Raw genomic sequence first — 61,212 nt, 5'->3', positions numbered from 1 at the left:
ACCTGGTTTACTATAAAATGAAAATAAAACAAACAAACAAAAAAATCCCTCACTTTTGAAAAGCTATTAAAACTCCAGGAAAGCAAAGACATCCAAGAACACTTCGGCTCATCCATCTTCCCACCACTGAGACATACCAGCAGGTGGTTTGTATCACTGCGGTGGCAGGGAATGCTTCCAGCTGTTGGAAACGTAACATCAGCCCCAGGCTTCCCATCCATCACAGCACTTCTTGACTCCCAGGGTTTCTTGGCTTCCCAATCCCTCTCTTTGGTGCATATCCAAATAACAATTAGCCAAAACAAGATGGATAAACTGTGTGCCTTCTGAAGTTTTTCCTGTCTTGTCTCGTGCTTAACTAGCAGTGGAAAAAAATCATCCATCTCCCTTCAGCAGCACAGAATTCTCATACATTCACTTGTCAAAGACAAGGTCAGAAAACTGCTTAACTGCTTAACTTTGAGTATATTTCATTCCTTCAAAGTCTGAGCATGAGCTTAAGAATTCAGTAGCAATTTATTCCTCAGAATTCTTAGTTCTCTCACCATCAACAGCTGATATTTACATTCTGGATCAATATTCCTGTGTTTGCTCAGGAGTTTAAACACATGCTGCAGCTGCTTTGTGTGATGGAAGCAAACAGCCACAAATGTGTCCATAACTGATTGAATTTTTCTTTTAAATATTAGTTACTGGAGAAAGTAGTCTCATATTTCACCTACCTACTTTTGCAAGTGCAGTTTATGAGGCAAAGTTCTCTCTTTTAAGTATATATGCATATTATCAAGTGCCTGAGAAAGTCTTCTTGCATGGTCACTCCTTTAAAAATCCTGCAAAAGAGGTTCAGGTTTTCATTTCATTTATCTTGCTGGTGATTTTATGACTTTATCAATACTTTTTTAAACAAAAGCTTATTTCTTCCCTCTTCATATTTTTTTTCTGGTGCAAATAGTAGAAAGAAATCACATCAACAATAGAAAAAAAAAAACTCCTCTCTATTACAAACCTCTTACAGTCTCCATTCCACTTCAGGAAAGTACTTCATTCCTCTAAAGCACCAGTGGGCACTTGTTTATGTCTTTCTAAAATCAATTTTTCACAATATATGCTTAATCCGACTGTGGCCACAGATGGCCAAAACTTTGTTTTAGGCTGTCTTTACAAATGGTTGGTGTTGGACACATGACAGCCCAGCATGGCTGGAGATAAGAGAACGAACGATCCAGTGAGGCCTGTGTTGGCAGTAAATCAAATTTGTTATGGTCCAAAATGATTGCACTTGGAAAAAGAACTGAACTGTCTAGAAGCACTGACGGCTGTTGCAGATGTAAGAGATGCAGCAGTGACCTAAGCTTAGGAGAAACAAGAAATAATGTTCTAAGGACAAATATTTATGGAGGTTAGAGTTCAGAATTAGCTAAGTCACCCCTCTCCCTCCCTCTAATCTACATGCAAAGACATATACACACCCTTTCTCTCTGTAGTGCACATTACATAGAGTAATACATCTTAATTAGCAAAATTACTCCAGGCTAAGAAAATAAACAATGTCAATATAATGTACATTAAAAAAAAAGATACAATTAAAAAACTCTGCAATCATACATCATGAACTCATCATACATCATGAACTTGAAGAATTTGAGTTAATATTGGATTTCAAAGAAATCCACACTTATGAGGGTAAGAGATTTCCTTAGCAGGAACAACCATAAAACCACATCCCTTTCCCACAGCATTGCATTATAACCACGAGATCATGATTTAGGTATTTGTCCCTCCTGATCCCATGTCACTGGAAGGGTGGCAAAAAGTGTCCCAAAGCAACTTGGCCCCTGCTCAGGACTCAAGACATGTTTCACTCTATCCTACAGGGTAAAGCAGTTACTGGAAGGGCTTGGACACACATCAGGAGATTACAGGGAGATATTTTTCCCCATAGTGGGGGGAGAACTAGCTCTTGTGAGGCAGATAAAGAAATGCAGCCAAGGCCTGCCTGTGTGGTTGGTCATTCAGGAAACCCATTAACCCATTTGCTCAGAGCATACACAAACACTTAAGAAGCAGATCTTCACATAAACACAGAACAGTTGAGGCTGGAAAGCACCTCTCTACATCTAGTCCACCCCCACTGCTCAACCAGGGCCGCCTGCAACAATTTTAACTCCAAACATTCCCACATCAACTACAAACCACTCCGAGTCAGAAATGTCTCTCTCACTGTCTCTCATTTAGTAAGTGACCATGAAATAGCAAAAATTTTGTTGTAGATTCTTCTTTATCTTCTTTGAAATTAGGTTCTTGTCTTATACAGGTCACATGATTCATAACTTTCATATGGGTTAATTCTGGTTAAATTATTCACAGGACTGCAGTGAGAAACTAAAATACAGGTGGAAGTGAGGAAAATGCTCTTTCCGCTCACTGGTGTGCTGTAGCACAAGGCCAAACCAACTTCATGGAGGAATATAGCAAAGATGGACTATTCCCAAGGAACAGGAGTTACCACATCATGCAGCTTTCATCATTTCACATCGAAGGGCAAGGAGAGATGAGATCAGCGAGACGCTACAAAAGGGAAAAAAAAAAGGTTATTTTACTACATCATGGATTTGGTTTCCACCAGTTGCTCAACTGAAATCTTGCTCTGCATTATTTCTGTAGAATGCATTAGCTGGTAGGTAGAATAAAGAAACAAATCCAAACCCCTTCACTCTTGGTAACAATCTGTACTGATAGTATTCCAGAAGGAATGTCACAACAACTCTCCTATTTGTTTTCTCTCTGTTTCAGGGCGGTTTCCATGGATCCCCAAACCTAGGCCCCACTGAAGGGCTCCCCAGAGCATAACACCCTGTAGCAGCAGGTCAGGGACCAGTCATAACGTGCAGAACACAAACAGAATTCCACTAGCACAGTCAGCACATTAAACCTGTTGCAAAGACAGTTTGCAGTTCAGGGTATCGGCACACCAGGATTTGAGACAGGAGAGACAGGCCCTGGAACGCCTTTGGAAGCACAAATAAATTATGTGGTCCCTTGTGCTGAATTAGCCTTTAGTTCTAGGGAGGGAGAACTATCCCAAATGAGACTGAGGCAGTGTTCAGTGCTGGGGTGGATGTAGTTACTGCTCCACCACACCCCAATGCATCCATCCATGCAGTAACGAACTTAGGAGAAACACTTTGTGCAACTCCCCCCTTTCTCAGCTATGAAACCATCCCTATATGCCTGTAAGTTCCCCATTACTGCATCTCCTACAATCCATGAAGTTACAAGTACTGTAAGTGCAACTTAAGCCAACTGGCTCTTGTGAAATCCTGTTTGTTTCTTGGACAGACTCTTAGTGAAGTTCTTTGTGGTACTTTAAAAAACTGTAATCCTTTGTCCCCGTGCCAAAATGGAATTTGTTATCTGCCAAAAAATGACTTTCCCAACACTGCCCAGGCTATTATCTCAAAGCTGACCTGCAAAAATTAACTTCCAAGCATCTGGGAGGTTAAATTGCTCAGTGGTTTGTCTCTTTTTTATGCAAAAGCAATGCTCATTACATTAAGAGTCACTATTTAGTTTACATTCTTTTCCTCCTCAGGAAAAATTAGAGAATGAACAGCCTGCACAAACCACATTGTTACACCCTCATTACCTTCATCATGTGCAGTCTTCCACTAAGCACTCCACGAAAATTTTGTGAGAATATGCCCCTCTTTGAAAGCAACCTGGAGAGCACAAAGGATTTGCTCCATATCATCCTTATTCCAGTGACAGGAAATTAAGGGTGAAAAGAAGCAAGAGCTACAGGTGCCATTGCCAGTCTGAAGCCTTAGTGGGCTGTTCATGCTGTTAATCTGCCCCAATTTAAAACTCACAAATTTCCTATCCATACCCCACCGAGGAGCTGATACTGGAGATGAAGCTGGACCCCCTGGCTTTGCCACAGGCCACAGTGACTCTGTGCCTTAAACAGCAAAAGGCTGTCCCCTGTGACAGGCAGTAGTAGGGATCGATGTATGCATGTTATCAATGGATTTCAGTGTCCTCTGACAGCAGATGAAGGGAAAGGCTGTGTAATCCCAGACCCAGGAACGAAAACCAGGACACTGAAATAGGCACAGACTCATCTTCCTTTCTCTTGGCTACCCCACCCTCCACCCTCAGCCTGTCTCGTCTCCTCATCCTTTGTCCCCACCCTGTTCCCTTCCCTTCCCCTGCTGTCAGGCACAGGTTTCTAGCCTCTTTCTAAATCTTTCTCTAGCTCCTCATGCCAAGCTCTGTCCTCTGGACTCCTTTCCCTTTGTATCTCCCTATGGCTCCTAGCCATGTGCTCCATAGCTGGGTTTGCTTTTCCCACTGCTGCTTAATCCCTGCCTCCTTTCTTGAAGTTCAAGGCCATGTTCTCATTTCCCAGCCACCCCTCGTAACCTCATAGCTCTGGTTTTCCATGGACTCTTCCATTTTCCTTTCCCCCAGCACCTTCCCTCCCTATGGTAGTTCCCAGCTCCCCACTTCATTTGCTGGCAGGGCAAATGATTGGCCACCACCTGCCTATGTTCCTCAGCAACTGCAACCAATCCCAAACTCATACATTGTCTAGGAGTGCTTCACTGAAGGGAAAAAAACCAAAAATACAGGTGGCAAACTTTATTGCCATAAGTGTTAAGGGTTCTCATTCTGACTAATTGCACACCTTGAATCATTTCACCAAAGTCAACAAGTACCTTGGGAAAACAACAGAAAACTCAGCAAGCAAATAATGATAAAAGCCTTTCCCTCAATGGTCAGCAAGTCAAATTCATTGCAATTAATGATATTAATGAATTAGCTGAATTTTAATGCATATGTTTGTGTGCACATATTATACATGCAGGGACGGATATAACTGAGTCCTCAAAAGTCTGTTTTGTAATATTCCCTGGGCATCATGTCCACAATGAACGCTGGATTTTAGCTGTTATTTCCATTCATAATTGAATGGCAGTTTTCCAGACAGATTAGCTTTCATATTAAAATGACAGCAGTTTATGAATCAATTTATGGGCTTTGTCATCTAGTGATTCACTTACTTTCAAACGACCGAGCTAACATCGAAGGTTCCTTTCAGTGGGTTACACACCACATTTTACGTCAGTTGCTCCTCATGTGAAGTTTTCCTTGTCCTAATTTCCTTCCCCATTGTTGCACTTGCCACAGTTGTCGCCGAAATACAAACAAACAGGGAGACTCACCTCGGAGGTATTGGCCTCCTCTCATGACATCAGTGTGTAGGCTGTGCACAGGGCAGGCAGGGGTTAGTCACTCACACCATCTGTGTGGGCCTGGAGAAGGGAAGATGTCATCTGTCAGCTGGGGAGCTCACACACATCGGCAACAATGCGTGTGGAGCTGACGGAACAGTCCAGAGCCAAGATCCTTGCTCGTTTTTACGGATGTAAAAAAAAAATAAATTGCTCTGGGACAATGTGAATACAAGAAAGTGATGAAACATTCTTTTCGGGGTTTTACTTCCCACAGGAGTAAACCTGTTGTCTTCCCTGCCCTCTCTGAAGCCATGATGTTGTTCCCTGGCAGGAGACACCATGCCAAGGGAAAGGCTGGATGCATAGTTAGCAGGTACAGAAGTCTCCGTGCAAGGAAGAACAGGATGTGCACTATATCCCCAGAATACCTCACCTATTTGGCTGGAATTTTTAACAACAATACTTTCTACTCACACCCTTCAAATAGCACCTCTCCGCTGACTCCCTTGGCAGTCATCTCTAGATGTTATTTTTAGTGCAATACAGATGACAATCAGATGAAGGTACCAAAATATTTTTACCTGCAGCACTTGGGTGTTTCCCCAAGAAAAGCATATAAGGGTCTTTACAGACCTGTATCAAATCACTTCATCTCATGCTAGACAGAGCTCCTCTAATTTTCACTAGCACATCTCTGATCACAATCCCTACCATCACAGACACTGTGAGATGACACCAATGCCATGCCAACTACTTCATTTTTATTAAGGATATTTTTTTTTGCAGAGATGACTTTCAAGGACAATTAATTATTCCAACCTTCTTTTCACAGCAGTACCAAGGAACCCAGAAGTCATTATTAGTTGCTGAACTATGGTTCTCCTTTCTTCCTTATAAACTGCTTGCTGCTTTTTTGGACTTTTTTTTTTTTTTTAAACTATTTAGCTATTTATTTTCAGAGTAAGAACATGATCTCATGCGCAAATTTATTATTGAGCACAGTTATTTTTATGGAACACTGGGGTTTTTCCTAGTGGCCAGTTTCACCACAGAGACACAGCTGAGAATAAATACCTTTCCCAGCTGTGGCTGTGGAATGGAGAGCAGAATGGAGCAGCAGAGAACTGTGATCTTCAGCAAACAAAAGAACCAGGAATTCTGAGGGAGGAGAATGCAGTCTGTCTTCTCATCCCAACAGCCATCTAGAGGGGAAGGTGAAGCTGCTGAGTACAAACCAAAGAGCCTTTCCTCGTATTTTTTCTATAAGCACTTGAGCCAACCCTTTGCTGCATCTAAATTGTGTGCTCTGGTCTGGTTTCTAGAAGTCTCCAGGCTCCATAAAGGTAAATAGATGAGACAGTTTAAAGTATCATAGCAAAGCTCTCAGGAGCTCAGGGCAGGAGAGCAAGAAGAAGTATATATGAGAAGAAGTGGAAAATAAAATGTAAGGAATGAGTTACTGCCAATAAATGTTTTCTCCAGAGCCTGTAAGAAACATAAAATTAGGTTAATCATCTAATAAAATCTGTGATTTTATTAAACAAGTAGTTCAACTATTATTTTGAACCAACTTGATTCCATGTTTAATTGCCACAAAACTGGCAGACATACATAATTAGTGAGTGTTTCAGAAATTAACCTATTTTGGAGCTCTATTTAAAACTTTTTTCAGGCTTAGGGGATGTTTACAATTAAATCTATGTCACTGGAGTTGTTGGCTCGATGACAAACCTCTTCTGTCATTCTTATACTCTTACCTTCAACACCCTGAACATAACCTTCTAGAGGAATTAATATTTTAGGGTTATCTCTACTTTGCCTACCGTTTTAAACAGTTGATTCCCAGACATCTCCCATGCTCTCCAAGTTAAGCACCAATAAAACATCTCAGCACTCCAAAACTGGAGTCGATTCAGGCCTCGATCCAAATCCCTTAAAAATCCATTGGACAATTTTAACAGATGATGGTGGCCATTGTTTTAATTTAAGACATTTGAGTTCCCAGCCAGCTCTCACTAGAAATCCTGGCTCCATGTATCGCATATGTGAAACTGCCTGGGTCTAGGACATGCAGTAAGGACAACTGAGTAAAGATGTGACAGTGAATAATGAAGTGATTTGTGTAAAAAAAAAAAAAAAGGCATAATTTGTAGCTTTATCCAGTTGTTTTTTTTTTTTAATGCAACTGGAAATACTTAGCAGATGGAAGTAATTTTTCTGAAAAGAGGAAGAAAAAGAGGCCCCCGAAATTTTATGAAGGGGTAAACACGTGGGTTTTGGCTGCCACATGCCCAGAACACACCACCAAATTCCTAGTGGTCCAGGAAAAAAGCTGCAGCACGTGTGTTACTATCTCGCGTGTTAGGAGGCAACAGAGGTGAATAGTTTTGGCTGTTAGAAGCAGTAAAGCTACCTTTGTTCTTCCATTCACATACAAAATAGATCAGCACTGAACAGTCTCTCACTATTTTTATTTCAGTTTCTTTATGTCAGCTTTGTGTACTGTCTCTGAAGAAATGCTTGGATCACTACCACATGGGGATAATAGAAAACACAATTCCATTACCTCTCGGACATGAGTCTTTTTTCCAGGATGGTTACATGCAAGAAAGGCAAACCAAGCTATAAGGAATGGGATGAAAAAACTGGAACAAACTGTATGCAATTATCTTCGGAGACCAGCTGGAACTGGCCAGAATTCAGATGTGGTACAAAGGAGCGTAAAGGAAGGAGTTACATTTGCTTACCTTGTGTCTGAATTTGATCTACTGATTTTAGCATAAAAAAGGCAGTGGTACTGGGAGTAATTTAGCTGCTCTGTTGTTTTTAGCTGAACTGTCACTTACTTCAACCTGCAAAAGATTGAGAGCAGAACATTTAAGAAATTCCCCACTCTTAAAACCAGTATCTTCAATACATTACAAAGCAGAGGCAGGGCATAGAGGTCTGATTCCGAGCACTTTTGAAAGAAAAACCAAATATCACTAAGATCTTTGCTATGAAACTTGAGTGGAATCGGGATTAGGGTTCTAGGCCACAAGAGAAAAATCACATGTAATAAAATAACACTGCACGTTTCCAAACTAGCGTAAAAGAAAAATTTACTAGAGCGTGCTTCCGGTGTTTCAAAACAGGCCAACCAAAACTTGCTGGATAAAAATCCTTACAAATGTGTAGGAATCTGCAGCAGCATTCAGAATCAGCCCAGCTCAGGGGAGGGTTCCACACAGCAAACAAATGATGTTCCTGTTGAAGCGCATGAGATGGGCTTTCTTTCTCAGGGACATGTTTTATGGCTTTCACATCAATCTGTTCACACTAGAAATGACCCCATCTTCACTGGCCATAAAGTATAAGCTCACAACATTGCTTTTTAAGGGAAATAATTCGTCAGAAAGGAGAAAGAATAACTACCTGTAGACACAGTACCTATTGCCAGCCCTTTCCCAGGATGCAGCTGCCCATTTGCTTGTCACTAGACCCACTCTGTAGGTCAGTATAAAGATACAGCCCCAACAGCTCATTTTTATCTCTCTTTTCTCCACTATTGCCCTTGTTAATCTTCAATTCCCAGTTGTTAGAAAAGGAAGAGAGTTTTTACTCCTGGGACTGCAGGCACAGCCCATGGAAAGCAGAAGCAAGCAAAAGTCTCCTGGTACACCCAATTCCCTCCCCAAGACAGACAGACATCATTTTTTCAGATGAGACACAACCCCGTCACTCCACAGAACAAAAAAATAATTTTTTTTTTCGAGTGCATGACACAATGGAGGAAGGAGGTTGGTGCCCAGGGTAAATTCCAAACAGCTCGGCATGTTTTCCTAGACTGTCTCTTACGTAACCCCCAAAATCCAGTCTCCCACCACCTGGGAGCAAAGGGGAGTGGGGCGGGAGCTCACTGACAACACCAGGCACATGTGCACACACACACACACACACACACACAGCCACCACACACACGAGGCCACAGGAATTAGCTAGTCCACTGCAAATGTCAGCCAATTTATGTAATATCCTTTTACTCAGCATTTCTTATTCACTGGAGAGTGAAAAAAATCTCAATAATTTTGTTAACAGTCTCTGAAGAATTGGAATTGGGGGAAGTCAGTCGGATTCATAGCCTCTCTCCAGTCACTGCTGCTGTTGGCTGCTCCACGGTCTGTGTGTTACTTCAATTAAATAACCAGTGAACAAGCAGGTATTTATTTCCTAACAGCCATCAATGGAATTGGTGTTAACAAGTTCTAATTGTTATTTGCAGCAGCTGTCATTTTAAGTTGACTAAGCACAACAGCTCTGGGCTGCGGCTGTTCGTGTTGTCCCCCGAGGCTCACAGAACTCTTATTCCAGAGGATAGTTTTTCAGATGGTAGAGAGCCAGAAAATACAGCCCAGCTGAGAGCAGTGCTAAGACTTGCTGATTTAACACACCTAGGACACAGAGGAAGAGCTGAGAAGTGGGAGGGAAGTACGGAGGTGAACAGACTGGATATCAATAACAGCAATTATATCCCCAGCCAGCCTTTCTAGTGAAGAAATTACACTGGTGGTATCCTTCCACCACCTTGAAACAGGACCAAGAATCTCACCTGTGCACTGCTTCGGAGTTACACAGCAGGAAAATCATGAAATATGACCTTTGTTGTTACACTACATTACATTTCTACTATTATTTTTAAATCACTTCCATTTCAGAGCTCTAATTTCCTGTTCTTTCTTGGAGAGCGAGCAGTAATAAGCTGTTATTTTCTAAAAAGAGGAAGAAAGCAGATTTTCTGTTAATAACAAACGAAATTTCAGTTAACTGGCTCACAGTGAGAAATGAGAGCTGTTATAACCAAAGCAAAGCTTACAATGCACATCAGACAGAATTCTGAAACCAAATCATGTCCCTTCGCAGGTATTGAAAAAATCTGAAGAACAATTCAGGGTTAAAGTTCCAAAACCAAGTACAGGAATTCACAATGACATTGTGAATTAGACCTATTTCTGCAACGATGTCATAAGGGAAAAACAAAACATGGGCTCAGCAAGCACAAAAGCTTGAATTCTTACACTTGTTGCAGTACTTGTGTTTACCATGGACATCTTTATTGGCTTTGACTGTCCATAGAAAACTCACCTGATGAGCTTTCCCTTAAAAGCCACTGGTTTATGCTCATCCTCAAAGCACAAAATTCAGTTTTCCCTATTCAAAATGTCTTAGTAACTGATTATTTATTTAAAATTATATATATAAGGGAGAGGATTTTTCTTTTGTTTTAAATCATGAAGGTTCCAAAAATTGTGTTATGTTTGGTGCACTATTTTGTACCTAAATGGTCAAACCATTTTCCTGCAGCTACTTTGAACCTCCATGAGGAACTAATTTATTCAGTCTCATGATTAATCTGATCCTCACGAAGAAATTTTCTTCTAAAGACTTTTGTTGTATCACAGTCATCTTCAATTCTTAGGAACACTTCTGGTTTTGATGGAGAAATACCAATTTCACATATGGATCTAACCACTAAAACTGAGGGTAACATTTTTCTGTGAAAGGGCATGTGTAGAAAAAAATAATCTGGTTTACATGAAAAAATTGTTCAGCAATAACCTTAAACATTGTGTCATTGTCCATTTCATTTATTTACAGCGTTCTTTCTCTGGCTTTTTAAGTAACTTAAGTTTCCATTTGTTACTCTTTCTCCTCTTGGAAATACAGCAGTAAACGTTAACATAAGTTTTTCTTACAAATACTTAATGACTGTGCTGAAAGCGTTTTTACCTCAAGCACGTCCCAAGAGCCATCAGATCCAGTCTGGCTTAAGGGTTCTGTCTATCATTAAAAGCAAAATGCTCCTTTAGATAAAAGCAAGAAATGACAAAGTATTAGAGACTGTATTCTAAGTGTAAAAAGATCATGTCTCACCATATCATTGTCAATGAGCCTTTATTTAAATTAATGGGAACCGAATATACCGGTTTCTAGAACAAAGAAACAAGCAGAGGTCTGATGGATTTTTATTTTCATCCTAAATTTGTTTTAGAGATGTTTAATTTGTAATTATATCATGCTGGCTGAATGCTTAGTTGTGTTATGGCTCTCTTCCCAGAGATCCTCGTGGATGCAGCTTTTAACAATTCCTGTGTGTTTCACAGCTGGTCTGTATTTGCCTTTTGCTTTATTTGTTATTTTTTTAAAAACGCTAATTGCAAGATTTAAAAATGAAAACTAAAAGCAATAATGACAGTGGAACAGTTTTAAGCTTCAAGTGGTTACTCGTCTCCAAAATTTCTTGTGGAACTAAATTGCTTCGGATTACTGCAAAGTCTGCAGCATCCATAATAATATCGATCTCTAATTATGGCTTGAAGTATCAGGAACATGCAATTAATGCCTTCAGAATGATGTTTTCATTTTCAGTGACATTTCTTTTACAGGACTGGCACGTCCTGATTGATTGCAGAATATCACAAGTAGCCCTAGTTCTTCTCAGAAGCAAACACTGGGCTCTTGATCCCAAATATTTTGTATTTGAGGATGTTGTGGAGTTTGGCTTTAAGTCCCTCACTTTCCTGCCAATGTCAAATGTGATTCAAATCTGAGTTAATTTTCTCATCTGTTGCACTCGTTCTCACAGGACTTTGTTAGAAGCAGAATACAGAGGGGATTGGAAGAAAATAGGCTGGAAGAATTTCTGCACCTGGCACATCCAAAAGGGTTTAAGAGGCCAAATCAGATGACAAGGTCATCATCTCAGTATTAATCCCTTCCTTCCACACACATTTTGCAGGTCTAGGAAGAATTCTCTCCTGCCTAGACTTTTAATACAAAAAGCTACTCATGTAGAGACAATCTCTGCAGCAAAGGAGATGCTGTTTGACTGTCTCGTTATTAATGAACAGGAAATTATCAGCTAATAAAAGATGGTGACACAGTAAAGCAAACCAAGAGTAAATCCTGGACCACTTATGACTCCTTCCCAGCAAGTTAAATTTCACTGGAATTTTTGCTATTGTTCTCAACAGACCACAAAGAGACACTCAGGCTTTGATCAGCAGTGATTTTAAGGCAAATAGAAAGGAGTAAATAAATTCCACAAAGAATCTTTCTTAGGCTGCTGGCAACAGTACAGCTACAAAATTAGCCTCTGCTTGGGACAGTCAAACAGATGGGAGGCACCCAGGTGGAACAAATGACACACCAAACAACAGACAGTGTCTCACTCCATCATATTTGACCCCAAAGTAATGACAGAGCTCAGGTTTAAGGATGAAATTACTGTCATCTGCTACGCATATTAGTCTAAGTCATCCCATGTACATTTAGAGACATAGGTACAGAACAGATGGTGTGATATAAGGGTTTTATCCTCATTAACCTAAGGGCATTGTAGAAAAGTAAATCTATAGCTGAGCTTCCTACACAAAATAAACCCTTTCTACCCTCTCTGTGAAGCAGATATTTTGTTGCAAAAAAACAAGAGGAGGGAAGATTAGAATTAGTTCCATTTAAAAACAAAACACGATGGAGGGATAAAGTGCAGTGCAAGAAGAGAGAGAGGCTGAAGGTAAAGTTACCTCAGCTTGCTTCTGTCTTCCTTGCTTCTGTCTTCACAAAGAGGCACCAGCAGAGCAATTCACCTGGGCTTAAAAAATGAATTTACGACTGCTGTTTGCACAGGGGAGGGCAGCCCCATGGTACTGTGGGTCCCACGGGTCAGAGACAGACATGGAGCCTGACAGTGGATTTATCTGCTGATTATCAATGGCATGGTATAGAATATTTTGCAGAGTGAGGTCCCTTACTGGGCCAGATCCTGCAAGGCTGCTCTGGGGGATGGAGCCATCCCAGTGGGCTGACAACCATCCTGGGGACCACAACTCATCCATGGGAGAAACTCAGCATGACACTGACTACCAGGAGAAGATGTGCTGGACAGCACATACATGTCCCAGAGGATAAGGGGCATTTTAAACAAGGCTGGATCAGTTCAGTTAGAAAAAGATTTAGACCCAGTGGAATCCCCGAGATGACGAGCCAGGTAACCCTCAATAGCTGGTTTTAATGCTGGTTTTAAAGAGTGGATATTTCAAAAAGACCATTTTCCATCCAATATCACAAAAGGGAAATAAGCAAGACCAAAATAATGTCTCACAGATTTTATTTTATTTATGAATCAACTAGTCTAAAGGAAATACTACCGTCTTTGACTAGGAGCGTGGAAGAGTTCAAGGATACAGTATGTATTTTTAAAGAAAAACCTAATACACATGTTTGGAAAGGAAAAGGACAAGACTTAAGCTCCTGGCAGTATTTGCAGACATCCACAGACATTTTGAATAGAGGTATTCTTCTGGGGGCTTTCACCTTGTCTGAAGGTTTTGTACTTGTTCCAGGTCTTGCACTGTTTATTACATTTTAGAAAGTCAAGTTATTCTTTCCTACTGCACTGCAAACTAGAACATTACTCTTGCTAATTTTGGGGACTCAAGAGCAAACAGAGCAGAGGAAGAGCCAGACACAGATGAAAGCACAATTTGAAAAAAGCAATTTAAGTTTCCACTTCAAAAAAAAAAAAAAAAAAAAAAAAAAAAAAAAAAAAAAAAACCACAACCAAAACAACCCCAACAAAACCAAACTGAACAAGTAAGGATTTTCCTCAAACCTGTAGCAGCAAAGTCTGTTCATATTTTGCTTGCAGTATTAAAACCACTCCTGTCAAATATGCCTGAGCCAGCTCTGCATCACATCAGTGATACAGGAAACATGACAAGGGGCAACTTCTAATGCCTTTGTCAGACCAAGGCAAATAGACAGAGATCCAACACTGGAGATTAATATTAAAGCCACAAATAAAGAGATCACATGTGAAGTAAACGATTACAGATTATGGGGAATTCTTTCAGAGAGATGTTAAAAAGAATTAGTGAAACTCAAAACCCCCACACATATACTGAGGTCTTGTTTCATTTCCAAGGTATTTAAAAGGATGACATTCATTCCATCCTGCCAGCTCCTATGTGGAGGAAGTGTTCTGCTCTACTGAGTTTGCACTGTATGTTCTATGACTACTCATAGCTCTGCCTGGCACATTATAACTACTGTGGTTTAATCTTCACCCTATATTCCGAAAAAGAACTACTGTGTTCACTGTCAAAGTTTACTATTACTCTCCAAGAACTACCCTGTTCTAGATATTATCCTTATGGAGTCCAGGCTTGTGGGAATTCTGTACCAAGCAATGCAGAAGGATTTTTGACAAATCCAAACAGCTTTGTCAGGTTTGCAAATCAAAGAAATGTCTTTGAAGGTGAAGAAGCCAAATCTTAAGTGACATCAAACGTTCACTCATTCATTGCTATAATAATTCTGACCCCTGATTGTTATCCAAGGCCTCATTTTGTCACATACTATATGAACAGAGTGAAGAGTTTCTTCTCTAAAGAGTTTGCAGTTTTAAAAATTAGAAACAGGTTGGATACGACTGTTTTCAAAGCTGATCATTCTCCCTAAGTGCCATTTCCTGCAGGAGACATCCTCTAACCTAGAGATGATGGGCTCTTAATCCTCATCAAATTCTTCAGTGTAAAGCACAGCTCAACCTACTGCATCTCTGAAGGAAGTGTTTTCCATCTGATCATTAACCAGTTGTTACTGCTATTTGAGCTTATTAGAGGTTCATCTGAGAAAGAGTGGTAGCAGTCCTCAATTTTACATTTCTTGCCACTAAGAAATGATCAGAAATTCACCCTTTAGCAGGATTCAGAAGAGGGTGGAAGGACGATCATGGTTTTGCAATAATCTGTTTCTTAGGGACCAACTCCCCAAAGCCACAGAAACTCCACTGATGTTTTTAATGAAAAAAGGGATTGGTTCCTGTATTAATTCATAACCAAAGTATGATTTCCCCTTCTCCTTCGGTCTCCTGAGAACAACATATCAGCAAAATAACATCTTGCCACACATGCGCAGCAGCAAAAGCATCTGTGAATTCTCACTGAAGAACTGAATGTGTGGTAGTGGCTCATAGCAACACATAAACCAGAACAAAAACAGCTTGATTGGCCTTTTAAAAGAAAATCCAATTCATAACAAACCCTATTTCAGCTTGTTATCTGAGATGGACACGAGTGTTTGAGGGAGGGCAGGGAATGGAACATCCTATTTGCACAGTGGCTCCTCTCACCATGGCTGAGCAGTAAATGCCAAGTGTCCTGTTGTAGGGCAGTCTGCAGTCCTGTTTTACAGGTGAGCAAACACAGCTAATTCAAACAGCACCCCTTGGCCCAGACAAGTCACATACTTTTAAACTAGCTCCTGTATTTTTGGAAGACCTTTCTTCAGCAGTTTAATAAGTCTGTTTAATAATGAGACTCAAACAAACAAGAGGCACTGGATTTCCTCCAGCTTCTTCTGGCTTTGAAAAGCCTCTCTTCTTCCACAGTTTCACTGGTGCTATGAATGGTCGTGAGTGGAATCTGGGAGGCTGGAGGATTCTTCCTCAAGTTCTGTTGGAAAACAGTCCTGACCATCCACCACTGGAGCTGAGATTTGAGAGTCATTCCCATCCTACCCACAGTAACCCACTCCATGTATAGCAATTACTGACCAGATATCTGGCAATTCTGTAGAGCCTATCTACAGCACTGCTCTCGTATTTGGGATGTCAAACAGAATAACTGCATAGGCAGGGTCACACACAAAACCATTTTTCAAGTTAACTGCCTGGTACTTCAGATAAACAAAGATACATTTGGGCTTCCTTTCCAGTAAAGCTCTCTTATTGCCAATTATATCAGAGTTTCCTGGCCTCTGGCAGCACTCAGCTAAACAGCTCCAGAAAGCAAGTACCCCTGAACCAGGATTTGGATGACACAATTGGGATGGTTATTTAAACAGTGTTTACATAAACTGAGAGATGAAGAGAGTGAGAAGTGAAGTTCTGAACACTAACTGTCCCTTCACCTTGAGCAAGGCATACTCAGGGAACTGGAATAATGTCACATAGGAGGACTTTGCCAGTTAATTAAACTGATCTAATCAATATATTAGTATTGCTGCAGGGGTACTAGTCTAATTTTCATCACTGTAGGGAATCAAAGACATTATACTGATATGGAATTTTGCACGTGGAATTGTGTTCACTTCCCCTAAAACAGTATGTGCATGGTATAGGCGGATCTTTGAGCTGGAGCCCACAGACAGAACTGCAAATGCAGGGAGCAGCAAGTGGAATACAGGAATTAATACCCAAAACAAGGCAAAATTCCTTTCAGTTTACTGGAGGGATTGCTGTTCTTCAAAAAAAAAATTAGGATTTACTAATAATAGACAGGTATTCCTCTGGAGTTCTTCTGGTTCTCCAGTATGAACAAACAGGGGGGTTCTGTTGTTTGTTTTTGTTTTAAGTTTCGTCAGTAAAAGCAGTGACTCAGATCACACCTTGGGAACAAATAAGTTCACCAACCGTGTTATTTTTAGTCACCTCTCCAAATCTGCAATGCTGGTTAAATATTTGGTCTCACAACACAGCAGACAAAAGTTGTGAACAACACTAACCCCCATCCTACTGACTTGAGCTGGAATAAAAGACAGTCAGGGGCCAGTCTTCCCATTACTTCTAAATAAAAACTGCATGCTATCTTTACTGCTCTTGCATTAATGAAAAAATAATCCTATTGTTTGGAGTAGCACTTGGTCCCCAAGGAAAGAATTCCTTTTCATCTAAACAGCTCTTTGTTTTGAATCTCTGCTAGGCAGGGAAACAAAATACAGGCCTCGATTTCCCCCCCCCCTTCCCAGGAGCTCTTTCACCATCTGTGCATGATCCTGGCCCAGCCCTTCTTTCCACCCCTCTGATAAGCACTCAAGGATTCCTCCCAAACATGGCTCACCACGGGAACACGTGGCTGCTGGGGATGGTGCTGGGGAGCCCAGGCTTGGATTAAATGTGACAAAAAGCCACTCCCCAAGGATCATCAGGGGCTTGATGTGGGAGGAGAAGTTGGGGAATTATTATTTCCCTCCACTCAGGGAAGCATTTCTGTCCCAAACCATCCTTGTCCCTACAAAGTTTTCAGGAACATAATGCAACGAACTGAATCCCAGCACTCACAGCAAACCATCACTGAAATGCAGCTCAAGACACCACTAGGAGTGTTTTTCAAATACCTAAAGAAATGGACATTACCAGCAGAATCAACGGGTAGGAAGCCAAAGCAGAGAAATGTGTTCTTTTCTTCCTTCCACCATTCAGTATCAAACCCAGTCTCTAGTTTGTGCACGTACCTGAGCTGTTCTCTCCCTTCAACTGTGCTGAAGGCATCCCTGTGGACATTAGTTCTTGGAGGAACATGATCTACAAAGAAAAAGCCCTTTAAGACTGCAGATCTACTCGTGGTTAACACACCACCTTGAAAGAAAAAGATCTTGGTCCTGCACCTTTGCAATAAATGGTTAATTAACGCAGCAATGCTGGTGGAAAGTGGCAGAATTTAGTCCAATTTTTTGACTTTTCCAAATTAGGTCATACAAACCATGCTCTGTGCTGGTGTGGAATTGTCTCAAAGGATCGCTGATCTATGGAGAGAGAGGAATAAAACTGGAATATATTCCCTCTGTCTTAAAGTGCTATGAGTAAGTGACACTTCTACAAGTGGCTGTGGAAAAAGAGCTGTAGAAACAGCAGCATGGATGGTCACATTCACAGAATCATAGAATCATGGAATCCTTAAGGTTGGAAAAGGCCTTTCTGGAAGCTACCAAAAGCTAAAAATCCAGCTTAACTCCCCAGGGAAAGAATTAACACAAAGAAGTCGCACAAGGGGCAAAGCAAACGTATCACCTTGCCACACTTCTGAACACAGTCACAACCTGGTCCTTCCAAAAGTAAAGAATACCCCATGAAGCCCGTGGTTCTGATTAAAAAAACAGACCACACTTACAGGTGGTCAGTACTAGATCCCTGTTTTACAGCAGCTGTAGAAAAACAACAATTTAAGACTCCCTGTCAGTTTGCCTTATGCAAATTGTAAGGCTTGTAGTGAGTCTCTGTTACTCCCAGAAATGCCTGTAGTGCACAGCAGTTCAGGTTCCAGAAGGAGCAGCTCAGTGACATTTGAGTATGGCACTTCTATGTAGCAGGGCATTCTAGAGTTTAAACACAAAAAAGATTAAAAAAAACCACATAAAAATACATTTAATTCACTTGATACTTGGTAGAGTTGTTTCAACTCCTCTAGAGATGTCCTGCCTGAGTTGGTTATGGGAAGCCAACCTGCTTTTCATGGAAGAAGGTCTTGGTGCTGTAAGAATGATCTTTTGCTGATGATGTAACTGATGGGATGACTCAGGTCTGCCAGTTGTCCTTCGGAGTAGAGCTGAAAATCTCTTGTCACTCCGTAACTTTTCTCCTAGATTAGATTCCCCTCTCCACCCCTCTTCCCACTAAGAAAAAGGAAAATGTTCTCCCAGCCTCTCCAGCAGCTCTGGCCTGGGATATCAGCAGGAGGTCAGTACAAATAAACCATCTTGACTCTCCCAACTCTCTTGTGAGTTCAAGATTTCTCCTCCAGCCCTCCCTGCTCCACAACTACGTTAACCTTCCCAGCCCCCAGTCTCCCCCAGTCATTCCTTTGTCTACCTGGGGACCACTGTCTCCTACATTTTCTAGTTCACAATTTTCAGTATACTTGAAGTAGGCAAACTATCAGGTGCCTCTTGACAACCACTGATCACCAGGTTATCAGTCCTTATAAAGCCAGGATATGAAGGCAGGCTGTGCCCCCTAGGCTGGCCCAGCTTGGGACAAGGGTCTTATTGCCATGATTAAGCCCTCCACCACATTTCAGGAAATCCTCAAGGAGCAGAGACCTAAAAAATTTGCCTTATAAAGAGAAAATGTCATCAGCCATAAACAGGAGGAGTGAGCTGGAAACGATGACACTGGGATGCAAGGGAGAAACAAGGCACCTGACCAGGACTTGGTTTCAGCAGGGGGTGAGATGCTGCCAATGCCTTGGGACGATCCTTTCCCTGAAATCCCTGCCATTTCCCAATTTCCCAGGCACATCACATGTAAAAGTTTAGCCCTGCCATCGCATCACGCTCTACACAAACAGCCTTTGTGCACAGAGGAGGAGCCTCTGCCTGGCAGAAGCCGGAATCGCCCGTGGCAGATGTTGAAATCATTCCCGGCGCCGAGTGCCACGGCAGACACGCACAGGATCTCCTTCCATGTTGCAAAGAGGTTTAGGAGATTTGAGGCTGGGGAACTATACTGCACTAGTATATCGTACTCCAAATTGCAGATGAGGATGCCTTGAGGAGAAATAATTTTAAGTAACCCAGGATACAACATCTAGCCAGTTTATAAAATGTTCCATTTCGTGGGCCTGTAGATAAGCAAGTGTTAATTAATCAAAATATCATGTCTGACAGCTTTTTAGAAAACCCCTTGTCCTGGTTTCGGCATCATAGCATTTAAATATATCATTATGTGCTTTTTACAAGCCTGATTGGAAAAATTACATCATGTTGGACTTTCTCAACACTTGGTGCGTCAGCTCTCGGTGTCTAAGAGCCCCATAAATAGATGTTTGGACCACCTCAATACAATTCATGTCTGCAGTTTTTCCACAACACACTTAACTCTATTATTCAAATAAAGTGCAAGTGGATCTTTTCTTGGGAACTGGGGTTATGCAATTCTCAGTACGGGAGGTTCAAAAAAACCCCAGTATAAAGCCAAACATGAGCTGCAAACCCTTGCAGAGCACAGAGTCTGTTCATATTTATTTATATGCTGTGTTTCCACTTCATTCTCACTTAACAGCTTCTTTTGCCTCTTTTGATCTACCAGACTCTTTCTCTCTCGTGTCTCAGCACACCAAGCAGTTAAACATCAATGTGCCAACTGATTAATAATGAAAATGTAATTGCAGGCTGATCAAAACTTCCATATAACTAGACCCCTATGCTGCTAGGAAATACTGTTCCAAATTAAAATTATAAACCCCTACAGTACTGATGAGATTTTCCCAAAATCCACTGAATTCTGGAGTTTGATAGAAAACCAAAAGATTTGCTGTTTCAGGTCAAAGATATAACACTACTTTAATGTACATACTGATCTCTCTACATATTTAAACCTTATTTGAGGGTGAATTTCATCATCTGTATGCCAGCCATCAGCAGTTTAATGAGAAAGTTCCTGAAAGCAAGAATACACTTTAACATCACCATTTCCATTTGTTTTCTGTTCTGTTTTCACCAGAACTGAGACATTTCACTTTAAGTATGATTCAGAATGCCAAGGTCAGAAAAAAAAAAATCTCCATAGTTACACACCTCTTTCTTGCAATGAAGTGCCAGTTCTTCAGGGCTCTGCTTCCAAATTATGAGTGCTGTAACACAGTAAAAATGCCTTGCCTCAATCACGATAGACCTGTTTACGGTTTTTAGCCAACAACTAAAACATAGATCATTTTCCTCTCAACAAAGATAACTGAAAGACCCCAAGGAAACAACCTAAAAATCCAGTTCGTGATGTAAAATTGAAAATTTTGTGGAGATACACCCAGTCTATAATACCAAAAGGAAGGATTCAGCATGAATTTGTCAAATCCAGAGAAATTCCAATGGGTATATATTGGAAAATAGGAGATATATGGACCATATAAATATACAAAAATAGAATCTATTAATATGATCTCTTAGTGTAAAATGTAACACTCAAGTTTAACTCTTATGCTTGCAATGTACAGAAATTAAGAACAAGGTATTAATTCATAATTAATTACATTATATATATTCTTTAATTTAACACAAGCACACCAATGTCATGTAAGAAGTCCCTACCTTTCTTTAGAAGACACTAGGAGACTTCTATACAGACAATATTAGTAGGCTGGAGTTAGAGGTAAGCTCATAACTGATTTTTGTTATTTAATTCCCATTTCTAGAAACAAGAAATTACCCTGTGACTGTCTCTCATTCTGATTTCTGCTGTTACGCTCTAAAGTCATAATCACATCTCAGTGTTTGCTTTATAAATTAGGAGGACATGTAAGTTGAACCTGGACTTCTCCCGCTGACTCAGGGACTGCAAAGCCCTAGAAGAACATAAATTCCCTTGACACAGGCGAGTTCAACAGCTCATTCCTTCTGGGGCCTGTGATAATTTCGGCATCAGTCTGAAGCACCAGCAGCACCAAGTCCAGGGCTCTCCTCCACGCCTCTGTCTTGGCTGCAACGTTATCGTAAACCTTTAAACCCTCGCCGTGGTCAGCAAAGGGACCAGAGCCACCCCCAAGCACATCACCTCTTCTAAACAATTCCAATATATATGCTGAGGGAGAGCCACAATCCACTGCTTTCTTGAGGTGATGATCCACTAATGCACGCGCTTCCAACTCCGACGGAGCCTTTGCCATGTTACACATGACCACGGAAAGGTACCTCTTCCAGCCACTTGCTAGTGCTTGGAGCACAAGGGATTTATACTCTGCCACAGGTGTGGCCAGCCAAGGACTGGGAAACTCTTTCCCAGCCTTTGCTGGTCGCACAGGCTGCTCTGTGAGCACCTGGATGTGGCTGAGGCACAAGAGCTCCACTGCACCACCCCCAGGAAAAACCTTCCCATCTTTTAAAGCATGGTGGAGTCGATACACTGAAGTCCAGAACTGGTCCTCAAGGAGCTGCACCTTGGAAGCCACAGCAGTGGTGAGCACGGCCGTGAGCAGGGGGATGCCTCGCACGTTGATCCGGACCGGCACAAGCTCACCCAGGTCCATCGCACGCCCATCGCTGGCCTCCCACAGCTCCGCCTGGGCCCCATTCCCAGCACAGGAAGGGTTCAGCTGGCTCAGGTACGTCACTGGCTGGGCACCAGTGACCTCCCCAAAGGCACACAACACACCCCGAGGCACAGGACCGATTACCAGTATCCTGCTTGCGGTGCATCTGTCCAGTAAGTTTCTGCACACGCTTCCTTTGACCAAAACTAGGTTTACTTCAAAGCTCACTATAATATCTAACATTCTGCTTAGCCATGTGTCTCCTGCCCTGCCTCCCTCTAGGTTAGGATGCTCCAATATGGTCCTTATGTTATGTGGTCTGTTAAAACCTAAGTGACGATACTGCTCCGTTAGGTCACCATCCACCAGCAGGATCCGGAGGGATTTGTCCTTAAAGTGTTTGATGACTTTGGCTTGTTCTGGTGACACTAATGTGACAAAGCCCTGAGAGACACAGGAATAGCTTTCAGGCAGGCCCAGCAAAGAGCATGTCACAATCCCTGTGATATTAAGCTGGGAAGAGCCCCTGCACTCTGCTCTCTCTTGCTGATACTCAGCAATGCTCTGGAGCAGTTTCACACCAGTCTGATTTCCATGACTCAGAGCCATTGCCAGGTGTCCTAAATCAGAGCATTCACACGGATCTGCTGATGGTTTCAAAAGGTATTCCTGAAAATTACCTTGTTGACCTGAAAAATGGCTTTTTCCTAAAGTGCTGAAGTGTCTGCTGTGGGATAACTTCTGTTTGATACAGCTGGATGAAATAACACCACTTCCAGAAATCACAGATGAACTTCTGTCACCCTCTGGTTTGACAAGAGAAGCTGCTGAACCAAAGCCAACCAAGGGTGAAACCAGGCCCTTGTTAAAATGACAATCATCTCCTTGATGGGAACAACAACTCATTGAAATTACTTCTGGTTCAGAAATACATTTCTGAAAATACAGCAAACCCTGAGGATTTAGAAGACTGTCACATCCAACTTGGCAAGCTTTGCATTCAAAAGCGTTTGGCCTAACTCTGCTAGAACACAGCTCTTTTTTTACATCATGTATTGATATTTGGAGACACTGGACTCTCTCACAGCAAGAGTTCAACCCCTCAGACATCACAGACACTATTGCTGAAACAGGAACATTCTGCTGGAGGCACTCCACCACGGCACTGCTCCACGCACCAACAAGGAACAACAGGGTACTCATCCCAGTCCTAAACTCCTTGTTCTGTGCCTGAATGGTTTCATTAAGAAGCTGTCCAGCAGCACTAGTCAAATCCAAACTTTCAATCAGTCTAACAGCAGAACAAATCAATGTGCATTGGTTGGTGGTTTCATCCACAATGAATTTATGAGATTTCATTGGCCCCAGAAATGCTCTTCCAGTCGATGCCAAGGATGAGAGTTGCTGGAGTCCAATATGTCTCCTTGCATTCACATCCCTGAAAGCCATGGGCAGTGGGCAGCATCTGTGGGCAGAACACAAACTTACTGACCCAACCTCACAGCAAGCCAGAGCACAGATCCCCAAAAAAGTAATTTAGCAGTCTAACCCTGAACACAGCTCTGCTCTGTATAAAACAATTCTTTTACCCCGTGCACTTATTATGAGACATCAATGCATACAATTGCTGAAATGGTGTGTTGCTAAAATGCCATTGAATCGTTTCTGGCCTTCTTCCCACAGTTTCTTCAACTTGAAGCATTGCAGACTGTATAGAACTACCATGTCCCTCCTGACCTGTTATCTGGAATTTCAGTTATTTGCCTTACTTAGGGCAAAAGTTCATTAAAGCAGAATGGGCACAAGTGCTCTGTACAGATTCTTCTTGGTACCAATAGTTGTACCTTTCGAAGGCTTAATCTTCAAAGTCTGGAAAACTAAACTTATCTGTTTCCAATTCTATCTAGTCTATTTAGCACACATTAATACTTTATGCATGCATGAAAAGCAATGCCACTTCTAAATACCTCATAAACTGCCAAGGTTTTAAATTTTTGATCTACTACTCATTTTAAACACGCCAAAAATAAATCTTCTTTTCCTCAAAATCTCTTCCATACCACAGTCCTGGATTAAACTAAAACTTCCTTTTTTGAATTACAAAGTATACACACCAAGAATTGAGAACCCTGAGCCCTATACCTTTTATACTCAGCTTCAAATCACAGAATGGTTTAGGTTGGAGGGAACCTTGAAGATCATCCCCTTCCAAACCCCCCTGCCATGGGCAGGGACACCTTCCACTAGGCCAGGTTGCTCAGCGCTCCATCCAACCTGGCCTTGGACACTTCCAGGGATGTGGCATCCACAGCTTCTATGGACAACCTGTGCCGGGGCCTCACCACCCTCGAAGGAAAGAATTTTTCCCTAATATCTAATTTTTTCCCAATATCTAAACTATTCTAAGCCTGCTCTCTTTCAGTTTGAACCCATTCCCCTTTGTCCTGTCCTGTAAGCAGTCCTGCCCCATCTTTCCCGTAAGCCCCCTTCAGGTACTGGAATTTATCCATCATATCATTTATTCCGTCTCCCTGAAGGCCCCTCGGCGCAGCTAGTCCAAAATCCAAAAAGCTCATGTTTCCACCCCACTCAGCGAAAGTCCCTCTGAACACTATCTCCTAATCTTCACAGGGAGAGGAAGCGCTTCCCGGACCGCCGGAGGGGGGGAAGCAGCCTGGAGCGGACGCAGCGGGCACCCCGGAACTGCCGTGGCGGCGGCCCGGCCGCTTCCTGCGGTGCGGAGGGCCGGCCCGGTGGCTCGGCGGCGGGTGCGGGTGCAGGTGGGGTGTCTCACCGGTGTGTGCGCGCTTCCCGGCGCTTCCCGGCGCTTCCCTGGACACGCCAGTTGCCTGGACACGGCGGCCGCTGCTCCGCGGGCGGGTCCCGCGGCGCTCTCAGCTGTCAATCACGGGCACGGCGCGGCGCCATTGGTCCGTGCTGGGCGGAGGGGCGGGTCCCGCGGCGCGTCCGGCTCGCCCATTGGCCGATCGGCTGGCGCGTGTCTGTTGCGGTGCGTCCCGCCCGGTCCCGTCCCGGATGGTTCCCGCCTGGATGGTGAGCGCGCCCTTCCTTTCCTTCCTTTCCTTCCTTTCCTTCCTTTCCTTCCTTTCCTTCCCTTCCTTCCCCCGCAGGCTCCTCTTCCCACCGCCGACTCCCCCCGAGTCCCTCCGCCTCCCCGCCAACCTGCAAACCCCTCTCAAGGTTCCACCCAGGCCGCCGTTGCCGCCTGGTTACCTCCGCCCCCCCCCCAGCTCTGTCACCATGGAAAACGCTCCCGAAAAAACACTGGGATTCGCAAAATGCGGCACTTGCGCTCCGCAAGCCGGGGGGAACATGCCTGGTTCGTCTGGGCACGGCTCGCTGAGCTCCTCCGCTTCGTGCTGTCGCGGTGGCAGGTTGGGATGGCACCGGCCAGGCCAGGAGCGGGAACCTGGAAGGGATTTGTACAGCTCAGACCTGGAATAAAGGGAACGATAAGGCTCTATAGTCAGGAAAGAGATCTCTCGTGGGATTTTGCCAGAGCGGCATATAAAGGGTAAAAATCTGATGTTCGTGTCAATAGCAGGGAAAAGCCAGACGAACTGCTTTTTAATCAACCTGGGCGGGACAAATCGCGTTAAAAAAAAAAAAAGAAATTTCACGGTTAACTACAAGAAAATGGGATCTTCTGTGTTACACATTGAGAATTTAAGAGAGTGATCCCAGCCAGAAAAATGGTACCAATTCAGCTGAGATAAGAAAGTGGTTAGCAGTAGCTAGGTAACAAATTTCTTGCTTGGTGTTTATTTACTTTTATGAAGCCCAACCAATTGAAGCTGGGGATGGGAGGGACTGCCTTTCCTTCTGTGCAGATTCAAGACTGAAGGACTAAAATTTGTCTGCTGGTGATTTAAAAACGAAACTGGACTTGAGGAAAACATCTTTCTAGCTCCGTGGATGGGAGGGACCCACAGACCCTGTACTGTACAGTTCACACTTAGAGGCAGGAAAGGTCTCAGAATTATCCTGGATAATGATGTACCAGCTCAGCACAAGCAGATTAGTGCTCCTTAAGGGACAGATTTCGTGTTGATCTCGCATCTCCCAGAACACGTTGTTGCACAGCTCCCTCCTACTCGGGGGACAGGGAGCCTGGAGCTGCACAGCTCCCTTTACACTTTGCTCCCTCAGAGCAGGTGCTCTGGGACATCCCCATCTCGGGGCTGGCTTGGAGGAGTGGCTGAATTTGTGTGCCATTCACAGTCGGGACCCTGTGCAACCACCTTTTTTAGCTGTGAGGATGATGGACTCACATTTTCCAGGTGAAACCACTCCTGACACATCCAGGCCACCGCAGGAGGTACAGAGGGTCCTAAGTCTCCTCAGTGGGGTGTTCATTTTCAGTCTGCCTGCCTGTTCTCCTGGCTTTACTCCTTCAGTCTTCAAAACTCCTTCTGTTTAAAACAAAAAACGTGAAGCTCAAATGCACATTTCCCAGGAACAAAGTCTTTGCTTGTATTCTTTTTAGAATAACCAAAGAAATGAGCATAGAGACCCCAGTGTCTGCCACTTGCAGCAAGGAATGTCTCTCACTTCTGCTACGGTTTTACTTTTGTTATTTATAATTTAATGTATTTTGAATTCTCCCTGGAATGGGCTGTTTCTTATCTGCTGTCTCCCTTACTTTCTGAAGGCATCCAACTATAGAAAACCTGGCTTAGCTACAGCCCAGCGGAAGAAAAGTGGCTTGAAGCCTGAACTTACAGAAGAGCAAAAGCAGGAGATCCGAGAAGCTTTTGATTTGTTTGACACCGATGGATCCGGGAGCATCGACATCAAAGAACTTAAGGTTTTCAAACTTTTTTTTTTCCCCTTGTATGAAAATACCTTTGATCTTAAAACTGTAGCTGCTTTTTCTGCTTGTCCAGCCCTACTTTAAAATACTTTGGGAGTATGAACAAGAGTAATGGCTTGCTGTCATGACTGAATTTGGGGTGTATTACGTGGTGTACCCTGCATGTAATGCTTCAGAGCAGACAGGCTTCTCTCATATGTGAATATTTAGGTCTGATAACTTGGAACTATCTGAGCATTAGAGGAACTAAACAGTTCCTGTGTTTAGGTACATGCAGTACACATTTCAGTTTTCATGACTGAGATGGTTGTTTCTGGGAAATGGACTTTTGTTGTTCTGGGATGAATGCCAGAATATCGAATATTTTCTTCACCTCAGAACTAAACACACGTTTTGCACACATTCAGGAAGGCTACAACCACATTTGCATATATGTAATCAAAAAATTACCTGGTTTTTAATTTAAAAAAGAGCAAAAGAGGGATCTGAGTTTCATTTCAGTAGCAATTCACGTAGTGTGTGTGCACTTGCATACACCCAGTAGTACAAGGGAGAGGATTATTCTCAGTTCTCTCCCTGTGTTTTTATGTGTCTTATCCTTTTCTCTGTGAACCTTTTAATTATCTCCCTGACCTTGATTTCTCACATACACAGACTCTGCCTCAATTTCTGCACGAGTTACCTAAGCCTGTGGCTTAGCTCAGGATTTACTTGGAAGTACTTGGTTAAGGACAGCGTGTTCCCTGAATGCAGATAATACATGTTAAAGTACAGTTCTTAAAAGAGACTGACTTGTTTTAGCATCAACCATTTAATGGTGTTTTCTTTTTCAAAATAAATTCAAAACAGTAGATATTTTACAATAGAAAGTGTTGCCCTCTAAAATGAACAAAAAGGAACTTTTTCAAGTTGTCCCATTGCAAAGAACTGGTCAGAAAACACAATTTTCTGATGAATTGACACTTTCCATTAGAAAAGTGTTCAGCAGGAAAATTTCTGCCTAATGTTAATTAACTATGGATTTCCACTAGACCATGTAGGAAGAACATAATCTTCAGAATATCAAGCCTACACTATTTCTGTTTGGAAAGATGAAAGAATCTGGTAAGAGATACCAAGGTGTTTTCATTGCAGTGAATTGTTATTACATTTTTGGACAAGGAAATGAAACAAGCTTTAGCTCAGCTGCTTACAACTTAATTTTGGTGGCCTTCTAACAATTGGTTTTTGGTGCAGGTTGCAATGAGGGCTTTGGGCTTTGAGCCAAAGAAGGAAGAGATTAAGAAAATGATAGCAGACATTGACAAGGAAGGAAGTGGCACCATCGACTTTGAAGACTTTTTGGCCATGATGACACAAAAAATGGTAGGAATTCTTAGTAGAAATTCTTGTGACAGCATAAGCAGCTTGAAGTCAGGAGTTTTCTAATTAATACGTGTTTTGCTCTTGTTTTAGAGCGAAAAGGATTCACAGGAAGAAATCTTGAAAGCCTTCAGATTATTTGATGATGATGGGACAGGAAAAATTTCATTCAAAAACCTGAAAAGGGTTGCCAAGGAGCTGGGAGAAAATCTAACAGATGAAGAACTTCAGGTAAATTCTGATTTACCAGAGCTTGCCTAACAGGCACAGAGCTATCCTGTAGCTCCTAAAGACGGGGTGGAAATTTATGCCTATACAAAAAGGTTTGAGAGGTCAAAAATAGGAAGGGCCAGTCAAACACAGTTATGTTTTCACATGAAGTGCTTCTGATTGATTGTTGTTTTAATGAGTGGATTATCTTGTGTTTTGAGTCCAGTGCTTGATCAAATGTCCAATGTGTTTTGTAGGAAATGATCGATGAAGCTGATCGAGATGGAGATGGAGAAGTAAGTGAGCAAGAATTCTTGAGAATCATGAAGAAAACTAGCTTATATTAATATTTGTTGCCTTGCTACACAGCTGTTCCAAAAGATAACCTGGAAAAGACTTAAAAACTGGGCTTGTGTCTCCTGCAAATTTTCTGTCATATAAAGTCAGGAAGGACAGATTTTTTTTTTTTTTTTTTGCTTCATTATTTTTTCAACAAAGTTAATTGGGGAAGAGGGGGCTGCAGTATTCAGTATTGTTAAAATGAGATACTGCAGAAGTGAAAAGGAAGGATGGACTGAACCTGCAAGGCAGGGTCCCTTTCTCTCCCCCACAACAACTTCCCCAGTTGCCATTTTGGACAAAATACGCTGTGTTTTACTATTTCACTAAAAGACTTCTCACTTAAGATGCAAAGATTCCCACTGCTGCTGGGAAAGACCACTTGGACTTTCCTAAGGCTACAGATTAAAGGGACAAGCACAGTATTTTTTTTATTCCCTTTGAGGCTTTTAGGTTATCTTTTGGTATTTGTCTCCTTTTGTTTATTTCCATGAGAGACTCTAAAATGAATTGCAAGTCTGTCTGTATTTCTGTATGAAATATTGTTTTCTCATAGCAAGTTAGTTTTGGACTTAATGGGAAGCAAATGTAGCTAACCAGCCTTGGTTCTTCATTTGGAGCTGTGTGCCATCCATAGATGTTCTTCTGTTTATCTGGTCACCCAAAACCTGAATGAAACTTGAATGTAACGTGCTTGGGTCACCAAAGTTTATTGTATAACCAGGCAACATGTTGTGCCATTGTTCTTACTCCCCAGACATTAGAGCTGCCATTACTTCAGAATTTTAGGTACCTAAAAAGTTCAGTTCTGTGGTGCACTAGAGTACATTTTGTCCTTGGCTGTTAACAGTTAAGTTGAAAGGAGGACTCACAGCTGAAGTGAAAAAACAGCTCACCGTGGATATCTGTGAAACACTGAATGTATTTAGATCCATGCAATCCAAATTCATTTCACACATCACAGGTTTGGGTTTGGTTTTTTTAGGAGCACCTTCCTTTTCTTGAGTATTTCTTGCACATACTGTCAATCTGGGACTTACTGGAGAGCCACACTGCCTTCTGTGTTATGGGGACAGAGGGGACACAACCTGACATCCAATTATGTGGCTCTGCAGGAGGGTTTATCCTTGGGTCCTGATTAGACGATCTGTTTTAAAACTTTCAAAGCCTGTAAAATTCCAGAGACCTGAGAAGTTCCCTATTAGCATAGTCGGTGGCAGTTGATGTGATCTGTAGTATTGTAAGTGGTTTAAAATGTCTTAACTTTGTATAAGTGTGAAATAAAACTGTTTTGCAAGTTAAGGACTTTGCGTGCTACTTCTGAATTTCTCAAAAATTATTTTAAAGTGTTAAATGGTTCACTAAGTGCATTTTCACTTACTTTCCTTTATTTTTTCTAAGAGAGGAATTCTTACGTGCAATAGTCTGTCACGTAATTCCTCTTCCACGTTGCTGATTAAAAGTTTCTAGTACTAACCACGTACCTTCAGAAAGGGAAATTTGAAGTTCTAGTTGATTGTGGGGAATCCCAGAGCCTATTAAGAGTGATTGCACTTTTTTTTCATGCTGCCACAGGAAGAGATTGATGACTGTGGTTTACCTATGATGCGTGTCACTTCTCTCTTCCTGTTCTTATCCCATTACCTGACCTCGGAAAGTAGGAAAAAGCCACACAATCATACCTGCCATATACACTACAAATGGGGAAAAGTTATTTCTGGTTTGCCCATTAATCTCTTAGGTCTGGAATGTCAAGCAGTGGCTGAATTAGCACAAAACCTGCAAGTGTTTAACAGAACAAGTGTCTCCTGGTGCTTTAGTTTGCACAATAGTGAGGGATATCTTGTCCCCTCTTCAGCCTGGGCAGCTGTGAGGGCCAGGGGAGGCAGATGGCTGTGAACCTCATCCTTTGCATCCCTTTTTCCCTTCATGCTGACCTGGAGAGCAGGTTCTTACCTGGCATTTGCAGATTCCCCTTGGATGGCTGCAACGTGTGCATCCAGCTGAGATCCTCCCTCTGCAACATCAGCGAAGCCTGGTTTTCAGTCTGAGTGTTCATTCGAGTCAGAGGCTGCACAAAAAGGAAAGTGGAACTGCAGTTTGTGTTTGGCAAGCACCTAAATATCAAAGCATTGTTAAGGGCAAGAGCTGCTTAGGAGATAATATTGCAAATTACTTCCAGTGAAATATGTTTTTAAATGAAAAGGTACTGGGCTTTTAATAAAATACAAAAGAGTTCAAGAAGGAAAAAAATTGTTTGCAAGTTATATTCCAAAGGATGCCAATTGCATGGCAATTTTATTTCCACCATGCAACTTCTAAGTTCTTTATCTTCTCTCAGGCCCACAGTACAGTCCCACAATCCTGTCAGCCCCACTCGAAGGCAAATCTTCAATTGGCCTTAGGAAAAAAAGACCCAAGGAACTGCCAAGGAGTGCTGTGCTCTCACTTCATTAGGTGTGAGTTTGTTTTCAGAGCAATAAATAGGATCAACTTCTAACATTGCAGAGGAATAACGGCTTCTTTTCACCAATCTTGGCATTTAAAAGAGGATGGGGTAAAGCAATAGAACAAACATTTGTGTGCTTTCACATGCCAAGAGTCTTACTAACAGAGCCCAAATAGTTCCATAAACTGATGAGGCATTTAATATTAAAATATTTAAATTGGTCACTTACAGTTTTGAAGAATAACTCACATCCTGCAAACTGCCTCGTGAAGTCACACCACATATTTAAAATGGAAACCTCCTCACTGAGTTAAACAAATCAAATATTGCCACACTACAACTGCTTTTAAACACCCCTGCATAGCATAAGTGGAGTTTGAGAAAGACTTGGGCAGCAGAAAGTGCTCTGGGCCAGAACTCACCATTGTCACACTTGACACATGGAAATGTCACATATCTCCATATAAATAAGGACTGACAGATCTGAGAGCAGTGGCAGCCTCGCTAGAGGGCATCCAGTTACTAAAGTGTGAGGTGAGTGATGCTCTGATGCTTATTTCCCTCCTCTGTGGCTTTCAGTGACGATAGAAAACACACTCATAAACACTATCCAGGCAGGGCTTGAAATATGTGGTTGGACACAGAATTATTTTCTCAGAAAAAAAGAAAACAAGGCTTCTCACACAACCCATGTGCAAAATGCTGTAATTATTAGTTGGTTGTTCAAAGCTAAACCCCCAAACCACACTTTCTGAAACTCCCACTCTGTATTAATAATTAGAGGCACACTCCCAGGAGAGCAGAGAGCTCAACTCGCTTTTCACACAGTCCCCCCGAGTGCTCTGACCACTCTGTCGAGTTATTGTCTCCCTTTGGGAATACTGCTATCAAATGGAACCACTTCCAGCAGGGAGACAGAGCCAGACTCGCTGCAGGATGCTTGTGGGATGTGGGAGAGCTGGAATCATGGCCTTGCTTCAAGTCAAGAGGAACTAGGATTCGAGAATTAGAGCCTTGTCCCCAAGGTGAGTGTGCTGACCTTTAGGAGACTGCTCTGGGATGTGGCATAACTCCAGTGGCCTTGTGGGGACCTAAAGCTATAGCTCTTGACCTCTTTGGAGTCCTTACTGCCACTAATTACTAAACTTGAAATAGCTCAAGTAATTTTTGGGGTTTTTTTGCTCATCTGAATTAGATTTCACACAGCAATTAAGAACAAAGCAAGGCTGTCAAACCTGAGCTGCAAAGGTGAAAAATTCTGGCCACAGCCTTAACATTTTCACATACATTTATTACTCCCCTCATGTTGTATGCATGTGCACACACACACATACTGTACATGCCTGTACAAATCTTGCAGTCCTATCATTCTTAAGAGTTTCACATACTTTCGACATGCAAAAAGTACAAATTTGAGTTTGGAAGCTTCACTTGGAAAGAGGGGGGATTTGCTCAAACATTTTAGTCACAAATAGGATAGGCTTTGTGTACTGTAGGGTTATCATGGTGCAGAAATCTAACCCTTATTCCCTTGGAGTGAAAATCCCACTGGGCCAGCAAGGGCTGTGGGAAGTGGCATGGGAACTACTTGTGCCTGGTTCGGGGTCTGCAACAAACTGGTGCAGTCTCAGTGAGTTTGCCTTTGCTCTCAAGGCCACTTTATGTCCTTTGAAAGCTTCTAACTGGTTTGAGTAGTGACAGAAGTTTCACTATAAAAAGAATCCCCCCAACATTAAACAAAGCAATAAAAATAGGTTTCCATAGGAAGCAAATGCAACAGCTTAACCTAAACCATTTCCAGCATTATTTTGAACCACTTGCTACCCAAAAATATAGCTTAATGCAAACAAACAAACCCAGCATAATTTACACATCCACACAATTGTCTGAAATTCCTTCCTAGTGTAGTTCCTTCTCCACCTGCCTCTGCTCAATGTCCTCAATACAGAGAAAACAGATATATGCCTTCCTGTAAATTTTTTTCAGACCTCCAAAGGAGAAGCACCATGACAGTTCTAAACATCAAGGAAAAACTGACTGCATACACTGCAGATCTGATTTAGAAACACTAGAAGGTATCTCAGTAAAAAAAACACAACATTTTACCAGCTTTTAAAAAAGTGGTATCAGATCATCTCAGTTCTAAGTCTGTATTCCCCGTTTCCTCTTTAAAGGGCTTATGCCATGACTGACCAAAGGACCCCACAGAAACACTGTTTCCACACATTTTCTGAGTGTTTTGTTTAAAATCAGTCCATGCACTGTAGTCATTGTGAGGTTGAAGATAATTGGTGCAGAATAGCTCCTTTTGGAAAGGACATACATTTAACAAAGGTTTTGGGGTTTTTTTTTCCTATATGAAAAAATCCATGTCAGTGAAGGTACAGTCCATGTAGAGCAGACAACAGGCAAAAGAGGTGTTAAAACTATAATTATTTTCTCTAAGCAGAAAATTACTATAGTCGAGACATGGTAAACATGTCCCTTACATGGCTCTTTTTCAGCTTCCTCCTTAATATTCGGAACCAATAACGTATTCTACAAAATGGCTGACAGGTTTAAATATTATTTCCGTTCCTGATGCAAAATACATAAATATTTTTTTTGTTGAATCCTCATAAACTGGGCCACTATGTGGGTGAAGTAAATGCTTAGCAGAAAACAAATGTATTATTGCTTACAGGTTTTAAAATAGTAATATTACAAATCCAAGAGAAAATAAGATTTGAAAATGCTTATGTATCACAATTAAAGGAGCTTTACCCAAAAATGAAACTTCTTTTAGAAGGGGAGTGGGAAGAAACAAGTATTTTTATTCTTCCTAGTTCCAAAACAAGATGCAACAGTTGTATTAAACAGGATATTATTTATTACGCGGGGATTTTTGTGGAGAGATTCAGAATCCTCCTGCCTATCAAATGCCATGCAACGCTCTGACTCACCAAGTCAAGGCTCAGAATGGTGCAATCCTGACCACCTCCTGCTAAGGGCTCAGCATCATCTATTCCCATTGCCCTCAGCTTAGCACTTCTGCAAAAACTGGGCCTTAAACAATGAAGGCTTTAGGTTTGGGCTTCCTATTTCCTGCGGTGGATCTGTGTAGGTGGCCTTGTTACCAGAAATCCATACTCCTACACAGCAACTTCTGACTGTGTTTCTGCAGAAATGACTATGATGAAAGGAATGAAGTATTTTTAAAATAAAAATCATGTGTTTGTTTCTCCAAACCAGTTGGGCTATCTCCTGCTGGCGGGATTAATTTCTCCACCTCTTGTGTGGCAAAATTAAGAGCGGGGTGGAAAACAAAAGGATTAAGGTGTTCAAGGGCACCGTGGCTTGGGCTGCTGGGCACAGAGAGAGGGGAGAGCCTGTCTGTACTGTCCCCTGCACATCACCAGCAGCTGAGTCACTGGCCCAGCCTGCAGAGCTTCTTTGCTGCTGCATTTCGCAGCCAGGAAAATCCCACATCCTCCCAGTGGGTGTAGGAAACGCAGCTACAGCCTCTGGATGCGTCGCCACGAAAAACAAAGGGGAGGTTGTGGCGCAGGCGATGTCTGTGGGCTCAGGGCCATGTCCCAGGACCTTGCTGACAGCATCCCAGGGCACAGGGAGCTGTGAGCAGAGCCCAGGGCCAGCACTGCCTGCCCACAGCCCCGCTGCTTTGCCAGCCTCAATGCTGCAAGGTGTGTGCCCAGCGCTACCTCCCCACATGGGGATCTGCCAGAGCCACCAGGAAATGGCCTCTCCCATCCCACCTCATTCTGTCTCTGCTCTTTGGCTCTTTGGGGATGTCACACCTCGCCCTCACTGGTCTTCCCCAGCCCAGAAGGATGTTTGACTTCAAGCACAAGGGACTCACTCAAGTCTCGACTCTTGCCACGCTGCTGGGCCAGCACAGCCCTGGTGGCTCCGGAGGTGCTGCTCTCACCTCCCACCCATCCGGGCTCACTTCCAGCCGTGTTCCATGATTGCAGAGGTGGGTGCAACCAGCCAAGGCAGCTTCAGTCTCTGAACTTGCCAGTACCAGTTGAATACCGCCAAAGCTGCTTGACAGATGATGGCTGTCAACGCATTAGCTGGGAAAGCAACTGAAGTCTTTGCTCACAGATCCAAATTGTTTCCTTCCGTGAGTTCCCTGCGGCACTTGCCAAGCTCATGTTGAGGGTGGTGTTATTCTGAGAAGACCACAAGCATCCTGGGTCAGGCAGCCAGTGCCTGGCTCTCCAGTCTAAAGTGGAGTATTGCTCTTGGGAAAGGAAACACAGGGACAGACTGGCATGGGTTTGCCCGGCTGTCTGGGCAATTGCTCCAGACAAAAGCGCTTTTGAGAAGCTGCTCCCGTAAAAGTTGACAAGAAGAGACCTGAGATCCCTAAATGCTGAGGTGGGACTGGGAGAGGTTGTCTTAGGAAAGCAACCAAACAGCCTCAGTCAGTCCTATGCAGCACAAACCTTCCCACCCCAAGTCTCCAATGGCATATAAGCAACTCAGATCAGAACTTGTCATCGGTGTCCCAGCCAATCCCACAACCCTCATGCAATCCTTCTTCCTTAGTGCCATGCTTCCTTGGAGGCTTTAGCCTTTAGCAAACCTGCTGCCCCTGTGCCTCCAGCAGCGTCCTCCCACTCTGTTTAGCCACCTGAACTTCTCCTAGGAAGTTTAAGGAGCAAGACTATTCAGACAATAAAGGGGAGAAAAATTCTCCTGACGTCCATTTCCTATCACATTTGTTGCGTGCTCATGTTGACCAAGACAGGAAAGGACAGAGAGGAGAAAATAGGTACCTGCCAAGGGAAAAGCAAACCAGCCTTTCCTAACTCTGTCTTGGCATGGATTCATTCACTACACCAAGTGCTTTTGGCCCAGCCTGATGGGCAGACCGGAGTCTGCCTTTGTAATCTCTGCCAAAGGGAGAAACAAGACCCCACAAATATTTTACCATGACTGGGTCACCACCTGCACAGTTTAACACTGCTGTTCAACACCAACATTCTCTTCCAAGGAGGTGTCAGAGGGGTTGGCTCCACCATCGGCCTGGCTCAGGGAAGAGCTGGTTACACCACAGGTTCCCCTTTGACTGGGTTCAGCGTGTCCCTTATCACACAAACTATTTCATAGTGACAGTTTACAGATACATCATGGCCATATGAGACATTTCTTAATTTCTACAGCTGCATTCTTAGAGTGAATTTCCTTCTACATGTTGGGGTTAGAATGAATTTATACCAAGGAATCGCATGTGAGCTGCTGGCTCATTGTCCAGGAGTTCAGAAGTTTAAGGCGGTTTTTGAACACCACCTGCAAATCAAAATGTGGCAGGTGACATATAAAATAATTTGGTTTTAAGAGTGAAGCACTGATTCAAACTGAATCTAGGTACTGAATGGAAAACGGAGCCTAGGACAGTAATTTTTTGTGGCATTGTTGCCATCCTGAAACTTTTGCAGTTCAAAAGGTGACATAAGTCTTTGACAAAAATGAAATCATTTCACACTTATTTCAGCAGTTTCCATTGAGAAATTGGCTTGTTCAAGGCACCATCTCTTTAAAAACATGACATTAGCTTCAGTAGATTTTACTTGATAACATTCACTGAGTTCCTAGCAATTACCACTATTATTATTTGCATACAAGTTGTTTTAGGGACTATCCAAGCAGAGCAGTAACAGCCCCATGCCCTAGAAAGCTTTCAACCTCAGCCGAAACAGATAATAAATAAGATGGTGTTGGCCAGAAATCCAAGGACTGTAAACATCCTTCTGACAGTCACTTCTTAGAAAAGCTGTCTGAAGATGACTGAAATTGGGAGCCTTTGGAAATACCAAAAAAAAAGTGCACTCTTAAATAGGTAACAAGAGGGTGGCAAAGCCTTGGAGCATAGGTTAAGGAGAGGTGGAAGGGAATGTGCCAACAGCAAGTGGGAGATGATCACAAGGCTTGACTTGGATGAACAGGCATGTAATGCAGCAAAGGTATCACAGAAATTATTTAAGCAGAGAGGTAGTCTTGGCAAATTAGCTTTTCAGTAGCAGGCAAGGACTATGAGAAAGCCAAGAAGAATCCTGCAATAACAGAGACAAGAAGAAAGTTTAACACTGTGAATAAAATCTTTACGTTACTGAACACGCACATCCAAATTTAAGCATTATCTGGACACAGAACAGTCCTCAACAAAGATGATGCCCAAGTTGCAAGTCTGAGTGAGAAGCAAGGCACTGGGCATCAATAAATATCAAGTAAAATCAGCTCTGAGCTGTCTGTGGGTGCCTAATCCATGCTGCAAATTGGCCTTTGCGTTTAGCAGTAGGGAGCTGTCAGCAATCACAGTGCTGCCACTAACACAACACACCACACTTGTGACAACTGTAAAATCCTTTTCTAAGTCTGACACCAAGGGCATGAGTCTCCTCCTCTGCCTTGGGAAGTCCAAGCAGTCTCCAGGAGGGAGCTGGTGAGAAGTGTGGACAGCAGGAATGGCAAGTTCTGCTTACCCTCAGCCTGACTCCCACTGATGTTTTTCCAGATTTCTTTTAAAGGTTAAAACCTGAATTCTAAAGAAGATGTGAATGAATTTCCACCTTTAGCTGAAGGATAACACAACAGGGGATCTATTTCAAGTCACAAACAATAGGCATACACCAGAAAGCAACAGAGGAAGTTCCTCCAAGGCTTAGAGTAAAAGCTCTGTATCCAAATCCCTGCCAACAGGCAGCTTGGCACAAGGTATAAACCATCCAATTTCAGTCAATCTCTTACAATAATGTTCAAAACATAGAAGCTCTTAACAATTTCTTCTTCAGCAAACTAGACAAGGTGTGTTAATTACAGAGTCACAGAATGGTTTGGATTGGAAGGGACTTTACAGACCATCTCGTTCCACCCCTCCTGCCATGGGCAGGACACCTTCCACCAGACCAGGTTGCTCAGAGCCCCATCCAACCTGGCCTTGAACATCTCCAGGGATGGGGAGTCCACAGCTTCTCTGGGCAACCCTTTGCAGTCCCTCACCACCTTTATAATAAAGGATTTCTTCCTAATTTCTAATCTAAACCTGCCCTCCCTCAATTTAAGACCATTCCCCCTTGTCCTATCACTTCATGCCCTTGTGAAAAGTCCCTCTCCAGCCTTCTCATAGCCCCCTTCATAGTGGAATTTTCATTACAGTATGAATATCATAGTGCTAAAACAAGGCATATCACACCCTCTCATGACTGTTTGGCCTTCTAGTTTTTCTAGTTGTTCTCAATGCTTTTTTAATGAACATTTGCTGATGTTTAATGGCTGATAAAACGATGACTTGTAAAACTGTTTATGAATGACCTATTTATTTACATCACATCATAGCACTTGCTGTCAAATGCAACTTCCAGAGCATGACAGAGAACACAACAGATGAGGAAAACCAGGATCCTGTTGGTACTACACAACTTGCACAACTTAGTCACAGGTGGCTGCTTGTTTTATGTGGCTGTGGAAATGCCTCTGAGGGCTTACTTTTGGCAGATACTGATCTCCCTTACCTTAACCAAAAGATTTTAAGTGGTTCAGAAATGCTTTTGTAAATAGAAACCCTGTGAAACAGTTCCAAGCACCTCCTCTTTGTCCCTGTCTCTGAATACTGAGATTTGCCCTGGTACAAAAGCACGGGAAGATGGAGGAAAACAGAGGTGAGTAGTGAGAGAGTAATGCAGAAAACAAGTTTTTAAGAAGAGCAGGCCATGCAGGTGTACAACACAACTCTGCCTGTGGCTCTGCTGTGAATGAGGTTAGACAGCTTGGAGAGAAAATCCAGATACAGAGCAAAACAGTTTCAACATGAGCAAAACCTGCCTGCTTCTTCAGAGACATTTCTGTGGCAATGCTGGATGATGTATCTGGAGGTTTTGTTTCTGCAATGGATGAAATGCACAATTTTGTTTCTACCTTCAAAGAGGACAGCTCTTGTTTCAGAGCTCACAGACCTAGGAGAACTCTAAGGTCAGCACAATGTCTCAAGTGTTACTTTAGCCAGTTCAAAGGATCCAAAAATAAAATCTGTAAGACTCAGACAGGAATGGCAAAATGTGAAAAATATAATTAAAAACGGGGGAGTTGGGAGTTTTTGAGATTTTGGAACTGACCCTGAGAAGAGCAAGGGTGAAAAACCATAGGATTTCAATAATATACCTCCCACTTGGATAGATCTCAATATACCATGATTTAATGCCATAAAGTTTATGTAAGTGAATACCATTTCACTTTTGGAACAAAACTGTATTCTCTAGCAAATCGCTCTCTGAATCCAGAAGAGGCATGATTAATTAATATCCTGTCTTCAAAAATAACTCTCTGGAGGGGCATAAAATTGTCAGGGAAAGGCAGCACACTTGCAAAGCCCAACTTTCATAATTACAAAGTGCAGCAGCAATAAGCACTTGTTCAAACTTAATCCAGCCTGTTGCTGACTTCCATTATCAGCCTTTAATTACATGACTTTGCAGATTTCCCCACAGGATTCTTGCTATTCACAGGAAAAGCACCCAATTTATTGATCTTTCTCATTGTTTGCATTACTTTGTAAACCAGGTAAATCCAGCATATGTTCTTGTAAAAAATCCACACTTTTTTGTGTGGTGTACTGATCCAAATCTCCTTGTTAGAGGAGATTGGTGGAGCTTGATCAAATCAGGGGCAGGATTAACTGCTGGGGTAATGAGGGGTAGGTGGAGGACACGGTTTATTTCAGGTTTGGTAACTGAGGAAGCAGCTGAAAACCTCATACCGTCAAACCCACAGATATCCCCTATCTGTGAAGCCAAAAAATTAACACCGTACTGCCTTATGCTCACACACAGATAAAATAAAAACTACAAATGCCCTTCCTTCCCGCTCTTTTCAGGGAGTCTGACTCATGATTTGCAGACTTTTGGGGCCTTGCAAAGGCCCTTTTCTCACAACCACAGCATCCTCAGGTGCTTTGAGCAATTCCACTGTCAGCCTCTAGAAAGGTATTCTGGTAGTAGCACCAGCAAGATGTTCAGGGTTTGTCACCTGGCTGTGTTTGAGGAAGGTGTTTTTGGGACACTAGTGTGGGTGACACCTTCCCTCTTCTGCAAAGAAACATGACAGCTTTGTTCCAGAGGTGAGAACTATTAAGAGACTCTCAGTGAAAGTGCTTTAACAATTGATATATATTTTTCTCTTATTCTCACACATTGAATAACTATTGGAAGTGAAGATTAATAACAGTGATAATCACTCTGCTGCCTGACAGAAAAACGTGCACCAGTGTGAGCTGCAAACAAAGTGCTGGCTGCAATTCACAACCAGAGCAACACACCCAGAAAACTCTTCTACCCCTCAAAAGCAAACCCCTTACTTTTTTTGTTCAGAATAATTCACTACAAAGCAGGCATAAGGATTTTAGGAAAAATATTCCTTGAGGATGAGGTTTTCTCAGCAGGTTAACTCCCTCCATTTGACATAAGCCCTCAGCTGCACATCTTCCATTTCATGGAAATCTGGGGCATTTTGAAGCCCAACATCACAAACTTGAATCTAGAGGAATCAAGCAAAGTCTATTAAAGCAGTAAAGTATCTGACCTGTAGCTGGAGACTTCTGAGTTTATATTTTGTTGTACTGAAATTCTTTATATATATATATATATATATAAAATCTTTTTCAGTGTCATATCATGCATTCCTTTTAGCAACCTTTGCCTTGAACAAGCAAATGTCCCCTGGTTCCTGCAAAGCTTCATCCCAGTAGCATGTGCTTATGATCTGTGTATGTTTTTCACCTTAAACAGACCTTAAAAATCATGTTCCTATCCTAATGCATTGCTCTTTTCTTCGTAATTTAGTTGCTAGGTTATACCTGGTTGGTCAAACACGCAGTAAACAAATGTTCCTGTGAGTCTCAGTTCAATTCTGAGTAAGAGAAGCCCCCACAAGCCAACAGATGCACTAATACACAGCGGAACCAGCGGTTAGGCTGAAATTTTTTGATTTTAAGAAGCCTCTTCGCGGACCTGTTTGCTTCCTATACCAAAGAAACGCAGAACTGTAGATACAGCCTCTTCTCTTTAAACCATTGACAGAGGCAAATTGTTTATTCATTATTTTTTAATCTCGCACAGTGCTCATTTCAGTACTGCCATTTGCCATTTTATGGATCAGTCATTTGGAGGCAGAATGCACACTAAAAAGGTAAGACTACAGAATAGTGTCTATTTAGTTTTGGGAAGACTTTAGCTCTTGTTTAAGCTGATGTTCCTGCTCTGCATTTCAAAGGGTGGAATCTGGATCTGCTGAAAAGCAGATCTTTCTAATGGGACTGATGGGTCCCCATTCGGTTCATCCATTTTTATTCTTTCTTGTGTGGGTTACTAAGAGAGAGAAAGAAGATCTTGCACTCGTGGTTACTTCTTCTAAATATTGAATTTCTAGGATTTATAGACAGACTTTTCCAAGCATGGCAATTCTTCTTGCATATTTCCAATAGGCAAAATAGTTCATGGTCTCCTCTAAGTCTTTTTTGTCCTAATATAACTTTATCCAGATTAAATATTAGACAGTGCTCTGCCTCACGTGCCCTTTCAGCAAACCATTTTCCCCTTTGCTATTCAATCAGAAAAGGATGATGTGTGGGAAACTTCAAGGTTGCACCTAGAGATACAAACCAAAATTAAGGACCCCTTCCTCAAATGAGACCAACACTTCTACATATAGACTGAGTCCTATAATAGGCCTCCAGATGTAGTAATTTCAAAGATGCCTTCTGGTAAGAGCTATACCCTCTGCTCTTGGATTACCTCTGGAAAAATAAGTATTCCTAGTTGGAGCTCATTAACTCAAAGAGAAGTCCTAGTGGGGATCAGACAGGCTCTAGTTTTCCTGTAAGCTAGCACTCAGAATTAGGGTCTTTGGGGTGGTGTATTCCTAATAACAATGATAAAATCAAATGTTGTATGGTATTTTCCATGCTTCCTGACTCCTGGTTGATATAAATATGCAGCCAGACTCTGTGCAACATGAAACAGGAGAAATACACAGCCAAAACCCATCTGATGCTCTTGGCTGCCCACACAAGTCCCCTGACTGTGCTGAGCACCTGGGACCTTTATGCCACTGCTTGACATTAGGAATAGACCTGTCCCAAGCCTTTGCACCCTGCTGCAGCAGACAGGAGGAAATCTGCTTTGGCTCTGCCGAAGCAAAGCTAAAACAAAGCCAGGCAGGTGACTTTTTGGCTGCAGATACACTGAAAGAAAATGGTGAAGAAACCGAGTGCAACCTCAATCCACACTGTGGCTGTGGCCTGCAGCAGTCCCTGCAAATGCTGTGGTGTGCCACCAATTCCCCCTGCTCTGCTGCCCTGGGCACACCGCTGATGTGGTGGATTTATCCGCCTCGGGAAAGAAAGCCTGCCAACAAAACCACCCTGGATCATCTCCAGCTGCTTTTGCTCGTTGATTGCCACAGGGCAATTCCACACAGCTTAGAAAGAGCATCCCATGCAATGACAGTCACAGCAAAGGCCAGCAGCCACCCTGAATATTTCTGCGTCACGGAGTACTCCCTAAAGGGCAAATTTTCCTATTTCTAAAAACAAGAATTCTGCTCTTCTTATTCTAGGTCACTTGTAGAACCACACAGATAACGGATCTCAACAAAATGTCACTAATGATAAAGACCGGGGTTTTTCAAAGTCTGTTTCTGAAGGCAGGCACTTTATTTAGGTGTCTGAGTGGAGGGGGGGCAATTTTCACACACACAATTTCCAAGACTTGCTTTTGAAAGCACTGGCTTATACTTGGATATACTTGGATATTGTAAAATTAAGCAGGCTGGTCTGGGTGTTGCACCAGAGAAAGGAAAAGTGCAGTGGTCGTTTCAAAAGCTGATTTACTAAACAGGACGGGACCAGCCTCACCACCCTGCGTGCCACAAACATTGCTATTTTCTGCCTCACTGTGACCACACAGGACTGAGTCACCTAATTCGTAGCTGCCAGTGCAACGTAGACAGCTCGTGGCTGCTGGAAACATCAGCCTGGATCTTATCCCAAAGCACGCTCCTCTGCTCCCCGCTCCACAGAAATTTTTGTTGCAGCTGAACAGCTTGCAAATAACACAGTATAAACACACACGACCTGCAAAGGATGACTTGGCAAAATGGGGGGCTTTCGATGGCTGTGCCCTGGACTCTGGAGCTTGGCACCTGAGCGGTGCTTCCCCACAACCTCCCCTGTGGTTCAACAGCCATACCCAGGGGAAAATTCCGCAAGTCGCTATTTTCAGCAGCCAGTTGGTAAAATAATTACATTTTATTTGAACCAAATAAAATGTCATTGAGCCATAATCAAAACACTGTTTTGCTTTCAGAGAACACTTGAGCTCAAAGGCTGCTGAGCCCGTCCCTGCCCGTGCTGAGGTGGTGGTGGCCACGCTGCGTCTCGACACACAGGGCGAAATAACACAGACTTGTTTCCACTTTTCTCTGTTCTCACCTGAATGACTGGATCAAGGTTAAACAACCGCAGACAGAAGGGAAAAGATCCCCGACCAGGGGTGGAAATGTGACACACGTCAGATGGAGTTGGTTTGTTAACTGCCGTCAGAGGTGCTCAGGGGTTGTGGCCAAGAGGGCAAGAACAGACAGCGCTGTCTGCAGGATGGGAGATTTCTGGTGGTGAAGTCCTCTTGGGGTTTTTTTGGGACAGTTACATATAAGACACCAAAGGAATGGCTCAGAACTACTATCCCCACCTACAGTGTTTCTTTTCCTTTACATTTACGGTAATGATGTTTGGGCAACAGTTTGCTTTTCTCAGTTCCCAGTTACTATTCATTGTGAAACTTGGTAAGATTGGCCATGTTGTAATGTTACTCCATGAGTATGTGGATAAAGACATTTTTCTTCAACAGTTCTTTTCTGTATTCATGAACCTATCCCATTGTTTGAGTCATTCCTTAGGGCGTATCACATAGTTGGCATTGCTCTGGCAGAAACCTTCTGCTATCCCTTTCATTTTTATTACTGTATATATAAAACATATGTAGATGTTTTTTGATACTTTGTCTGACCACTTAAGTACTGAGTTCCACAGTGAATTGCAGAAATTTTCATCAATGTGACCTAGGCATGGTTGGGAGCAATGGGCAGATCTATAAGAACAAATACTAAAGTAAAGTCCACGTAATACAAACTGCAGACCACAAAGATCAAGTTACTAATTGAAATACTCTGAAGTTCTTAGCGGAAATAATTAGCCTGAAATCAAAGTTTCTACCCTAACCCTGACCATGTGTGCACAGGAAAGGGATTCATTTGGTTATACTACAGAACAGCTTTCCAAACTAAGTGTACAGCAAGTGTTGCTATTTATTTTTCTTCACAAATGTAAAATTCTTATTTTAGGTTATCTAGCCCTTCAATTTAAATGTCAAATTAAATTAATTTCGCAATCACTGCTGTTTAATTCAATTCAGAACTTCATGGAATATCTGAGTCCTAGTCTGCTTAATGAAACTTGACCTTCTAAGACAGCAACCAAGTAAAAACACCTCTTATGCCTTTTTCAGTTGCAGGAAATACTAAGGAAATACTACTGACAAAGGTTTCAGGGAGAAAACATTTTCAGTGCACAAAATAGCATTTTAAAGGTAATCTTGAACGAGAACCTTTGGGGTCTTACAACTTTTTCAGTATCTGAGAATTACCTGCTGCCATAAAACTCTCAGGTGGCTGAATAGTGCTTTGGCAGATAAGTTTGTCTTTGCCTGCAATTAGGGCCAGATCTATAGAACATCTGTCTATGTACTGAGGAGCAAATTTTATCCTCAGAAATTCAAATCTACAAGCATATTTGTGTTAGAATTAAAATTTACTTCTATTCACGTATGGGAGCGCAAAATGTAAGGCAAAACAGTAAAGTGACAGCAGATCAGCCTACATTTTTTATACTTCATTTTTTATACTTATAACTTCATTTAAAGAAGTTTTTTTTAAATCCTTTATGATGCTGCCCTGTTCTTTTTAAAACACAGTCCTATTGCTATTCACGTGCTTAATGTTCTTGACGGTAGATGTAGCATCCAGGTTTGATCATATCTTATTCCTCATCTGATGTAAAAGGGTACATTTCTAAGCTAAAGACACCGCCTGGGCACCCACAGAAAGGATGTGTGAATGTCCTCATGTTCCCTTTTGCCACAAAGCAGCAGAAGTTTTCACACTGACGTTTGCTGACAGGGAACAGACTGACACCCACGAGTGCCCACATGTGAGCATCTGTGACCACAGACCCCAGTGGGATTTCTGAAGGGGCAGGTTTTGACACATGTAGACAGAGAGTTTCTGGATATTCCCAGGTTTCCTAGCACTGAGGAAAGGGGGCATGTGAAGGGCACTGCTGGCACTCTGGTAGAAACTCCAGTACTCATGTTACTGTAGCTGTGATGACCTATACGGGTGTAAGTGAATCCAGTTTTGTAAAGGGAAGCTGCACCTTGCCAGCCTGACTGAAGCTGGGTGAAAGCCTCTCTCAAGTCTTCCCCTACTTCTTTTCAGGCTGAAGAATTATTGCCGTTTTTGCAGGTTTTGGACTCTCTGCATCTTGATTATGACAACAAACTCCCCAGAACAAAGCACACTAGTCCTTTCTTGTGTGTGACAAAACTTACACACGACTCTTGCTGCCCTAGGAGTAGTTTTCTTTTTAGAAAGAGGTTTGATGTTTTCACCCTAGGTTTGATGTTTGCTTTTTATCCATTTTCTGTAATTTAACTAGAGATGATGCTATCAGTGTCAGCCTAATTGTACTGAACCTCACAAAGGTCTTGCCCTTGATGATATTGAGGCAAAAGCTTCCACAGCTTTTGTGTCTCATAAAAAACCTGGTGTGACATCTCATAGGCTTAGAATACACCAAAGGTATGAAACACATATATATTATTTTCTCTCTGTGATATACTCAGCTTCAAATTCAGTTATGGATGAGGGATTTTCATTTTCCTCCACGTGAACATGACTACTCTCAGTACACTAGGAACAGTATCTGTTATACGCTAGGAAGAACAGAAAATTCCCCCAAACAAAGCAGACTAGTTAAATCATACGAGATTATTTCTAAATAAATCATAAACAAATTATGTCTACCACTTTTGCTGCCTCATTAGTAAATGTGGTTGATAAGTACATCAAAAGTAGCTCTAAAGTGTGTGGATTGTGAAAATTCAGTTAATCATGGAATCACAGAATGCTTTGGTTTGGAAGGGACCTTACAGACCATCTAGTTTCAACCCCCCAGCCACCTTCCACTAGACCAGGTTGCTCAGAGCCCCATCCAACCTGGTCTTGGAACACTTCTACAGATGGAGAGTCCACAACCTCTCTGGGTAACCCGTGCCAGCGCCTCACCACCCTCATAATAAAGAATTTCTTCCTGATATCTAATCTAAACCTACCATCCTGCAGTTTGAGGCCATTCCCCCTTGTCCTACCACTCCAAGCCTTGTGAAAAGTCCCTACCCAGCTCTCTTGGAGCCCTTTCAGGTACTGGAAGGTGCTCTAAGGTCTCCCCAGAGCCTTCTCTTCTCCAGGTTGAACAGCCCCAACTCTCAGCCTGTTTTCATAGGAGAGGTGTTCCAGCCCTGCGATCAACTTAGTGGCTCTGCTCTGGACTCGCTCCAGAGGCAGTGTGGTTGGCAATCCTAACAGAGTCTATGTGGGGAAACTGTCAACACATACAGTTTATGTGCAGTTGCACATCTTGGTACAGCACTGCTCCATTGTGCCTGTGCCAACATGGGAAGCGTGCCCTGTCAGCAGCAGTGCTTCTGGCCACACTCAGCACTGATCCCTCTGCATATTGCCCCTTCCCACCACCACCACGAGTATTAATCAAAAGTGATTCATGAAAAAGCTTTCACCATGCAGCAGTTTGATTTCCACTCCAGATGGCCCTCAGCGAGGGAGCCAAAGCGCTGGGCCATTTGACCTCATGTGCCCTTTTTTTAACTCACAGCAAGCACGTCAGCACTGCCATAAACATCACACCTCCTGTGATAGGGCTGCCTGGCAGGCTCCACTGACTTTTGTCACCCTCTTAATCACACTTCCTCCCGAAATGTCCCGGTGCTGCACTGACCTGCTGGAGCCAGGGCTAGCAGCCAAGACATGGGGGGGCTTGGGAAGGAGGCACGTGCCACTTCTCAGATCCTTTGCTCTCTCCTGGGTGGCAAGGCTTGGTTACTTCAAGTCCTTCTTGCAGTAATTTTGAAAAAAGCCTGTTAGGGAAATGGAAAATAAAGAGTATTTCAGTACCCTTTATTCAGTACTGCACCTACATTTTTTATTTAAATCCATTGCAATTTGTTGTGAGCTTGAGAAACTTCCCTTACCCTCACAGACCAGTCCCCAAGACATGCCCAGTCCCCTCAGTGTCTCCAGAGTGCTCCTGCAGCTGATGCACACAGCTCAACTTCCACCAAAGCTGTTCTGTGGTCTCCCTCTTTGGGGATCATGTGATAACACAAAAGTAGACATATGAACAATGTACATTTTCACCCAGATTACAGCATACTCATTCCACTCACCATATGGAGATGGAAACACAGACAGGTCAAGGCAACTGCAAGGCTGGATCCAGCTTGAGGGGACTAAGAACCATCCCCAGCACCCACCTGGGGTAGCACTGGCAGCCTGTGGCACCAGGCATTACTCCTGCACCCTGAGAAATGTACATCAAGTATCACTGTCCCTCAGGTTTGATGTTTTCTTTCTATCCATTTCCTGTAATTTAATTAGAGATGATGTTATCAGTGTCAGCCTAATTGTACTGAATTACCTCACAAAGGTCTTGCCCTTGATGATACCGAGGCAAAAGCTTCCACAGCTTTTGTGTCTCATAAAAAAACCCACACTGCCTTACACTGGTTTTAAGCGTGTTGTATTTTTATCACACTTCTTGTTATCTTTTATTATACATTTACTTCAATTTACTGAAATTTTCTATAGTCCAAAATATGTTTCAAATGCTTCATGAAAGAATCAAAATTAACCTTCTAATTTACCAACAAACTAATCTCCCAGAATGAATCAGTAAAACCTCCAAGCCATTTTCAAGTAAAGTGATACCACATTGCCAGAATGACAAGCACAGCATTGCCTCACAGATGATAAACCAGAACTGAATTTGAGAAACCTCACATAGACTTTCTACAGTGAATCATCTTTTTTTTTTTATTGTTTTTAGGTGGGGGTTGAAGAAAGGGTGATTCATCCCACTCTGAAATTGTTTTCTGTTTCAATACAATACAACTTTGTTTTCTGCTACACCTTTTGAGCAATATTGGAAGAGCAGAATAACAATTAAATCAGTCCCAGCAGAAGAGAAAAACAAGTCTGGGGACAGGAAGAGGCATTTTCCGTCTGAGATTTAGGAAGGAGTGGAGAAGCAATGAGGCAGAGCTTAACAAAAAAAAAAAAAAAAAGCCTCTGTCAAGGCAAACAAAATTAATCTGTTTGAAACGGAAACGAAGATTCTGAAGCCAGGGAGAGAAATGGTCACTATTGAGAGAAAAAGAAGATACTGGGAGTCATGGGCTTTCCAGTGAGGCCCTGGGAGCTGTTTCTTTGCCCTCATGGGAGCAGAGTGCTGAGGACATGCCAGTTTTGCCGCAGCACTGGCGGGTTGGTGATGTCAGAGATGCCCCGGAGCAGCGGGAGGAAGCACTGGATGAGGATGCAGTGATACCATCGAGGCAGCACAGAACCCTCTGGGAGCACCAGGCACTGACACGCTCACAGGGCAGGAGTAAAAGATGAAATAGTTGCCAAAATAGCAAGTGGCTAAAATAGCAAGCAATAAGAAGGATAAGTCAGGTTTGGGAATGCATCTCTTGCCCAAAATGAGGATGTCTGGCTTTGAGACTTCTAGCAAGGAAGCTGAAACAAACCCACAAGCTTTCTTGCTCAGACAGCCAGAGTGACTGTGGGTAGCCACGAGCTGTGACTAATGCCACAGAGATTCTTACCAGTGCTGAGCCTATGCAGGTCCTGCATCTTGCAGTAGGAGGTACATGGTAGGCACTGAAGTCAGTCACTCATGTACTTCTTGCCTATAAATTTAGGAGAAAAATATTGCCTGCACATTTAATTCTCAGAGCCTTGGGTAAACTGATGTATTTGGTGAAGTCATCCCAGGAAAACTGTTTGCCAGGAAGGATTTGAAGGAGGAGAAGAGGATGGCTTGGCATCTCTACTGCAGCAGCTGTTCCCAAAGGTGCTGCAGATGTTGTTGCCTCCTGCAGAAGGAGCAGCTGTCTCCCACAAATGTGCTCCTGGGACGTGGTGGTGTTTCTCCAGGCACGAAGGATGTTGGACTCAACCCTTCTACTATCACCCTCTCTTCTCCAAGACACCCACCATAACCACATCTTCACCCCTTTTTAACTGTGGTTTGAGGTGACCTGAGCATTAGAGGTCCTTTATCAGCCTCAGAATACTGGGTGTTGTTTTCTCTCAACTGGTGAGACATAAGAGACATGATCTCAGCTACACGGCTCCCCAGCAAACAAACTGCCACCTCTCATAACTCAGAAAAGGACATTTCCTTCTTGGTGCACGGGTAAAGATGCCAGAGTGCCCCAGTGCTGCCAGTGTCACAGGAAGAGAGCAAAAAGCAAGAAGGAAAAAAGTCCTCCTCACACAAGTGAGAGCAGAGGAAATTCAGGGTGATGGGGGCAAGAACATCTGAAGCCTTTAGCGTAAACGACTGTCCTTAGCTCCTGGCTGCCCTCACAGGCAGCTGTGTGGCATATAAATGACAACATTAGTGAGACACTAATCAGGTCGAAGTTTCAGGCTATTTGCTTCCCTCCTACATAATGGTCTATCAAAATATAAACCACCCCACCCCAGTTTCAAAACATGAACACACAGCACCAAGGTGGGGTAAGCCAAAGGCATTCCTTCCCTGCAGCCAAAGGCATTCCTTCCCTGCAGCCAAAGGCATTCCTTCCCTGCTGGTTCTCAACCAAATGTTATTGCTGATCCTTATTTTAAAAAGAGCAGTTAGGCACAAGGCACAGAACAACATCTATCACACCCACCTCAAAGAAAATCTTGGTTGCTGTCCACATAGAGCATCAAATACTTTTGCCTAAGGCACAGAGGGGCTGTTCCTACCATCCATACATATTTTAAAACCATCAAGATGCATGATGGGGAACATAGCTGCTGGAATGGTCCTGCTGCTGCCTTTCCTGTGCATGGATACTCAAGCATTTCTCATGGCTTACCTGGAGGGGAGCAGACTGCATTGCATGAGGGTTTGGATGACAGCCAGCCTGGCGTGGATTCCCATGAGGGAAGCTCTGCCATGCTGAGCTTCATACTCACTACATGCACCTTGAAGCTCTCAGGTGTGGGGGATTAAGGGCAGCTTCCCTGTGTGACAACTTTTTTTTTTTCTAAAAGGCAACTGAGCTCACTCTGCATTGCTGTATATTCTCTAAAGCAGCAAAGAAACAAAAAAGATATTTTATTTTTAAAAATTGATTTAAATTATTCTAAATTTACTTAGATTTCTAAAGCAAATAAAGGGTTTTTACATGCACAAGGCTGTTTGTCGTGGAAAGCAGTCTCCAAAAGGAAACCCACTCATTATCATTATAGTTTAAGCTAAGCTAGAGAATGGCAACCTCCTGGTGACTTCTCTTGGCTCCCAGGTAAATCCACTACACCCTTCCCCTGACTCTCACATCTCCCTAAACCTCAGCAGAATGGACTACACACGTATTTTATCTTTTGTAAAAAGACTGCATGGATTTTGAATTGAAAGCCTTCAAGATATTTCATGATTTAGAAATAATACGGTAGTTTATGTTTTGCGTGACTTCCTACTGTATCCTCTTGATAAAATGAAGGCCATACGCCTCCACAATCTTCCATTTGCACGGAATTCCACCAGTTTAATCAAAGTGAAACATAAGGTACTGTTATGGTCCTTGTACCTTCAGATTTCCTAACTGATAACCCACATACAATCCGTTAACCCATTGCATCATTCAGAAGAATAAACAACCTGGGCTCAGCATACAGGAAGCTGAACAAAAAGGAAATAGAAAATATTAGTTTTCATATATATATTTTCACCTCTCCACAGTTCAGACTGAAGTATTTTCACAGATCAAGGCTGTCCTTCAGATGAGCCTGTTAAGTTCCCTACGGAAACAAAAAGCATTTCCTATTTTTAAGTCTGAGTCTTTTTCATTTAAACCACTGTTTAGTCAGTCCCACCGGACTAAAGGATAGATCCAGTGGTTAATAAGGGTAGCAAAAGTCAGACTTACTTTCCATTCTCTGGTATCTACACTGCAATATTAAAGGTTAGGTGTTTGTGTAGTGCCAAAGATCAGCACCTCAGCCACACATGTTCAAACATATTCACAATGGAAGTGGCAAGGGACAATACACCCATTTACTTGGGGATACAGACTACAAAATCCAGATTTTTTACTTCTAATAAGGAAGTCTTTCCACAGTTTGAGTAAAAGAAAGGTGTTTAACACCTCTGCTCAGATGCAGAAGTGGAAACACTTACAGACACTTAGCTTAGAACTTCAGGTACAGAACCAAACACCCACCTCTTTCTAGGTACGTCACAGGACAAGAACTCAGTGAACTCCTTCCCAAGAGGAGATGCAAATAATTATTAGTGAGCAACAGATTAGCAATCAGAAATCATAGACTTTGTCCCTACCAGAAAAGAATTAATGTGGTTGACTGAAACCAGAGGATCCACAATCAAACCAGTTTAATCACTGTGGGTGTACTGGCTCCAGCTGGGATGGAGTTCACTTTGTTCACAGCACTGCCTATGATGCTGTAATTTGGATTTGTGACTAAAAGGTGCAGAAAACACACCAGTCTTTGTCTATGGTTGAATAGTCCTTGCACAGCATCAAGGCTTTCTTAAAAGGCTGATCTGCTGCTTACATTATTTTGTTCATAGTATTAAAGATTTAACTTTTTCAGTCAGTCCCGTAAAACTTTAGTGGGTTTGAGTCATATTATTTGGTCCCTAAGTTATCTCAGGGGCTGCTCATGAAACCAGTTACTGATTTTTGAAGTTACTGCAATAAAAGAACGTAACAGATAGACTTGCTCTGAAATTCTTCTAAAGATTACCTGTCAGTAAATCAATACAGGCAGAAGATTATTTCTGTGGGCATTTTGGTGGATATAGCAGAATTCCTTGACATAAAGTGCACAGTAAGCTAAACACTGAGCCAGTGAAGCTACTGGGAAGGTCAGGAATAGAAGTGTGGTCCCTGGGGGTGTTTGTAGGCTGAGCATTGCTCAGCACCACATCCAGCCCCACACCCTGCTGGGCAGGACCTGGCTGCCCAATGTCCTCTGTGTGCACACACCTATGCCTGGGCAGGCTGGCTTGATTTGACCTTGATTACATAGTTTTTTTCCTAAGAAAGCCCAAGAGGATCTCACATTGCCAAAAGGGAAGCTCCTCTGTGCAGCAGGTATTTTTCCCTCTGCTTTCCGTACCGCCTAAGGAAGTAAGCACTTGTACTTTGAACACCTCCCCTTTTCTGATAAAATGGTTTTCCTCACCTCTGAGATACTTGCCACTCTCACACGATGCTAAATGGAAACACTGTCATCTGCAAACAAAACTAGAACACACAGACAATGAAATATTGCTCACCACAGCACTGGAGATATTTTTAAAGCTGCTATTCTGCTATTTCACTGTAACCCTGGTGTAAATCAGATACGTAAGGAGGGGAGATATGGCAAGGAAACAAGGAAGCAGCTTAACTCAGAGGTGCAAGAAGTTTTCATCTTCTGTCTCTCAGCAGAGTATCTACATGATTCCTTTTTACATGATTATTTTCTGGGGCTAAGTGTACTTAGCATTGCTGACACTATTCACGAGTCCACTAGAGAGCAGCTATGCCTCACATTTACTGAGGTCCTTTTTTTAATTAGTTTCTCTGACATTTATTGCACTTAAAACAAATGACTAATCAGCCCTGGAGAGCTTTCTCAGTACTAGACTGAGAAGTGATGGACGTGTGGACTGAGGCTGATCTGATTCATACCAGTGCATGAACGCTGGCTCTAGGCACTAAGCCGCTCTTGTTTGTGCACAGTGTCCTTCATAGTGAAATCTTGGCTGGTATTAAAAGAAAAGGAAATTAACTCCTTGAAGGTTCAGGTTCTCCTGAATCTCTTCAGTAAGGAATACACACATTTTCTAGAGGAAGTCCAGAGCAAGAGGCAGCCAAAGGGACTATCTTTCCTATCAGTGGATAAAACAGGAACTGAAAAATAGCTAAATATGGCTGGTTTACCCCATTTTCACAAGGTGCAAAAAAAAAGTGCTGTGTAGGTCTAAAGAACTAGTAAGGCACAGCAGTCCACATGAACTCATATTAGGCCATTTTCCACTAACTTATAGAAGATTTTAAATAACACTGAAGAATGAATTACCCTAATGAGAAGACAATGTATTGTATGAAATACACAATTTAATTGAGACAAGACAATTTAATGCATAAAATACTGGTTTCTTCTGACCATCCTCTTAACCTTATAAAAAAGCTAAAGCTGTCTTTCTTTAACTTCATGGAACGGGTTAAATATAGAGACACAGTTTAAATTCCAACAACTTCACTATGTATCTTTCTGTCAGATAAAAAGATAAAGCATGAAACATTTTGCCACTTCTAATTATTTATTTGTTTTGGCAGAAACTGGATGAAACCACTAAAATCACTCAGGATCTGATGAAGAATAGAGCTGAAAGGGAAAATCTGTGCAGGTCAGTCCTTGAAAGAATTGAACCAGGTCTTGCAATAAAGAAGAAAACAAGGTGGCTCAGAGAATGAGTAAGGAGAGTTTCCATGGCATGTGATTGGGTCAGACAGTAAAACTGTTTAACCTCTGCTCAATTTAAAAGATCATTTAAAGTGAAGTAAATGGTGACATTTCTCAATGTGGCCAATGCAGAAGTGCAGAGGGTAATGGTAAGAAGAGAGCCAAGAAAAAATCTAGACGGTCTATTGCCTCTTTGCCTGTATTTTTCACAGCACCCTTCAAAATAATGTTCCTGCTTAACCTTTCCCTGCAGATCTGCCACAAACAGCGATTTCAAAGCCCAGCAGCCTCCTTTGATCTCTCAGTATTGTTTTGGAAATTACAGCTTTGTCTCCTTTTTCCTTCAGGCTGTTTCTGACATTCTTGTGAGTTTTCCTGTTCTCAGGTTTAATGTTTCCATTTCCCTTCACGTTTTTGCCCTTTGTGCAGCGGTATCAAGTAGAATTACTTGGCAGCCTTCAGAGTGCCATCAGTCCTGTGACTTTTCAGCTGAGCCCTCAACATCGGGGAGGAGGGGGGTCCAATCTGCAGAAGGGGAGATTTAAGGAGCTGCTTTTGATCCCCAGCATCTGGAACAGAACTATCCCGGGAGGGAGAGGAGGTGCCCAGGGCAAAGGTGTTAACACTTGTGGTTCACTGCCTGTCCCTGGCCAGCAAAGGGCAGGTGAGTGAGGAGGACAATAAGCTGGGAAATACAAGTAGAAATGCAGCGGATAAGAAACCACCTAAAAATGCCCAAAAGGGATTTGAAGAACGGCTGGCTTAGCTACAAAGAGAAAAAAAGGCACTGATAAGAGTCTTCCCAGGGGCAACAACAAAGTAGTTGTGTAATCCTTATGATAATCAGAACAGGAGGATAGGGAGTGGGAATTGAGCTAAATAGCAAAGAACCCTGAATCCTATGAAATTGCTTCTGGGTAAATTCTGGATGCTATTAAAGAAAGCTCATCCTTGTTTATCTGCATATCTCAGGACATGGGAAAGCTATGTTTGTCTCTTGGTTTCCCACAGGTTAGTTCAGAGAAAGAGCACTGTCTGCTCCGGGAACAGGTATCAACTTTTAAGTCTGCAAGAAAAATGTCCTTGCCCAAAAGAGTAATTTTAGAGACCAATTTTACTATTGTCTTGTATATTCACCTACAGATGCAGTCATGTGTTTACTGCCTCAGGTTTCTGAAAAGAAAACACAAGCAGGACAAGACAACTTAATTTTACAGTCAAAGGTATAATGTTAGAGTAACCCTTTTAATTATTTTATTTTTTTTCCTTGAAAAGGAACAACTCTCCTGGGAGGACCAATGAGATAGTAGCAAGGAATTAAAAGCTATGGTCTTCTATTGATGTTTCAATATGGAAATTACTGAAAATTATTAAGATGAATCTTGCAGTCATCCCTCTGAGATAACTGTCAGTGGGTGATCACACTTTCAATCTTTGCTCACACAGAAGTCTCTGACTAATGTTTTCAGACAGATTTTTGTACTCCCACAAATGCAGCCCGTAGTTATTTTCACACAAGTAGTCGTTTCATTTATATTTCAGCAAGAAATTTTGTATTTTGAATTTCCTTTTTCTTCACCTTCATTTTCTGTACAGAGGTCTTTGCTCATTTTTAATACATTTCCATAGGTTCACTAAAAGGGAAGGGTGTATATTCCTCTGGGAACCTGCCTGCCAGAGGCAAAACTGTTGTTGGGGAAAACTCAGAAGTCTGGGCAGTCACTGCAGTCACTGCTCCCGACAGTGAAGGGAACAGGATTTGCCAGTTTAGAGGCTCAGGTATCCTGTATTGCCACAGCTCAGCTTTCTGGGGAGTTACAGCACAGGAGATACTCACCAGAGCAGAAGGGAGAAGAGTGAGGGAAGGAATGAAGGCTAGAAGAGGTGGGTCCATGGCTCTCCTGGCTCCGGTTGAGTGATGCAGACATGGATGTGTTTCCACATACATGACATAGCGAAGCCAACTTACTCTCCCCTCCTTCCAAATCCAGCTGTGCAGACCTGCCAAATCCCCTGCATCATCAGCAGCACATTCCACCCTCATGGTGGTGTTGCTTGACAGCTGGACTACATGATCATGAAGGTCTCCTCCAAACTTGATGATTCTGTGAATCAATTCACTGAAAGTAGCATAAAACTCAATTACAAAAGAAAAAAGCACACAACTGATCAATTATGGTTTTGTGGGATTCCACCTGCTTCTGCTGCAGTTCTTTGTCCTACCTTTAGATTCTTTAGTCATGGATTTACCTTACATGTAAACTTACTTATTTAGACCACCTGAAAGACCACAGATACTGCTGGTTACCTTAAATGGTACTGGTATGGTGGTTTATTCCAAATTACTTTACTTAGCTAGTTGGGGTTTTTTAAATCAAATTCTCACTTGGAATATTTTCATTTTATAATGTCTATGTCATTTCCCACGGTTAGCTACTCTTTGTCTCCACACTTGAAAAATGCTTTCCTCTCACATCTGGTTCTCTGTATTTAATTTTTATTTCCTTCTTAGACCTTCATTGTAACCAAGAGTATCTTGATTCGTCTCGCTCTTTGAGGTCAAAACATGCTCACAGTGCATCTTAAAACTATTTCCATTACTGTTTCCACTGAATGCAAGGAAAATATGTTGACTTCATTAAAAAAAAAATAAAATTAAACCAGAGATAATTTTCATAAATTAGATGTACAGATTTCACAGCTCAGAAACAAGGATGTCAAACGTGTCCAGCCTATACAGCCACCTACACAGAAACCACAAGGTTTCAACGACAAGTCACTGAAACCACACATTTTTATCCAAGACTACCTTTACCAAACGGGTGCTGCTGCTTCAGAGTGATGACTGATCGCACAATAGTTTTTCCAAGGTTCGCTTAAGGTGCTGACCTGTGAAGAAAAACGAAACTCATTATGCAAACAACTGTGCTCCAGAGCTTCTCAAATCTGTATGTGCGTGCACGTAACAGATAAATCTGTATGCACAGGCACATGCATTCATATCTGTTATATATGGCTAGTTATAGATAAAGACCGGAACAGAGACATCTGAAAAAAACAAAAGTCATAAAGAAAAGCTGTTTTTCCAAAGATACTCAAGTTTTATCTGTTAAGGATAGCATGAGCTAGTCACCTCAGCACTCTCTAACTTGCTCTAAACAATTAAACAGAAGACGTATTTAAGTGTAAAGTCATAACAAAGTGCATTACATTCTCAAAGTAATTCCTGTATAAGAAACAGAATAGTTAGTATTTAAGAGAATTCTGTACTGCCATAGTTACTTCCACATCAAGAGATTTTATCGACATAACTGCCTGAAAAGTAACAACAAATCCTGCTCGAGCAGTACTATTATACCTGCAAGAGTCTTAAATGTAGACCAGGTTGCAGAGTTAAGATTTCCCTAAATCCTCTCCCATAAAACCATTCTTTCAGAAACTGTGCTTCAGCCACAGCTGAAGGGCTGGGTGCTGTCTGCACCGGCACCAAACTGCTGTTCCTGGAAGGATGCTGCAGTGACAGCCCCTCAGCCTGGCGTGCTGAGGAGGTACCCGCTGCGTAGGCGATCACAGTTTTGTTCGGTACTAAAGCCAGCAGAAGAGCAGTTTCTGACTTCCAGCAGCTCGCTGCCGTTTGCAGATCTGTCAGTTGTGCTAAGGAGAAAGTAGGGGTCATGGGGAATCAAAACAAAGGTAAACACAAAAACCAGCTCTCAAGGCCTTCACAAGAGGGATTTTTAACGTGAATCACTTCAGACCCAAGGTGCTGTGACAGAGGCTCCTCAGGCTGCACTGAACTGTGACGCAGAGGAGCGGTGGTCGGAAGTAGAAAGTTCATTAAATGGCTTTGCTGATGAAGAAAGCACTTCCATTACTACATCCTGAGAACTGCAGGGGTGGCTTCTGCCTCAGCCTTCCCCCGTCAGCAGGACACCAAATCCTGTTCTCTGCTGCAGGAGCTGAAGTCCAAGCACCGTCTGACGGCTGACCCAGTAGTTTGCAGCACAGTGGTGGAGCACAGGAGAAAGTGAGGAGTTGGTCTGCAAGCAGGTACTTGGAGTCACTCCAAGGGGACACACACTGTATTCTCCAGGGCAATCTCACACTGCTCCTCTTCCCCCACTACTTCTTGCTGTGCCAGAGGTGCCCCAGCACTGCATGACATGACGCTGTCCCTGGGCCTGGGAACACACAAAAGAAAGGGCAGGAGAACAATGTGAATGAGCTTATAGGACTTGGAACCAACTTCATCATTAAAATCATAATTCTAATAGAAACTGTGTACAAACAGTAAACACATACACATGAATGAAACAGGGTGCAATCTGTAAACCAGAAAGTGAAACTATTTAGAAATAAAAGTGGTATTCAGTCATCTGCTTCTACCAATAATAAAGATAATAAAAAGGAGAAAACTGCATTTTAATTTGAAGTTAACTTTATGCAGAACATATTAGTAAGGAAGGTAAAACCAGGGCTGATTTGCTGGATAGGAGGGCAAAGGGGCCATAGCCCCTCACTGGCTGTGCCCTGTGTTTTGCTCTAGACTAAGTAAGAGAGAACAGCAGTACTGCTGCAGAGAGCCCACACCAGCACAGCAGCCTCACCAAACCCTGGGAGTGAATTCCAAAAGAACCTTTAATTTTGTTATGAAAACACAAGCTGTAGTCTCACACTGATCACCACACAGGACAGGCCAAGATATAGGGAGGCCCAGCTGCCAGTGGAATACCTATGGAGCACAGTCCCATATCCTGCAGTAGACTGTGCACCAGACATGACCATCTTGAGCTGATAATGGTTTGGAGGTTATTTGTTTGGTACTACTGAATTTGTAGCACAGAAGTAACTTCTGACTTTTGTTCCTTCTGTTCATGAACATTAGCAAATGAAAAAAACCCCAACATTTTGCCTTGTGCCATTCTGCATCCTGTCCAACATCTGTGTGTATCTCCTGATTTTTCTTTCTCAACATTTTGGATGAACACAACACAAACTGTAGCTTCAGCACTAGCACCTCCCTGCTTTTCACACCATGGAGTCGTTGGGAAATGTGTATTACATACAGATGACACTCCTGTGGTAGAAACCCTGTGCCCTGTGGGCCACATTTCACAAGGAGACCTGCAGACCCTCAAGCACGTGCTTGTCTTGCTTGTTGCCCCCACCGCTCCCCGCCTGTGGCTTTCAGCTGAACAACTCCTTTCTGCCCTCAAATTTTTAAGAGAACTGTGGTAGCCTAACTTCCTGTCAACTGCTGCCTTGCCTTCTGAACGTGGCTGTCCTCTGGTAGTGGCGAAAGATTATTATTAAGACAGTAAAGAAGAATGAAGCTGCTCTATAAAAGCTGGAACACAGCTCAGGCACAGCTTCAAGCTCTTACTGTTACAGAGATCGAACTGTTCAGGCCTTATGCAGGAGTTTTTCATGGGAAATATGAAAGGAACTGCATGACATGGATACCTGCAGTGCCAGGAGACCAGACTTAGTGACCCAGTGAAGCTCCTTCCATCCTACATGCCGAGAAAGGTGTAACCCAGAAGCTGGGAGGCTGCTCCAGCATTAAAGACTTAAAAGGACATTCTCTCAAGAGGATAGCTCTGAGTATCTGGTTCTGTGCACAGGGTCTAGGCTTGTTTCAGGTTCTGGGTGTTGACAGGATGTTTTCTCAGTGCAGTTTGTTATTAGCAGCTGATAAGGCTAAAAACACATCAAACTATGTGCCTAACAAGCATCACTGGGTTGACCTCGGAATAGAAACTAGCTATAACTTAACTCTGAAGGAACCTTATGGAGAATGTCAGTGGTTTTACATAGTTGTCTATTAATATTTTAGTCTCTGTGTCACCACATTAAGGGTTATATTTAGTCTGATTTTTATAACAAATAAAATTTAAGTACAGATTTTTTTCCCAGGTTTGGTTTTTCTCTTTTCAAAGCAAAGTTAAAAGATACAAGAATTATATCAAAGCTTATAATGAGAAAATGAAATTGCAAGGGGGTACAACTAACTTGTAAGGTTGTCAGAAATATTTTAAAGACTGATCTTCCTAAATCTGTTGTACGGGAGCCTTCTTCCTAGTCTCCAATTTTCCAGCATAACTCTCTCCCCTTGCTTTCCTACAATCCCCCCCCCAAGTCGCAGAGAGTATACACGTGAAATTCAACATACCTAGTTCACAAAAATTCTTTGAAAGCAGCCCTGCACATTGCAGACTTTTTTGGCTGAGCCATAGCAATGACTAAGCAATGGGAAAAGCCTCCCTTCAGCTGTACTGTAAAGGAAAATGTGGGTGGGGGAACTGGGCTTTCAGGGTCGAAGTCATTCAGCACTTGGGTGGCACTGTGGCAAAGAGGAAAGAGGAGGACTGGGTCTGGGATGGGAGGTTTCTCAGATTTCCACTCTCCAGCCATCCCTGTAGGGCCAAGCCAGCGACGGTGCGAGAGAGGGTGTCGTTATTTGACTCAGCATGTTCCTAAGCCACAAGAGAGAAGTGACGTATGTAAAAAACTTGTCGCTCACTCTTATCTGATAAGAGGGATATCAAGGAGTTTTCTCCACTGCCTAGACATAGAGGAAGTTCTTCTTTGTCCTTGTATTTCACTTTCTCTGTCAGTATGCCTTCCTTGATGCAATTATTGTGACTTTACAGCCTCTAACACAAGACAGGAGACTTCACAGGTTTAAAGACATGATATGCAACCACAGGCTACCACATCCCCAAATACCCATTGTTTAGCTTCCCATCTACTCCACCAGCTTCAAAACTGTTTTCTGATATAACTGATTTAATTTAGTAATATCCCAGACAGAGCCATCTCACCTCCCATGAATTTGGTGGAAGTCTGCCTGCACCAAATCCATGAATTACGCTGCTGGACCAGCAAATGAATAAAGTCTGCCACATTTCTGTGATGCTTCTGGTAGAAAATGACAGAGACTGCCCAAACAGTCTCTGATATTACTGTGCAGCTGTTCTTGCACCATCTTAGCCACAATCAATTTTATCTCCTCTAATATCATAAACTGCCTTTTGCAGAGCAGTGTGGCACGATGACACAGACCAACTCCCTGTGTTGTCCCTTCAAGCCACATGTGTCTCAAAACACATG

At 42.5% G+C, this 61,212-nt stretch overlaps 2 protein-coding genes and 1 long non-coding RNA gene across 3 annotated transcripts in view; 1 reads left to right on the top strand and 2 right to left on the bottom strand.

Moving 5' to 3' along the window:
- Positions 1 to 11,003: 11,003 nt before the first annotated feature.
- Positions 11,004 to 22,752, bottom strand: BBS12 (Bardet-Biedl syndrome 12). The gene is made up of 2 exons (XM_051804949.1): positions 20,571 to 22,752; positions 11,004 to 11,077 (listed from the first exon to the last, which is right to left on the bottom strand). Exon 1 carries the CDS (start codon positions 22,625 to 22,627, stop codon positions 21,335 to 21,337), a length of 1,293 nt encoding a protein of 430 aa, XP_051660909.1. The 5' UTR covers positions 22,628 to 22,752; the 3' UTR covers positions 11,004 to 11,077; positions 20,571 to 21,334.
- Positions 22,753 to 24,941: 2,189 nt separating this feature from the next.
- Positions 24,942 to 30,065, top strand: LOC127478800 (uncharacterized). Its single transcript, XM_051804956.1, has 5 exons — positions 24,942 to 25,072; positions 26,691 to 26,846; positions 28,089 to 28,217; positions 28,308 to 28,445; positions 28,682 to 30,065. The coding sequence occupies exons 1-5, from the start codon at positions 25,055 to 25,057 to the stop codon at positions 28,769 to 28,771; spliced, it is 531 nt and encodes a 176-aa protein (XP_051660916.1). The 5' UTR covers positions 24,942 to 25,054; the 3' UTR covers positions 28,772 to 30,065.
- A 26,743-nt stretch (positions 30,066 to 56,808) lies between these two features.
- The window catches only part of LOC127478804 (uncharacterized), a 7,943-nt gene continuing 3,539 nt past the window's right edge, over positions 56,809 to 61,212 (bottom strand). Inside the window, exons 3-4 of the long non-coding RNA XR_007907350.1 lie at positions 57,458 to 58,280; positions 56,809 to 56,988 (exon numbers count right to left, since the gene is read on the bottom strand). This is a non-coding gene — a long non-coding RNA (uncharacterized LOC127478804). The remainder of the gene's footprint in view (positions 56,989 to 57,457; positions 58,281 to 61,212) is intronic.

Source organism: Manacus candei, unplaced genomic scaffold (assembly GCF_025592945.1).
Source record: "Manacus candei isolate 608988 ecotype Guabito, Panama unplaced genomic scaffold, ASM2559294v1 h1tg000062l, whole genome shotgun sequence".
NCBI lineage: Eukaryota > Metazoa > Chordata > Aves > Passeriformes > Pipridae > Manacus > Manacus candei.
Note: the sequence above shows the minus strand (reverse complement) of the source record. Positions and strands in the feature narration are given on the sequence as shown.

Coding starts and splice junctions, on each gene's coding strand:
- LOC127478800 (XM_051804956.1), top strand. Junction 26,847..28,088: donor TCGACATCAAAGAACTTAAG/GTTTTCAAACTT, acceptor TTTTTGGTGCAG/GTTGCAATGAGGGCTTTGGG. Junction 28,218..28,307: donor CCATGATGACACAAAAAATG/GTAGGAATTCTT, acceptor CTCTTGTTTTAG/AGCGAAAAGGATTCACAGGA.
- BBS12 (XM_051804949.1), bottom strand. CDS start 22,627: ATGGCTCTGAGTCATGGAAATCAGACTGGTGTGAAACTGCTCCAGAGC.